The sequence below is a fragment of the Lynx canadensis genome, chromosome B3 (assembly GCF_007474595.2).
Source record: "Lynx canadensis isolate LIC74 chromosome B3, mLynCan4.pri.v2, whole genome shotgun sequence".
Lineage (NCBI taxonomy): Eukaryota > Metazoa > Chordata > Mammalia > Carnivora > Felidae > Lynx > Lynx canadensis.
In genome coordinates this window covers 83,772,670-83,844,758 of record NC_044308.2, presented here as the reverse complement: position 1 = coordinate 83,844,758, position 72,089 = coordinate 83,772,670, and the positions used below count along the sequence as shown (strand labels likewise).

The 72,089-nt window shown below is 41.3% G+C and overlaps 1 protein-coding gene and 1 pseudogene across 1 annotated transcript; one reads left to right on the top strand and one right to left on the bottom strand.

Annotated features, from left to right (window-relative positions):
- Positions 1 to 32,559: 32,559 nt before the first annotated feature.
- Positions 32,560 to 54,447, top strand: SPTSSA (serine palmitoyltransferase small subunit A). Its single transcript, XM_030318918.1, has 2 exons — positions 32,560 to 32,721; positions 53,289 to 54,447. Exons 1-2 carry the CDS (start codon positions 32,619 to 32,621, stop codon positions 53,390 to 53,392), a joined length of 207 nt encoding a protein of 68 aa, XP_030174778.1. The 5' UTR covers positions 32,560 to 32,618; the 3' UTR covers positions 53,393 to 54,447.
- On the bottom strand, positions 41,835 to 42,225 carry LOC115516354 (annotated as a pseudogene).
- Positions 54,448 to 72,089: the final 17,642 nt, after the last annotated feature.

The window sequence follows — 72,089 nt, the reverse complement described above, 5'->3', positions numbered from 1 at the left end:
GTTTATCCCTAGCTGTATATATTTTTTTGCTATTGCAAATGGAATCTTTTGTCCATTATATTTTCTAATAGGTTGTAGTTGGAGGAAAGCCATTGATTGTTGTAAGCAAATGCTTGCTATATTCTGTAACCTGCTGCCTTTCTGAACTTTAAGTTCTAATAGTTTTTCAAGTGATTCTCTTGGGTTTTCCTCTTCTCATCTCCATTGGTGTCCACGTGCACAGCCCTGTTCCTCCATGAACATACTTTTCTTTGCTATCCTTTTTCTTCTTCCTTTCCTTGAGATCTTTGGGTTCTCGAGGTTTCAGTCCTTCAGCCACTCAATGCATAGTCTCTTCCTTAGAAAATTCATCCACTTTTTAAAAAAGTTTCAGCCTCACTGCCAGTGACTCCCAAGTCTATTTTGAGCTTTGACTCTAACTCTGCATGTGCAAAAGCATGTTGGATTTTCAAGGACTCACAAAATCTGCTTATCTAAGGCTGAGCAAATTGGTTACCCTAGGATCCCTTTATGCCAGGTGTGGTATCCACCTCCTAGCTGTACAGGTTTAAAATTTTAAACATTTCTTTGTTTCACACTTCCTCTTAGTTAACAATTCTTTTCTTCTTCTTACCCTCAAAATGCCCATATTCATCTATTTTTTCCTTCTAGTCACAATGCGTTCAGGTCATTTTCAATCCCGTGGACCATTACAACTGCTTTTTCTGAGCTTGAAGTTCAACAGTTTTTCTTTCTTCCAATCTCCCTTTCTTTGGTTGGTTTGTCAATTCAACATTGAGCTCCTCTTATGTGCCAGGGATTCTGCCTGGTGCTAGGAATTTGCAGAGCAGTGACAAGGGCCTGCTGTCAACCAATTGAGATGAGTGGGGGAAGCAGGTCACCCAACAATGACGGTATTGTGTGGTGGGTGCCATGGCACTAGTGTAACACCAGGTGCCACCAGAGTACAAAAAAGGAAGGACTAGGGACAATTGTGCAGAGAGTGTATTTGAGCTGAGTCTTCTGGGATTAGTATGAGTTGGCCAGGAATTCAGCCCTCTGAGGTCATCAACTCTTTGACCAAACTCTTCTTTAGGAAATTTTTATCTCTGCATGCAAATTTTCCACATATCTTACTTTTTAAATACTTTTTTAAAGTTCTTAAAATATTGTTTTCAGGTTTCAATCATTGTAATTCAAGTACAGGATTACATTTCAACCTACCAAATGACTGTGTTTATTGAGAAATTAAACCTCAGGTATAAATTTGCTAATTATCCCCCTGCCATAGCTGTATAGTCATACCCCAAAAACTATGCTGTCTAGAGTGTTATGATGGCATTTTGGAGATCAACAAGGTTCTCATAGATTTGGTGCTGTCCTAGCCCACCTACAGACCTATAATCTGACAAAGTCAGGTTTATTAACTCATTGCACTGGGGGAGGTTACACACAAAAGGACCAAACAAAAGATAAGAGTTAATAGAAGATTTGGGGGAAGGGAGGAAATTTAAATAAAGCAGTATTTTGACAGGCTTGGTGCAAAACAGGCTCATGTGAAGAGATCCATGTTAGGTCTAAACTGTTAAGTGGAGTTTTGTTTCCTTGGAAACTATAGAGTTTAGATGTGGAATGCTGTGCCTACAACCTCTTTTCTGAAGCTTTGCACCTAGATTGTAAACTGACCGCTTTTGTGTGTCTAAGAATGGAATGTTTCCTTCTTACTGATATAATTTTAAATAGCAAAATTTCTGATAATCTATGACTCTGATAATCTAACCTCTGAAGAGAACAAAAGCTTTCAGTGAGGTAGAAAGGAGAAGTCAGGCAAAGAAGGGGGTTTTGATACTTTACTGCTATCATGTGTCATTGGGAGAGATCCTTTTCTCTTTATTATGTGGCCGTCTTCATCTGTAACTGTTATCCTAGCTTGGGCAATGGCAAGGCAGATTTTTCATTTTCACAGTCCTGCTGAATTTTGGCCTTTTCAATGCACTCATCACAATAAAGCAGGATCTGTGGACAGGAGATGGGGTGGGGGGGTGTCTAATGAAGGCAGATGTTAGTGAGGCCTGTGGCTGATGGAGCTGCTTCCCTCCGAGGTAGTAAGGAATTGCATCTAATCACTTGTTAAGCGTCTGGGCTGTGAGCTTCCTGAGCCCTGAGCCTTTCAAAGATTCCCTTGGTGCTGCTAGTTCCTGGTGCTCAATGGCTGGCAAGTGAACTCACAGAGTCATCAGGATCGCTCACCTCCAGTTTTTACCAATCTGTTATTCTTTAACATCTCCAACGTGGAGGTAGCAGGTGCTACCTCTCTCCTGAGCAGTGTGTCCCCAGAATCCCAAGTGCTTTTAACTCCCTGTGTTGCTTAATCAGTGAAGGAGGGGGTTGGGGTGTCATCTGCATATGTGTCAAAATCGGGTAATTCAGAGTCTTCGTGCAGAGCCTTAAGTCATGTTCTGAGCTTCTTGCGGAATCTCTGGCCCAGCCTTTAAAAACATTGGTGGAAGTGAGACACCAACCCTCCCTCCTAGCATAAGCTGCCCTGGGAAAGTGCAATGATGCTTTCCTGGAACATCCTTACATAAAATGCAAATGGGTAAGCAATAGTCGTGGAGTTTTCAACTCAGAGAGTTTAAAAGAAGCGGTATCATATTTAGATGAATTCTTAGCTTCTTGAGCTACCTTTACTGGGTGTGTAATCTGTCTGTGTTATAGGAGTAGTCAACATGAATCACTTTTTTTCTTAATTTTTTTTTTGAGAGATAGAGAGAACGCATGTACAGGAGGGACAGAGGGAGAGGGAGAGAGAACCTTAAGCAGGCTTCTTGCCCAGTGTGGAGACTGATGCGGGGCTCCATCTCACCACCATGAGATCATGACCTGAGCTGAAATCAAGAGTGTGCTGCTTAACCGCCTAACTGATTGACATCCAGGTGCCCCAATCACTTTTTTTTAAGTTTATTTTTTTTCAGTAATCCCTACACCCAACATGGGCCTGAAACTTATGTGCTTTTTTTTTTTTTTTAAATTTTTTAATGTTTAGTTTGGAGAGAGAGACAGAATGTGAGTGGGGGAAGGATGGAGAGAAAGGGAGACACAGAATCCAAAGCAGGCTCTAGGCTCTGAGCTGTCAGCACAGAGCCCCACCGTGGGGCTCAAACTCATGAATGGTGAGATCATGACCTGGGCTGAAGTCAGATGCGTAACCAATTGAGCCACCCAGGCACCCCCACATGCTCTTCTGATTGAGCCAGCCAGGCACCCCTAACATGAGTCACTTAAAAGGCCCTCAACAGAGTCACTTCTTCTTGGGTTTTTCTTTAAAAAAAAATTTTTTTTTAATGTTTGTTTATTTTTGAGAGAGACAGAGAGAGACAGAGAGAAGGAGACAGGTTTCGAAGCAGGCTCTGCACTGACAGCAGAAAGCCAGATATAGGGCTTGAACTCTAGGACCATGAGATCCTGACCTGAGTGGAGTGGAGGTTGGTTGCTTAACTGACTGAGCCAACCAGGTGCCCCTCTTTTTTTTTTTCCTATGAAATTTTTTTATTTTGAGAGAGAGTGAGTGAGACCACATGAGTGGGGGAGGGACAGAGAGAGAGGGAGAGAGAGAATCCCAAGCAGGCTTTGTGCTGTCAGCATAGAGCCTGATGTGGGGCTTGATCCCAGGAACCATCAGAACACGACCTGAGATGAAACCAAGAGTCAGACATTTAACCCACTGAGGCACCCAGGAGCCCTCTTCTTGGATTTTTAAATTGCCAGATAGGGTGTGCTTAACGCAGGGTTCTTATGCACATGCAGAAATGCCAGCTTTTGCAGGACTCTAGGTACTAGGACCAGAGTGATCTTCTTTCTCTTTTTAATGTAGTAAGCAGCTTTATAAAGGAACTTCAGGTTTTAAGTGTTAAGCTTTTGGTTCAGAAATATTTTATCAAATCAAATGTAGTGGTCTCTGCTTATTAACCATGTGCATCCACAATATAACCATAATACACCCATTGCCAAAGCAGTTTTCTGTTACATAACGACATGATAAATGATTCATAGGGAGGATTAGAGTCTGTCAAAATATACCTTGTGCCTTTATTAGCTTTTGCCTGGAGATCTCAAGAGAGATTTATACAGATGATCTAGACTTGCACAAAAAGTGTCCTTTGCCAATGTGTCTTGAGTAAAAGAATGATCTTTGTCCTTAGATAATATATAAAAATTTGCCCTTTATCATTGCAAATCTTAGAATTTAAAAAATTTTTTGGAATTTTTAGAATTTAAGTTTTTATCAAGTTAATATATAAACTGGTTTAAGAATAGTATTAACATACACACAAACCAGTGTTTCCCACCTCTAGCTACAATGCTGCTACCCAGAGGCATATCCTTCCAATTTAGTTGTTTTTTTCTGATATTTACTTCTCCTATCTAAATAATATGCTTATACCATGGATTCTTGATTCATCAACTTTAGATGATAGTGTTTACTTTCTATTTGGTCAACAAAGACCTAGAGCTCTCTCATACCCTGAGTCTCCTCTCAGTATGAATATAGCACAGGGTTGTTTTTTTTTTTTAATTTTTTTAATGTTTATTTATTTTTGAGAGACAGAGACAGAGTGTGAGTGGGGGGAGGGTCAGAGAGAGAGGGAGAGACAGAATCCAAAGCAGGCTCCAGGCTCTGAGCTGTCGGCACAGAGCCTGACACGGGCCTTGAACCCACAAACTGTGAGATCATGATCTGAGCCGAAGTCGGACACTCAACCGACTGAGCCACCCAAGCGCCCCTGCACAGGCTTTCTTTTTAAAATCAGTATTAAGTGATTGCACTATTATGGCTGAACTAAGCTGTGTAAGATGGTTACACTTCCTTTTTTCTACATTTTGTTTTTTCCTGGAGTTAAAAATTGCCTTTACTTTCTTTATTTGCTTAATTTTCTTGAACACCTAAGCACGTCTTCCCACGTCTGTAACTGCTTTTCCATGAATCATTCCATGTGGTCAAACCTGTCAGTTAATCTGGCCCTTCCATGTTTTCCTAGAAACCACCCTCCTGAAATCCTTGATCTTACTCAACCCTCAGTAGCTCTGCCTTACACTTAGCATTCTGGGACTTCCCTTTTGCCATAATATGGGGAATTCTCTTTATTTCTCACCTTTGTTGAATCTTGCTTCTGGGATTCTATGTCTTACTCATTTTTGGCTTAATCCTTCATTTTTTGCCAGAGCATATCCTTCAATACCTGAGAAAGGGTATATGGGACCTAATATGTAAAAACTACTGTATTCTTTTGTCAAAGTTAATTGAAAGTTTGGCCAGTTAAGAACCTTGATGAGAAGTAATTGCACTAAGAATTTTAAAGACATTGTTGTCTGTATTCTAACATCCGGGGTTGCTATCAGAATTCAGATGTCATTTTGATTTCTTTTCTTTGCACATGACAGAAGCAAGTACTGTTTCTGCCCATTTGTAACCCCTTCCCGATCCTCTTTTCCTGTGTGCTACATGCTTCTTACTGTACATGCCCAGGAAGCTTTGCCCGGGGGCTTTCTCTAGCCCCAAGAAGCCTGCAAAGGCCATGCCCTCTGCACGATAAAGTGCTGGGCAGTTTTAGTGCCCTCAACCAATGATTAAAGGAGCTGGGGGGTACTGCCCTTTGGGTGGGACAGCTCTGAACTGTGTTCTACCCTGTGTCCAAAAGATGTTTTGTGGGACTGAGCCTTAGTTGTCCACATTAAAGCTTCTTTTCTCTCTCTGTCTCACTACTTCTCTACTAAGGTTTCTTTGCGATCATCCTCCAGATAAACTGTTTGTACTCAGATTAGAGATGTGCTTCTGGGGATACTTAACCCAGGATAGGGCCTATATCTCATTCCACCTCTCTTCTCTTTTTTCCATGATGTTCTGAAATGTCGGTGGTGTGTCCTTAGCTGAGTTTTGTTTGTTTGTTTGTTTGCCTCATAGTATGTGTCACTCAGATGATCCATTCAATCTGGATCTTCAGTTGTAGAAGTGTTTTCTTTATTTCTTTGTAATTTCCTTCAGACTAGGCTCTGTTCTCTTTTAAGATCTCTTGTCAGATGTAGGACCTTCTGGACTTATTCTTATTTTCTTAGGTTTTCTTAAGAAAATGAATGGATAAGGGCACCTGGTGGCTCACTTGGTTAAACGTCTGACTCTTCATATCGGCTCAGGTCATGATCTCATGGTTTGTGAGTTCGAACCCCTCATCAGGCTCTGCGCTGACAGCATGGAACCTGTTTGGAATTCTGTCTCCTTCTCTCTCTGCCCCTACCCCACTGTGTTTTCTCTCTCTCTCTAAAAATAAATAAAATAAATAAACTTAAAAAAAAAAAGACAACTAATGGATATAAACTTGTTCATCTGTTTGTCTTTATTCCAGGTAGGACAGGTATCGTCTATCTCTTTGTCATTTTGTTTTTTCTGGGAGATTTTCTCAACTTAATCTTCTAGTATACTCATCTTGTTTTTTATTTTGGGCTTTATTTATTCATTTATTACATAGATCCCTTTTTTTCCTGATCGTTATTTTTATAACATCCTTTTCTTGATTTATGAATGTTATTTCTTTTAGGACTCTGGAGATATCGGTTCGAAGTTTTCTTATCCTTTGAGTTCTTTCTTTTTGTTGATTTGTTTGGGTGTCTGTCTTTTGTGTAGGAAGCTTCCCACATAAGGTCCAGTGATCCATGACTCTTCCATGACACTGAAGGATGAGGCGCTAAGCTAATTGGATGATCCATGCATACTGGTGAATTTTACTATACTTGAGAGACTTAAAAGTCTACTATTTAGGGGCGCCTGGGTGGCTCAGTGAGTCAAGTGCCCAGCTTCAGCTCAGGCCATGATCTCGTGGATCCTGAGTTCAAGCCTCACGTCGGGCTCTGTGCTGACAGCTCAGAGCCTGGAGCCTGCTTTGGATTCTGTGTCTCCCTCTCTCTCTGCCCCTCCCCAGTTCATGCTCTGTCTCTGTCTCTTTCTCTCTCTAAAAAATAAATAAGCATTAAAATAATTAAAAAGAAAAAGTCTACTATTTCAGATCAGAAGTAGAATACCTCTGTTTTCAGTTGGTACCCGTACTATGTGCTGCACCTAGTATTACAAGCCTAAAGCCTCTTTGCTTCAATGTCTCCAGAGAGTAAATTTACTGTGTGCTACAGGGTTTCAGGAAAAGGAAGGTCATTTGGCTTTCCAGGGTGGTGATGAGGCCTGATGTCAAATAGCTCCTTATACAGCCTTTCAACCAATACTCTTGTCCCCAGCCTCTTATCTCATTCTCACCTCTCTCACAGAGCCCAGTATTTCCAGTTCCTGATGTGACCCCAAATTCTCAGTTTTGGATTTTCCTACGTACAGGGTATACAGAAAAGTGACTGAACTAAGGAAATCATCATGTTGGAGATATTTCAAGATTTAAATAGCAAATATAGGACTGATCACTATATCTTATATTGCAATATCCTAGTTCACAATCTCACCGTCTACTACCTGAATTGCATTGTCCAGATTATACCCCATGTAACCTTAGTGTTTTGCCCAGTATTAATAGATGTTCTATCACAACCACCATCATAACAACAGAGATGCTTTGGTCTACTAAGTTTGGGACCCATTGGGTTGAACAAAGAGCACCTAATATGCTGACATGCACGATAACTCTCCAAGAAGGACCCCTACCCTTTCTTTTGAGAACACCAGTATTTCTTGGAACATGAGATTTCATATAACTTCCTAATGGGGCTTTTCCTGTTTCCATCTCTCTTGTCCTAATCGCATGATTTATATTGTTGCCACACTTTTATTTCTAACTCGAGCCAATCTTGGCATGTCAGTTCTCAGAAAGCTTCCCCATTTTTGTGAAACTTGCAGTCCATACTCAAGATTTTCAAGACCTTCCATGCTTTGACTAACAGATTTTCCTAACCACTCTTCCACCGTTTACTTCACGCATTTGCATGTTTCAGCCAAATTAGTTACTAGTTTTACTTCATGCTCACAGAGTCCTGCTCCTGCTCTTCCTTTACTACAGTGCTTTTCTCTTACCTCCCAATATCTTCCATGAAGTCTTCTCTGATCTACTTTCCTGTTTGCCACTCATGTTGGCATGACTTACTTCCTCCTCTGTGATTCTACTATTTTGCTCGTGGTTCTGTTAGACCTATTGCCATCAGCCTTTTAGCTTGTTGTCTCACTGGCGGAGTCTAAGACCCCTCGGGGTAAGACACTGTCTACTCACCTAATAATTCTAGCATGTCTTATATTGGGTAAATACTCAATGAATTCAATTCTAAAAGAATTAGAGCCGGAACCACTTTTTTGGGATTTCATGTTATACAGTAAGAGATTGCTATAGTTAACGTTATTGAGGAGTTGATTTCTCAATTTCTAGGTTATCTGCACACCTTATTATTTTTTCCCCATCTAAATGGCTTTTCAGCAGCTTCATCCCTTCCTGATCAGGGTGAACAGAAACAGAATGATATTACTATAAGGTTTGTGGCTATTTAGCAATTTTTTTTTTTAAGTTTTATTTATTTTTGACACAGACAGAGCAGGAACAGGGGAGGGGCAGAGAGAGAGAGGGAGACACAGAATCTGAAACAGGCTCCAGGCTCTGAGCTGTCAGCACAAAGCCCGACGCGGGGCTCGAACCCACAGACCGCGAGATCATGACCCGAGCTGAAGTCGGCCGCTCAACCGACTGAGCCACCCAGGCGCCCCAGCAATTTTTTTTTAATGTTTATTTATTTTTGAGACAGAGACAGAGCATGAACAGGGGAGGGGCAGAGAGAGAGGGAGACACAGAATCTGAAACAGGCTCCAGGCTCTGAGCAGTCAGCACAGAGCCCGTCGCGGGGCTCGAACTCACGGACCATGAGATCATGACCTGAGCCGAAGTCGGACGCTTAACCGACCAAGCCACCCAGGCGCCCCTATTTAGCAATTTTTAAAATGTGAAGTATTTAATTGGAAAAAAAAGATTGAACTTGGGGTTTTAGATTCCATTCATTTTATTTGCGCATTCCTACCCCTCACTGGCAAAAATAATCAAGATCTAACTGCATGTTACCACATGCATCTTTTATTTATTAAGCCACTGAGATGCTAGCCTCAGACTCTTTCTCATTTATACCCTAAACTGGGAGAACATTGTGACAGTAAGAGCTAAAAGGAATCTAAAATTAGGTAGACTTTGGGGCGCCTGGGTGGCTCAGTCGGTTGAGCGGCCGACTTCAGCTCAGGTCACGATCTCGCCGTCCGTGAGTTCGAGCCCCGTGTCGGGCTCTGTGTTGACAGCTCGGAGCCTGGAGCCTGTTTCGGATTCTGTGTCTCCCTCTCTCTGACCCTCCACCGTTCATGCTCTGTCTCTCTCTGTCTCAAAAATAAATAAACGTTTAAAAAAAAAATTAGGTAGACTTTATTTTATTTATTTATTTATTTATTTATTCATTCATTCATTTATTTAGTGTTTATTTTTGTGACAGAGAGAGACAGAGCATGAGCAGGGGAGGGCAGAGAGAGAGGGAGACAAAGAATCCTTAGCAGGCTCCAGGCTCTGAACTGTTAACATAGAGCCCAATGCAGGGCTCAGACCCATGAACTGTGGGATTATGACTTGAGCCCAAGTCGGCTGCTCAACCAGCTGAGCCACCCAGTCACCCCTAGACTTTATCTTTTTATTTTTTTTTATTTTTTATTATTTTTTTTTTTTAATTTTTTTTTCAACGTTTATTTATTTTTGGGACAGAGAGAGACAGAGCATGAACGGGGGAGGGGCAGAGAGAGAGGGAGACACAGAGTCGGAAACAGGCTCCAGGCTCTGAGCCATCAGCCCAGAGCCCGACTCGGGGCTCGAACTCCCGGACTGCGAGATCGTGACCTGGCTGAAGTCGGACGCTTAACCGACTGCGCCACCCAGGCGCCCCTAGACTTTATCTTTTTAAAGGAGTGTTATAAATTTGAGTGTCATAAATGAAAACACCCACAAAATCTTACTCTGATTGATATTCAGATCAATGTGGTTAACTGTAAGGTAGAAAATTCATCAGAAAGAAAGATTTTATGATAATTCAAAACGTGAAAATAGTAGTTTGTTCATCCTGTAGGATGCCTGTATAATCAGTTTAGGCTCTTCACTTGCTAGCGCTGAGGAGACGTGATGAGTGAGAGGATGGGCCTCCTGGTCAGTCTTGCAAGTTGGCTGTCTTCTTGAGAAGTTTTATTCTATGACACCCTTTCTTGGTTTTCTGCCTGTGTCTCTGGCCTTTCCTTGTCAGTTTCTTATTGGTCCTTCCATCCGTTTTTGACTTTCCTGGGTCTTTGGGCTCCAGTACATGCATGTAATGGCCTAGATGGCTTCTCTACCTTGGGGTCTCATAGACATCTCAAACCCATCATGGCCACTCAGCTCTCCTGGTGTCTCCCTCCTGCCTCAGCACACTTTAGCTGGGTACTTTCTATTTACCCTGCAGGCTTTCCCTTTATTTATGTAACAAATACTAACTGAATGCCTAATATATGCTTAAAAGACTCATCCTCAGAGATTCGTCGGATGCACCAGATCAGGTTAGGTGCCTCTGTTATCAGGGAAACCATGTTTTTCCTGTTAGAGCACTTATTACAGTGGAAGTTACATGATTTTAAAACATTTCAGGGGAGCCTGGGTGGCTCAGTTGGTTAAGCCTCTGACTTCGGCTCAGGTCATGATCTCATGGTTTGTGAGTTCGAGCCTTGCATCAGGCTCTGTGCTAACAGCTCAGAGCCTGGAGCCTGCTTCCGATACTGTATCTCACTCTCTCTCTGCCCCTCCCCCGCTCATGCACTGTCTCTGTCTCTCTCTTTCTCTCAAAAATAAAACACTAAAGGGGCGCCTGGGTGGCGCAGTCGGTTAAGCGTCCGACTTCAGCCAGGTCACGATCTCGCGGTCCGTGATTTCGAGCCCCGCGTCAGGCTCTGGGCTGATGGCTCGGAGCCTGGAGCCTGTTTCCGATTCTGTGTCTCCCTCTCTCTCTGCCCCTCCCCCGTTCATGCTCTGTCTCTCTCTGTCCCAAAAGTAAATAAAAACGTTGAAAAAAAACCCAATACTAAAAAAAAGTGTTGATCACACTAAACTTAAGATCCACAGGGGTAGAAATAATGTCTACTTATCACTGTATCCCCAGTGCCTAGGATCGTGCTTGGCACAGAGTAGGCGCTCAATAAATGTTGCAGAATGCATAAACGTAAAAGGATTTAATGGAACTTCCTATAATCTAGTTGACGAAAGACAAGTTTTTCACGTATAACATGTTTGTGAAACAAAGTTGAAGTGATTAGACTATCTAATCAAGATCCTATCTGATCTTGAGACTCCATGATTCTTTTTTTTTTTTTTTTTAACGTTTTATTTATTTTTGAGACCGAGACAGAGCATGAACTGGGGAGGGTCAGGGAGAGGGAGACACAGAATCTGAAACGGGCTCCAGGCTCTGAGCAGTCAGCACAGAGCCTGACGCGGGCTCGAACTCACGGACCATGATATCGTGACCTGAGCCGAAGTCGGCCGCTCAACTGTCGGAGCCACCCAGGCGCCCCCAGACTCTGTGATTCTTAACCTCTATCCAAGTTAATGTAGAACACTCTATACATTCTTTTTTTTTTCTTTTTAAATTTTTATTTAAATTCTAGTTAACATACAGTGCAATATTGGTTTCAGGAGTAGAATTTAGTGATTCATCACTTACATGTAACACTCAATGCTCATCACAAGTGCCCTCCTTAATACCCATCACCCATCTAGCCCATCCCCCACCCACCTCCCTCCATCAACCCTCAGTTTGTTTTCTGTTGTTTAGAGTCTCTTATGGTTTGTTTCCCTTTCTTTTTTATTTTTTTCTCCTTCTCATAAGTTCATTTGTTTTGTTTCTTAATTTCCATATATGAGTATGACCATATGGTATTTGTCTTTCTCTGACTTATTTTGCTTAGCATAATACACCTTAGCTCCACCCACGTCATTACAAATGGCAAGATTTCATTCTTTTTGGTGGCTGAGTAATATTCCATTATACATAAATATACCACATCTTCTTTATCCATTCATAAATTGATGGAAATTTGGGCTCTTTCCATACTTTGGCTATTGTTGATAGTGCTGCTATAAATATTGGGTGCATGTGCCCCTTTAAGTCAGCACTCCTGTATCTTTTGGATAAATACCTAGTAGTGCAATTTCTGGGTTGTAGGGTAGTTCTAGTTTTAGTTTTTTTCTTTTAAGTTTATTTATTTATTTTTGAGAGAGGGAGAGAAAGAGAGAGAGAGAAAGAGAATCCTAAGCAGGCTCCACACTGCCAGCACAGAGACTGATGTGGGGCTTGAACCCCGAGACCATGACCTGAGCCAAAACTAAGAGTCAGCTGCTCAACTAACTGAGCCACCCAGGCACCACTGTCCATTTTTAATTGGTTATTTATTTATTTATTTTTGTATTGAATTGTATTAGTTCTTTATATATTTTGGATATCAGATATGTCATTTGCAAATATCTCCTCCCATTCAGTAAGTTGTCTTAGTTTCATTGATTATTTCCTTTGCTGTGCAGAAAGTTTTTATTTTGGTGTAGTCCCAATAGTTTATTTTTGCTTTTATTTCCCTTGCCTGAGGAGACATATCTAGAAAAATGTTGCTGTGACTGAGGTCAAAGAGGTTGCTGCCTGGGTTCTCTTCTAGGATTTTGATGGTTTCCTGTCTCCCATTTAGGTCTTTCACCCATTTTTAAAAAGTTTATTTATTCTGTGGGGGGGTGGGTAAAGGGAAAGAAAGAGAGAGAGAGAGAGAGAGAGAGAGAGAAAATGAAGAGGCGGGGAAGGGGCAGAGAAAGAAGGAGAGAGACAGAATCCCAAGAGACTCCACACTGTCAGCACAGAGCCCAATGTAGGGCTTTGAACTCACGAACCATGAGCTCATGACCTGAGCTGAAACCAAAAGTCAGAGGCTTAACCAACTGAACCACCCAGGAGCCCCTCTTTCATCCATTTTTAATTTATTTTCATGTATGGTGTAAGAAAGTGGTCCAGTTTCATTCTTCTGCATGTTGCCATCTAGTTATTCCAACACCATTTGTTGAAGAGACTGTCTTTTTTCTATTGGGTATTCTTTCCTGCTTTGCCAAAGATTAGTTGACCATTGGAATACTCTATACACTCAAGGTAATGCAGAGCAAAGGCGTAATCAGAGTTGGGTATAGTTAATTTGGGAATATTTCCTAATTGAAATAGAGTAATTTAAAGCAAGATTTCTCAATCTGGGTACTATTGGTATTTTGGGGCCAGATGATTCTTTGTGTGTGGGGCTGTCCTGTGCACTGCAGGATATTAGCATCCCTGGCCTCTACCCAGTGGCAACTAGATGCCAGTAGCAGCCCTTAGTCCTGACAACCCAAAATGTCTCCAGATATTGTCAAATCTTCCCTGGGGAGCAAAATCACCCCTAGTTGAGAACTACTAACTTATAGGAGGAGAATAAACTGGATTGCCTGAGGAAGAAGGTTTATAGAGAATGGCATTTAGAGAGGCACTAATTTGGAAATGAGTGAATCCTGCTTAGGAAATGGCGAGAGTCTCATGGTTAGAATGGGAAGTGCTAGGATGGGATGTTGGTCAAACTGCAGAAAAGAGAGCTGAATTCTCTTCATAAAGGGTTGTTTGGGGGCATCAATCTATGTTTGAAAAATGCAAGTTCTGTGGAAGTCATAAGTATGAGGGTCAAGGGCAACCTGCTGATGAAATAAAGGGACAAAAGGAGCTCCTTGGGGAATGGGTGGTACTCCTCGCTGGGTGGGTGCCTCCCATCTGGGCTCTGGTGGCTCCCAAGGAACCCTTAATCAGAGTAGTCACATCCAGGAAATGTCTCTCAGACTAGACTGAGTGCTCTTCAGGGTCTGGGCAAGTCTTACTGTTACGGTGCCTGCCCAGCACATTGACAAATTTCGTTAAATGAGCTCCTAGCTGGGCTTTGCCAACAGAGAAGGCAAAAATCTTCTAGTTTGTTGGTTTGTTGCATATCCTATTAAGTACTTAGAATGATATCAGTAAATCAGACCGTTGCTTTTTTTTTCTTCCAAACAACTCCTTGTTAGTCATCAGATATTTGTACTTTCTGATTTCTATCTTTATCCCAGGCTGGAACAGGAAGAAGAAGGTGCTAATTTGTGGCTTGATTAGTCATGACTATTAGATGTTTAAGTATGGCACATTTTTAATGTTTTTTAAGTCAGGAGATGATATCAGTGAAACCTTTATATTAAAAAATATGACTTTCCCCCTGTAAGATCTAGTGTAAGCATAAAATGCCACTATTGTTAAAAGTTAACTTTCTTCTTTATGAAAAATTTTAATGTTTATTTATTTTGAGAGAATGAGAGAGAGTACAAGCAAGGCAGGGGCAGAGAGAGAGGGAGATAGAGAGAGAGAGAAACCCAAGCAGGCTCTGTGCTGCCAGCACAGAGCTGATGTGGGGCTGGAACTCACAAACCCCAAGATCATGACCCGAGCAGAAATCAAGAGTCAGACACTTAACCGACTGAGCCACCCAGGCACCCCAAAGTTAATTTTATTCTTAAAAAAAGTTTTTCAACGTTTATTTATTTTTGGGACAGAGAGAGACAGAGCATGAACGGGGGAGGGGCAGAGAGAGAGGGAGACACAGAATCGGAAACAGGCTCCAGGCTCTGAGCCATCAGCCCAGAGCCCGACGCGGGGCTCGAACTCACGGACCCCGAGATCGTGACCTGGCTGAAGTCGGACGCTTAACCGACTGCGCCACCCAGGCGCCCCAAAAGTTTTTAAGGTTACTTATTTATTTTGGAGAGAGAGAGACACACAGAGAGTGAGTGGGGGAGGGGCAGGGAGAAGGGGAGAGAGAATCCTAAGCAGGCTCTGCACTGTCAGCATGGAGCCCAATGTGTGGCTCAAACTCACAAACTGTGAGATCATGACCTAAGCCGAAACCAGTAGCCGCTTAACTGACTGAGGCACCCAGGTGCCCCAATTTTATTCTTTTTTTTTTTTATTAAAATTTTTTTTAATGTTTATTTATTTTTGAGACAGAGGGAAACAGAGTGCGAGTGGGGGAGGGGCAGTGAGAGAGGGAGACCCAGAATCTGAAACAGGCTCCAGGCTCTGAGCTGTCAGCACAGAGCCCGATGCGGGGCTCAAATCCATGAACTGTGAGATCATGACCTGAGCCGAAGTCGGATGCTTAACTGAATGAGCCACCCAGATGCCCCCCAATTTTATTCTTAATAGCAGTGACTTTGTGAAACTGTGTGCTTATTTTCCTGATGCTATTGTTGGTAAGATATTCTAAGAGTTTTTCATTCTTTTGTTTATTCCTTCGACAAACATCTGTTGAGAATCTATTTTGTCCCAGGCATTGCTGGGGATATAAAATGAAAAGGCCTAGGGCTTGTCCTTCAGGAGCTCATTGAATGGTGGAGCTGTAGTGGCAGTGCAATGACAATGATGATACAGGTAGTAGGTGCTTTGGGGGAGGGGTGAGCTGGTTGCTGTGTCCTTGTGCGAGGGGTGGGGAGGTTTGAAGGAGATCAAGTAGCAACCTGAGGGAGGAGACTGTGGAGCTGACTCTTTTTAAATTAAAAAAAAAAAATTTTTTTTTAACCTTTATTTTTGAGACAGAGAGAGACAGAGCATGAATGGGGGAGGGTCAGAGAGAGGGAGACACAGAATCCGAAACAGGCTCCAGGCTCTGAGCTGTCAGCACAGAGCCCGACGCGGGGCTCAAACTCATGGACCGCGAGATCACGACCTGAGCCGAAGTCGGATGCTTAACCGACTGAGCCACCCAGGCACCCCTGGAGCTGACTCTTGAAAGGTGAGCTGGAGTTCACCAGGATGCGCAGGAATGGGGACTCACGTGCTTTCTGGCAGAGAATGACAGTTCTTTCCTGTAGGCACAAGGGAGTGACCAAGTGTGTTCCACAGAGATTAGTAATCCTTCAGTGTGTGTGGGGGAGACAGGGCAGAGCAGAGCTTGCCCATCATGCTGAGACAATAATCAGGGAAAGGTTCTTGGAAAGTATGCGCTGACAGTATCAAGAAGGAAGGACTGGGTTTGGGGGCAAGACAGGAAGATGAGGTATGGAGGCTACTGCTGCTCTGCATAGAATTGGGGGGCACTGTGGGAGGTGCCCGAGGGAATGTGCACTGCCCCTAGATTCCTAGCGGGAGGTGAAATACTTTTCTGACTCTGAGAAACGTGTTAGAAGTATCTAGTATGTGAACTGTTTCTGTACATGGTAAAATGTAGCCCACAGTTCCATGTGTCCTGCAAGAACATGACAGTAAACCTTTTTCCTTTTAAAGATTTTGTTGTTGTTGAGAAGCAGGCAAAATTTATTAGAATATAAAATTAGGGAAAATGGTAGGAAAGCTCTCTTTACAGTGAGGGGACATCCGGAAGTGAATGCCTGAGAACTATAGGTGAGGGTCCTTGTTTTATAAGCTTCTGGTCAGCGCTTCCCTTCCCCTTCCCCCTTGTTCCTTCTCAGGTTCTACCCTTATTGGCTTGATAGCTCTAGGTGTTGGGTTGTCCATTCCTGATTGGCTCGTTTCCAATGTATGAGGGTTGGTCTAAGGCCCTACTCAGGTCTTTTGTCAAATTCCTGAGGGAAAACCTGAGGGGGAATAGATGGGGTCTGTTATATTCCTAAAAGGAACCTTATGCCTGAGGAAGTTTGCTTAGGGGGTCAGTGAGACACTCCAGCATTGTTCCAAAATAGGTGTTTTTCCCCACCCAGGGACCTCAGGCCCTAATCTTTCCCTCTCTGCCTACTGAATCTGATCTTCACCTATCATACTTCCACCTCTGAACATGTGACTCCTAACCGCCATTAGGAACCAGGATGACGACCGATCTTAACTGCTATTTACTGAAGGGGGTTGATGATAGGGCAGTCAGGGCAGGTTCAGAGGTCCATCCAGAGGTCTGATATAATGGGAGGGTGTTTGGAACATCGGGGCTAGCAGAATTTTTTTGGATGTCTTATTTTTCTGGCATATGTGCCAGCTTCTACAAATGACATACAAAAAGAATATTAGACCAACAAACATTAATATTCCAAAACAATGCCTCCTAGGGAGGAGGCCACACCATAGGAAGGGAAGGCACATTGTAGCCATCCAAAAAAAAAATCCCTGGCATGCCTGGTCATATTTTTTAAATCAATTTAACTATAGGTTTTCCTCCCTCTTCCATATTATTTGGATCTGGTGATACTGTTGATTAGAATAACTAAACACCTAAACTAGTTCATGGTCCTTAATCCTCAATTCCTCCTTTGGCCATCCAGTTTCCATATGAACAACTTCATGAGGCTTATTTCACTTTACCTCAAGGAAAGATTGATCTTTGATATCCAGATTACTACAAGTTTAGTCAGCTGTTTATCTGTCCTGGAGCTAGTAGCACTATAGTCCCCAATTTGGTCATAATGTCCCTTCTTAGCAAGGGAGTGTGGCTCTCTGGCATTAACAAAAAAGGACGTGAAAGATAATCAAGTCTCCCCATATGCACCCCAGTGGCTGAGAGAAACATCTAGTCATAAGTTTTCTGGAGACACCTCTAACTGTTAGGTTGTGTTTGGATAGTTGGCCAGGAGTGGAAAGGAGTCCAGAAAAGGTGGCTCTGGTGTTAAGGAAATCAACCGGTTTTCCTTCTATATCCAGAGTTACATGAGGTTTTGGGTTTCTGAAAGACAGTTGATTTAGGGGAGCCCCTGTAAAGAGTCCTGGGCCCCGTCAGTCCCAGGGGACATTAGTTATCTAAGCCCTCAAAGATAGAGGTCCCTACAAAGGGCCATATTTCATTCTTTCTCACTGCCACGTAGTATTCCATTGTGTATATAAACCACAATTTCTTTATCCACTCATCAGCTGATGGACATTGAGGCTCTTTCCATGGGTGGGTGATGGGTATTGAGGAGGGCACCTTTTGGGATGAGCACTGGGTGTTGTATGGAAACCAATTTGACAATAAATTTCATATTAAAAAAAAAAAAGATAGAGGTCCCTGAGGGCATTCAGATGTCTAGTGATTGTCTCCATACGAGGGGCATAGTTCACGGGGTTTCCACTTCATTTGTCCCCTCTGAGGACGTTCTCATTTCCAGTGTTCTTAAGGGCCGTAGAAATGGCACTTAGTGCCAGGACCTCGGGAAGTCCGGTCTGACATAGTATGTAGGGCAGCAACTAAGGCCTCAGATTTTTTTCTTAAACCTCCTTTCCTGTTCCTTACTCTCCTCTTGATCTTGGTTGTAGTATACCCAACTGGCAACTCGTAAGAGCTCCCCCAGGGTCCCTTCAGGGCCAACAACCAATTTTTGCAGTTTTCTCCAAATATCTGGGGCCAATCGAGTGATACATTTGTCTTTCAGAATCGTCTCACCCTCAGGGATGTTAGGGGAGATAGCCATATATTTAATGAGAGCCTCCTTTAACCTTTCCAGGAAGGCCACCGGGGTTTCATCCTGTGTCTGTAAGATAGTGGCTAATTTAGTGTCATATAAAGGTTTAACCCTAGACCTCCTTAATTTTTCCAAAACATAAGCTTGGAAGTGGCAGTGATACCATTCCCCAATGGGACGGTTATAGTCCTAATTAGGATCTTGGGGTGGAACTGCCTGAGCTCCAGTAGGGAGCTGGAAGTTCCCTATAGGACCTCCAGTCCCATGGTAATTAATGAGTTGCTCATCTCCATATCTCTCAGCCACTGCCAGAACCCCACATTTCTGTCTCATTAAGAGTCTGATTCAACAAAAGCATTATATCTTTCCAGGTCAACTCAAAAACATATGTAATATTCTGAAAAGCCTCTATATACTTATCTGGATCAAAAAATTTAGCTAGACCTCCTTTTATCTGTTTTAAATCTTGTCATGAAAAAGGTACTTAAATCTTGTAAAGTAAAAGATCTCTCCTTCTGGCATTCTAGCTTCTCGTAAGGGAAGCATGCCTGTTGCATTATGGGAGGGCTTGGATAAGGGGGCAGCAGGAAGCTGAATCGCACTTTTTATATAGATTGAGGAGCCGAGGAGGAGGAGGTTGAGGTGGAGACTTCTCTTCCTCCTTCTCTAGGTCTGCTTTCTTTGGATACAGGTAAGGGGCCCTTAATTGTTTCCCTGCTTGATTGCTGGGTTTTAGAAAGCGTTGTCATTAAATCCGGATCGACCTTACATTGCTTATATATATCTCGATTTTTTTCTTAAGGCCCAAAACACTGAATATAGGGGACTTCTCCCCATTTCCCCTCCAATTTGCAAAAAAAGTCCAATTGTAGGATAATATTATAATTGACATTTCCCTCTGGCGGCCACATTTCCTCCACCAGTTTGTACTGGGGCCAAGCCTTTGTGCAAAAGAAAATGAGTCACTTTTTCTTTAGGGTTTGTAGATCACAATGCATTTCAAAGGAGTACTGGCCTTTGTTGGGGAGTTACCCATTTATAGGAAGAAGAAGGAAAAGGCGTCCCTTATCTCAATTTCCTATAACTGGCCAGGAGAAACCTCATCTCCTGGCCCTGCGTTTTGGCTGGCTATGCGACTGGCAGCCAAAAGCCCTGGTAGTCTTGTGAGGTGCTGGGAGTAGTCACTGTTACCCAGGCTTGACCCTACCTCTGAGAGCTGACCTGGTCTTCCCCAATTTCTCATACCCCAATGTTGTCTGACCAAGCAAGACTCCCCTGGTTATAGAAGAATGCATTAATTTTATTTTGGCCCCAAAGTAATTTACATCCCAATTTTTTCAGGATGCATCCTAAAGGAGTATTGACCTTGGTTGGGGAATTGCCCATTAATTTTTTTTTTTTTTTTTTTTAAGTAACCTCTGCATCCAGCATGGGGTTTGAACTCACAACCCCGAGATCAAGAGTCACATGCTCCACTGACTGAGCTAGCGAGGTGCCCCAACGTTTTTCAAGGTAGAAGATGATAACCTGGCTTCCCCCACCTTCCACCAAACTTGTTTAGTTGTGTTACACCTTTGGTTCATCCAGGTGATAATCAATGGGTAACCTAAGTTAGGGACTGGGAAGGAAAGGAATGAGTTAGCAAGGACACTGGAATCATTCAATGGTTAGGGAGAAGATTATAGATCTTGTTCAGGTGAAGGTAGAGGCAGAAGGAGTATCTAGGATAATTCCTATATTCCCCATATTCCCCATATAATTCCTATATTCCTTGCTTTGTCACTAACTTTTAAAATTGCCTTCTGGGGAGCCTGGGTGGCTCAGTTGGTTGAGCATCTGACTTCAGCTCAGGTCATAATCTCACTGCTAGTGGGTTTGAGCCCTGCGTCGGGCTCTGTGCTGACAGCTCAGAACCGGGAACCTGCTTCGGAATCTGTGCCTCACTCTCTCTCTGTCCCTCTCCCGCTCACCCTCTGTCTCTTTCAAAAATAAATAGATGTTAAAACAAAAATTTTACAGTTGCCTTCTGAGACCTTTCATGGGCCAAGGTCACTGTCATTCCTTTTTTACTCAGTCTACAGAGCATGAAAAATGAGTCATTTGGTCTTCTCTTTTACTCATTCCATAATGCAAGAACCAGTTTGGTAACCTACATGAATCATTAGATTATCCTTTAATTGACTTTGGGATATTTACAAAAAAGGATCTACTTTCAAAGGATAAGATTTACCCCCCAGTAAGGATTTACAAGAGAACATGCCCAAGTTCTGCCCTCTTCTTTAAAATGTTTGCTTTTATCTGGAACTAGGAAAACATTTCATAGTTGGAAAAAATTTGGTGCCAACTCAGTCTTTAACTGAGCTAGTATGTTTGGTATTTTGAAGAGGCTTGGGCCTTTTATGTTTTTAAAACCTCTGGTTCAGGCACTTTCTTCTGTCTGTAATGTCTCCACATGTTTCCCTCCTTCCCATTTCCAACTTCAGGCTGGGGAATACAATATACTCTTTGAGGCCCAGGACAAATATTGTCCCTTCTGCCTTCTTGGCACCCTCACATTGCAGGCAGGGAAAACTGCCTCTTCTGGACTGTTTTCTCCAGTTGACTGTGTGCCCTTTTAACAGAGGCTCCACATGCCTATCTTTGAGTTGCCATTATTATTATTATTATTATTTTATTTTTATTGAAAGGAGATACAAGTTTTTAAAAAAAACTATAATGTTTATTTTTGACAGAGAGAGAGAGACAGAGCACGAGTGGGAGAGGGGCAGAGAGAGAGGGAGACACAGAATCTGAAGCAGGTTCCAGGCTCTGAGCTGTTGGCACAGAGCCAGATGCGGGGCTCAAACTCACGAGCTGTGAGATCATGACCTGAGCTGAAGTCGGACCTCAACCTACTGAGCCACCCATGCGCCCTGGAGATAGAAGTTTATTGAATACGCTGCAAGGGAGCAGTGGGCAGGACAGCACGAAGGAGAGACTAGTCTGCCTCAGTTGCCATCATTCACATACCTGCATACAGCATAACATTCATTCATTTAAGGTGTACAGAACTCAGAAATGTATTGACCAGTGTTCTATCTGCCTGGGAAGGTTGGAACCCAGAGCCCACCCTGAGGAGGCTACATGAGGGTGCCCAACCTGGGGGCAGGACCCCCTGGCACTTGGCAGTAGCAATCGGTCGACATCAGGGAGGACTGACAGGAAAGCAGGATGGGCCTGGGGTTCAGGGCCAGGACTATTGGAAGGCCTGGAGGGACAACATAGGCAGGGACCAAGACAGGGATTTGGCATGGAGTTGGGGGAGGGTGAGAAAAAAGGGGCCACTGGGATGGCTTAGGAGGGGACTTAGGGACCAGAGCTAAGGCATTACCCAAAATGTGAGAAAAAAATCGAGCGACCAGCCAAATTGTTAGCACAGACTGCAGCTGTCACTACATTGTTGAAGAACAGGGAATCATTACATTTGAGAAGGAAAACTTAAGCTGGGCCTAGAAGAACATGATTTGGACATTTAGAGGTATGTGGGAAAGAAATTCCAGGCAGAAGGGTGGTAACAAGCATGTAGTGTTTATAAATGGAGAGGCCATTTGTGAGTGTGGGACCAGCAGCAGGCGTGGGGGCTACAGGACCCAGGACGGTGCAGTCCAACTATGGAAATTCAGGAAAGCGTGGCAAAGGAGTCTGTGCCAAATACAGAAGGAAAGAAGAGGACCCCTATGCTTTCTGAGCAGAAACAAGAGTGATGAGGACAGCCATGTGTTGGGGAGATGGTGGGAGTGGTTGATTGAAGCCTGGGAGTCCTGGTGTCCTGGAATTGCCAGGAGACTTAGATAACCAAGTGAGAGCCGAGGCAACTCCAATCTTAGTTGGTGTGTGCGAAACCACCATATACGCAGTTCCCATCTTCCCGGAACATAGGATTTATTTGGGAGATTTGGGGGGAAAATACTTTTATATGGAAACAAATGCAGCTATACAGTCTTGGGGTAGAATGCAGATTTAGAATGAGGTTTCAAATAAGTGTTGTGCCAGTTGTTCTGGCTGATCCCTCCCTCACCTCTAGGGAGAACTTGTTGCCCTGCACCTCACGGGCACCTCAGTAGTGAAGGTTGGGAGGGCCTGTGAGACATTCTTCATGGGCTGCTGGGAGAGTTAAGGAGCCTCACAGACTTGGGATGGCCGTGCCCGAAGGTCAGCGGCTGGCACTGACTGGGCAACAGGACCAGGAATCCCTCCCTATTTTGTGTCAACTTTTCTCCCGCTGTCACTGGGGGGGGGGGGCACTCCACTGAAAGGAAGAAGAGGAAACTCTCCACTTCCGAAATCACCTACTGGTGTCGTTTTCACATTAAAACACTTCTTGTGTTAGAGGAATGGAAGTTTTTAGGTATCTCAAATTCCCGTTACTCAAGACTTACACATGTGGACCTAGAAGTAGACGTGGGAAGGATTGTTTGTGTAAACAGGTGTAGCCAAGGAGTCACATGGATGCTAACTTTGAGGTTTTTCCCAGATTACTTAGAGACTTAGAACAAAATGGCTGGAGTGAAGTAGTTAAAATGAGAACAATCTGAAGGACATATACTTACTTTACTCTTATTTTTCTAAAAATGTCAAGCTTTCTGCCCTCTTCCTCTACTATATAAATGATCACAATAGTGTTACCTGCTTGTCAGGAAAGCTAAAGAATATAGAATCAACAGAAGTAAAAAGTGGCCTCTCCCTTCCCCCTGAAGTCTTCCTTCTGTCAGGGTTAGCTGCTGTAATTGTTGTGTATTTTTTAAGGACACACTCTGGGACTACTTGGGCTACCAGGTAATTTTCCAGCTTCTGGGAGACTGCAGGGAACATAGTAGACAAGGTTGTAGGCCTTCTAGATTTTTCCCTTTATAAACATGCATCCATTCAACAAATATTCGAGCACCTCCTTTGTTTGAGACATTGTTCCAGGCATTAGGGTACCTCTATGTCCAATCAGGCATGTATCCTGTTCTGCAAGCCTTTCTCCTTACTTGTACCTCTTAGGCATCATTCCATTTTGGTCCAAAATGGACTGACTCATTCCTTTCAAAAGCTAGTCCATTGTATGAATGTGTCATAATTTGTCTAATCTTCTATATGAGCACATTTACACTTGTGACCTAGTTTTTCACTGTTACAAACATAATAATGGGGATATTTTCATGTTCTTAGTGGCTACTGTGAGCCACCCCTCCTCCTAGGCAAAGATGGTCTGGTAAGCCATGACTGTAGGTTGGATGCCAAGCCCTGGGCCTGGCTTTTTAAAAAGGACCACCAGATTTCCTGAATAGTGGTGACCTGGGAGGAGCCACAGGGTTGGTCAGAGGCCCAAGTGAAGAGGCAGCTCTTTGTGAAGGAGTTTTTGGGCGAAATGCCACTGAGAGATGTGACATCCCACCTATCTTCTTGCCTACCTCAGAGCAGCTACAAAAGTCCCTGTGTTCTCTGTGTGCCTGGATTCCTGGTGGAAGCTGCTGGATGGGCTGGTGTCTTAGCTGGCACCTGTGGAAACTCAGTCAGTCTGGCAGGCACATGCTGGGTCCCGTAAACAATGCTTATGGACATTTGCCCCTCCTTGTGGCTTTATTTCCTTAGGCCAAATTCCCACATGTGAAATTTCTGGTTCTCACATAGGTTGCCAAATCACCCTCTTTTGAAGGTTGTAACAATTTACACCCTCATTAACAGTGACTAAAGTTCATCTCTCACCCCCCGCCCCCCAACCCCGACCCATGATAACAATGGCTATTTATCAGTCTTTTTGACTCTTGTCACTCTGGGAGAGTGAAAATGGCATCTAATCATTGCTTTAAGTTGAATTTCTTTAATTGTTGCTGATGTCAAGCATCTTTTAATGTTAATAGGTTCTATTTCTTCTGTGAAATGCTTTTTCTTTTGCTGTTTTAAAAAATATAGTTTATATTTTATTAAAAACATTTTAAAATAATTTTTTTAATGTTTATTTATATTTGAGAGAGAGACAAAGTGCGAGCAGGGGAGGGGCGGAGAGATAGGGGGAGACACAGAATCTGAAGCAGGCTTCACCTTTCGTTTCTTTTCTATAACTTCCTCCAGTTTCTTCTGTAATGTAATCACGTTTAATGTACTTTTCAATTATTTGTATTTGAAATCAAGCATTATAAAGATATTAAGTCATACTTAATATGCAAAGTTTGAAACAATGAAAATCCTCCCAAATTAAAAAATAATCAAGAATCATATAATCTAGAAAAAGTTGGCTTAGTCAACTCCATTTAAGTATTGCTCCAGTCTGTCTTGAATTAATGTTTTAAATTATATAAAGTCTTTAGGAACACATATCCTGCATAAAATCCAACAGCCCTGTATCCTACATCACATTTTATTTCTTTAAAAAAGGAATATCTTATCAATCTCTTAAGCTCTTCTTATTTTTGAATTTTGTGAGAAAGCTTTATTTTTTTCCCTTCCTCTGCTTATCTAAAGACTTTGAGATGACTCTGACATGTCTTCAGAATGTGTTAATACTGGTTGAACTTCTGTATTAATAGGCAACCAGCATAAATATTTATTTTGGCAGCATATCAGGGATACCAAAGATTCCTAGAACTTCTTAGGGCGATGTCAGATAATCCAGCTTATATTGTACAAATAATTTATAAAATTATAATGAAATAACATATAATGTGACATAATAATACAAGGCAGCTGCTTCTAAATCCCTGGCCTATGTGATATATGTTCCAAATGGGATTGAAACTCAGCCGGAGGAAGCTCAGAATTCTAGTGTTAATGACAGAAAACACCAATTAGCTTTAATGAGCAGATGTGCCTTTTAAGCAAATAGTTGGAAACCACATCCACCTTGTCCAGTTTTGGACAAGCTCTTCTAGGACCTTAAGTTTATCATGTTTGTATTAAATAGCAGTATATATACACATATATATACACATATATATAGAGAGTATACTGTATATATATTTAATATATATACAGTATATATATTAAATAGTTGTATATATGTACATATATATGTACATATATACATACATATACATATACATATATATGTACACACAGTATTAAATGGTCTGTATATAAATAGACTTTATATAATTTAAAACATTAATTCAAGACAGAGACTGTAGCAATACTTGTAGCAATACTTAAATGGAGTTGACTAAGCCAACTATTTCTAGAATACATGATTCTTGATTATTTTTTAATTTGGGAGGATTTTCACTGTTTCTAACTTTGCATTAAGTATGACTTAATATCTTTATAATGCTCAGTAATGAATAGCACAGTCCAAAGCCTATCTGATATAATATTCAGAGTCACAGAAGGGAAGTTATTTTACTTTACCAATTGATTATTCTGTTCAATCTTGTCTCATAGGTGAACTACTGATGAGTTCAAATATCTTCCTAAGTAGCCAAATCTCCTGCAGAGGAATTTTAGACTTTAAAAGTATAGCATCCTAAAACTGTTGATCACGTATCAAAATGATTCATTGAACAGCAAAGTTTTTAGTTACGTTATTTTGTATTCTATATTTGCTCCCTCGGAGGTTATTTTAAACGCTACAAAGAATGCTACAGCAGGAATGGCCAGCTATTTGTCTGAGATTTAAAGGAGACTAAGTATGAAATCACTATTGTGTTTGTACTTGGAAATTAGGCAGAATGAGTTAGAGGAGGTGGGATCTGTTGACGTGAGACTTGTTTAAGTGGGTCCTCTTGTTTATATGCATTTGCTAATGGGACAGGCAGGTCGGCAAACAATGACCTCCAGAAGGGTACATTTGGCCCTTGTCCTTCGGTCTACCTGTAGGATCCCACCCTTCCAGCCAGACACTGCTCCCTGCCTTCCTCTCTTCACAGCAGCTTCGGGGCCTCAGCCTCCTCAGCCTTCTCCACAGCCCAGCCTTGTTGCCTCCTTGTTTCCTTGCATACTCAGCTTTGGCCTTCTCAACACTCAGCTTCCTCAGTTCTCATCTCCTTTCATTCTGCATCTCCCGCCCCAAGCCCCCTTCCTTAGCTGCTCTGGTCATATGGATGAACTCTGTTCATTTACTTCTGATGGGAGGGGAGCAAGATCATGCCACCTTTCTAGTCCACAGGTCTGTGGATCTGCATGTGGGGGGCATACCTTTGCAAGGGGGAGCAAGTTTTCATTTCTTGAGGACCTGAGGTCAGAGTGGGGACTGATGGTGCTGACAATAAAGTGTGGTGGGGAAAATTCACTTCCTTCCATATCTCCCAGGAAACTACTGATACCACTGGCATCTGGACTACATGTCGGCCAATATCAGGGTTCCTGATCTACCAATGCCACCTCACTTGCTTGTTGCATTTCCCAGAAGTTTCTTAATAGTCAGTCACCTGGTGCCAAACACAATGGGAGTATTAGAAAGCAGGCCTCAGTGCCTAGCGCTTAGTAACCATTCAATAAGGATTTGTTACATGCATGTATGAATGAATACAGGGGTTAGATCGACTCTTCTGTAGCTCCTTTATTTGGAATCAAATTACAATACTTGACATATTTAGGGGCACTTGGGTGGCTCAGTTGGTTAAGCCTCTGATTCTTGATTTCAGCTCAGGTCATGATCTCATGGTTTGTGAGTTCAAGCCCCACACCAGGCTCTGCACTGACAGCAAGGAGCCTGCTTGAGAGTCTCTCTGCCCCTCCCCCACTCATATTTGCAAGTACGCTCTCTTTCAAAATAAATAAAATTAAACTTAAAAAAGTTACTTGCCATAATCATATTTTAACAAATTGATAAAGTGTATTTACCTTGTGAAACAGAATAAAGGAAACCTCATTTAATACGGAGCTGGGAGGCCAGAAGATTCATGGCATCAAGCCCTGCATCGGGTTCCGCGCTGACAGCACGGAACCTGCTTAGGATTCTCTCTCTTCCTTTCTCCCTCTCCCTGTCTCTCTCTCCCTCAAAATAACTTTTATTTTTTTTTTTAAATTTTTTTTTTTCAACGTTTATTTATTTTTGGGACAGAGAGAGACAGAGCATGAACGGGGGAGGGGCAGAGAGAGAAGGAGACACAGAATCGGAAACAGGCTCCAGCCCAGAGCCCGACGCGGGGCTCGAACTCACAGACCGCGAGATCGTGACCTGGCTGAAGTCGGACGCTTAACCGACTGCGCCACCCAGGCGCCCCCTCAAAATAACTTTTAAAAATGCTAACTATTTTAAAACTATTTTAAAAATAAGTAACTTTTAAAAATGCACAAAAGTTTTACCAAGCATTTACTGTGTTTTGAGACATTGCGTGACATGTTTAGAGGGTTTTCCTTAGTTTATGTACTCAAATTGACTACCCTTGGTCGGGTCCTTTCCTCCAACACCAAGCCACTGTATCAGCACTTTCTCTACCCTAGGAACAAGATCTCAGCCCTGCTACCAGAGCCAATCTGCTTTTCACCTTGTCTTTCTCCTTCAGCCACAAACATCCTCTTCGTTGCTCCTGGAATAGCTCAGACTTCAAAGGCTCTGCCCAGCCCCTGCAGGAGAGACTTGGGCAAAGAACCCCAAGGTTACTGTGGCTGCTGGTCCATGCAAATCACAAAAACCTAGTGGGCCATTATGTGTTTTCTTGCCTCCTTGGCTGGGCCAGGAACTCCTTAAGTGCTGGCTCTGTGTGACCCGCCCTACCACTCCCAGGGCCCCTGGCAAAGGGAGACACACTTACTACAGTTAAACTTTATTATAACATTCTTTCCAGGGGACATAAGGACATGTTTCTTATTAGACCATAAACTCCGAGGGCAGAGGTCATGTCATATTGGTCTTTCTGTAACCCAGCACTGGCATAGCCAGCATATTGTGGGCATAGAGTAGTGGGAGGTAAGTGAATGGATTGGTGAAAATTTACAGGAGGTAAACAACATACATGGGATAGTTTCCTGAAAGCCTGTCATTCTTTTCTCATAAATTAAAAGTATTTTCAGGGGCACTTGGGTGGCTCAGTCGGTTAAGCGGTTAAGCGTCTGACTTCAGCTCGGGCCATGATCTCACGGTCCATGGGTTTGAGCCCTGCATCAGGGTCTGTGTTGACAGCTCAGCGCCTGGAACCTGCATCGAATTCTGTGTCTGCCCTGTCTCTTTGCCCCTCCCCTGCTCATGCTCTGTCTCTCAAAAATAAATGTTAAAAAAAAATAAATAAATAAAAGCACTTTCAGCACGAAAGTTGTCTTGGAAAATAAAAGTATTTTCAGGATGAAAGTTTTCTTGGAACTCAAGTACATGATTAATAAGCAGGAATAGCCAGTGGTTGCTGGTAAGCCAAGCTGGGGTGACAATAGTCAGCTTGTTATATTGATAGAGTGAAGTTGTGTGTGGATTTTTAAAATGGCAGATCTTACCAAAAAAAAGCAGACCTGAGATACTTGGAAGAGTGACTCCATATTACTTAGGGATAGAATTCAGGGGTGGGGAGATGAGAAAGGAATTAAAACTGGTTCAAGGTTTCTGGGCTGGAGATTGAAGTGCTTTTTGCCATTAACAGAGAGAAGAACGTGAGATAAGAAAGAAGGTGCACGATTAGTTTGGGCTTGAATATGTCTCTGAACTCCAGCGTCCATAATTATTAAATAGGGGTTATGCTTGCTCTTTCTGAGGAAATGAGATGATGTGAAAGCACTTTGAAATTTGAAAAGGGAAGGACTAGACAATTATGTTAATGATAACCTTTATTATGATTTTAATTATACTTAGATATATTCTTTTTTTTTAATGTTTATTTATTTTTGAGAGGGAGGAGGGGCCGAGAGAGAAGGGGACAGGATTTGAAGCAGGCTCTAGGCTGAGAGCAGAGAGCCCAATGGGGGACTTGAACATGCAAATCATGAGATCATGATCTCAGCCAAAGTCAGATGCTTAACTGACTGAGCCGCCCAGGGGCCCCATGGCTGCTGTTTATTAAGGCTTTAGATCTGATCCCCCAGCTCACTGTCTTCACCTGTATCTTTAAGCTCATAAACTTGGCTCACACCTGTCCCATCTGAAAATCAAACCAAACAAAACCCCTTGCTACCATCCTATCTCTTTCTCTTCACAAGCTTCCTGCAAAGATAAATCTGATTAGCTCACTTCTCTTCTTACCTCCCTACTCCCTCTCTAATCCGGGTTTTGCCCTTATCACTCCACAATGAATGAGTCATCAATTGAGCCCCATGTGGACAAAACAAATTGGCACTTCCCTTCCAACTTTTGGTTGATCTCCCTGAGCCACTTGATCTCCTGGCTGTCCCTTCTTTTCTTAGCTTCTCACACAGGTCTCCCCTCCTTACTATCAAATCTCAGCTCCTCTTGAGTGCCCTTTATTGGCTCCCTTTGGACTCATCCCCTAAATGCCAGAGTCCCTGGGTTTATTCTGTACTCTGTTCTTCCCATTCTCTGTGCTTTCCCTGGGTGACCTCATCTACAACCACAGCTGCAGTTACTAGGGACTTATTGAAAATTCACATGCCTGTTCAGACTTCTCTTCTGACTTCTGGGCCCATAGGCCTACATGCCTCTGGACAACTCCATTTAAATGTCCCTCAGGTACCTCAGCCTCAGCCTCACCTTAACAGAATTCATGTCTTTTCAGTCAGATGTCTTCCCCTGGATTCTTTGTGAATATTGTCATCATCCAGGATCCCAGCTTCTTTACCCCATTTCTAGTCAGTTATGAATAATAGCAAGATGAGGGAATTTTTGTTCCCTAGAATCCCAGAGAAGTTGAGGGATGCAGATTGGCTTGATAGGGCTGTACGCCCAAGGAGAAGCAGCGGATTGAGGAGCCACATACAATGGAGAGAACCAGGTGGTAGGAATGGCATATTGGGAGCTGGCCCAGTGAGGGAAGGGTAGCTATGGGTGATGCTTCCAATCCTGGGTAACCTTAACTGAGCATCAGTAGGTGCTGAGGTATTTGGAGCTCTGGAAGAAAAAGGAACAAAGCTGGAACGTACCCAAACAGATCTGAAAAGAAATACTTCAGAGAGGAATGGGGACAGAGAGAAGCCCAACACAGCAAGACTTGGAAATGGGAGGGCCAAGTGTACTTCAATTTCTCAAGGGTAAGATGCCCCGGAGTGAGTATGGGTTATAGATGTTCATTTCATTTATAGGTTCTACCTCCAACCTGATCTTCTTTTTCTTAGTATCCTCTAGGCTACTGCGCACCCCCAACTCTTGTTTCATCTTATCAAGCTGTTGTCTCTTTTAACTTTTGTATGTTAAGGTAAAAATTCCTTTGCTTCTTACACAGGGCCCTTCAGGATATGGTCCCCGTTTACCATGTAGCCCCATCTCTTGCTCCTGACTACACAGTCTTTTTGCTTCAGCCACATGAAAAGTTTTTCCAGCCCTTTAAAAGCATCACACCTTCATATAGCAGTTCCATGTGCCTTTTGGAGTATCTGTCTTACCCTCTCCTCCCTAAACTCATTCATTCTGTCACTTCTACTTTTCCCTCAAGCACCATCTCAGAAGCCTTTTATAACCCCAATCTGATTTTCTCTGGCCTATCATGGCATTCTACACATAAAAAAAAAAAAAAAAAAAAAAAACCAAACAAAAAAACCAAAAAACAAAAACAAAAAACCAGAAAACAAACAAACAAACAAAAAAAACCTTTACCACATCTCACTGTAATCAGTTAACTCACCTCTCTGCCTTAGCAGACTGGTTATGTTAGGAAGGTAGATTTCAGCGTAGCTGGCTTTCTATCCCCAATATTTAGCTCATAAACAGCAGTTGATATTTCCAAATGAATAAATAAAAAGTTATCAACCATGAAAGTTTTAAATTTTTTTTTTCAACGTTTATTTATTTTTGGGGCAGAGAGAGACAGAGCATGAACGGGGGAGGGGCAGAGAGAGAGGGAGACACAGAATCGGAAACAGGCTCCAGGCTCTGAGCCATCAGCCCAGAGCCTGACGCGGGGCTCGAACTCACGGAGCGCGAGATCGTGACCTGGCTGAAGTCGGACGCTTAACCGACTGCGCCACCCAGGCACCCCTCAACCATGAAAGTTTTAAAGTTTAAGCAGTAGGATATTTAAAAGAAACTTTTTAACATTTAAACAGCAGGCCATTCAATGGTCATTTCACGTGCTAGCCATTCACCTTGTTCCCAGAAGTGAGTGCAATCTTGCTGGCCCATTTGCCAGTGGGAAGATATGGGCATTTAAAAGTGCATCTCCAGGAGGTATCACCAACCCACAGAGGGATCTCAAGCAGCCTGTCATCTACAGAGCCCACCAGATCAGGGTCCATTTCCTGGCCTTGACCTGTAGGGTACCTATAGCCACTAAAAGAGGTATGCAGATATTCATTGTTAAGGTAATCTCTTGTCTTTAGGTTAAGGAGTGCAGGGGGATATGTTGTTCTATGTGTGTGTGTGTGTGTGTGTGTGTGCGCGCGCGCGGAGGAGGGAGGAGGCAATGTGTGCATCACTTCTTCAGAGACGCCTTCCCTGACCTCTTTGGTTAGGTGACGTTAGCCTCCCCACCCTCAGAGCGCCTTATTCTCCCTCTCTGCACGGGTCACAGCTGTTGTTGCATTTATGTGGTTAATGCCCGTCTCCCCTGCTAGATAGGAAACTGTTCGAGGCAAGGAACCCATCACGATCCTGTTAATCCCCGTGGGATGCCCAGTAGGATGCCTGAAGCATCACAGGCATTCTACGAATAGGTCTTCGACAAACGTTTCTGGGGCGAACTGGGGCTGCCGACCACCCCCGGTCGGCCTACCGCTACCCCACCAAGGACTAACTCCCCGCCCACCAGCGGCCGGGCCAGGCGGGGCGGGGTAGGGCGCGGCCGGCGGCGCGCGGCGGGGCGCTCTCGCGGGGAGGGTTCTCCCGCTCGCGTGGGCGCGGCCCGGGGAGGAGAGGGGGAAACCAGGGAGGGAGCGGGGCGACGCGTGGCCACGGCTGGGCCAATGAGCGCCGGCCGGGCGGGGCTCGCCGCCGGCTGCCTGGGCGCGCGCGGGGCTGGGCGTGCCAGCGGGTGACGCGCCTGGCCGGCCGGGCCAATGGGCTCGCGGTGGCGGGCGGGCGGGCCTCGCGGCCGGGGGCTGTAGGACGCTAACCGGAGGCCGGCCGGACAGACTGACGTTCGGCTTCAACGAGGAAGGCGCGTGGCGGGGATGGCGCTGGCGCGGGCCTGGAAGCAAATGTCCTGGTTCTACTACCAGTATCTGCTGGTCACGGCGCTCTACATGCTGGAGCCCTGGGAGCGGACTGTGTTCAGTATCCTGCCCAGGCCGCGGGCGCGGGGGCCGGGGGGCGGGGGAGCGGAGCCGGGCGGCATCCTCCTGGGCCCAGGCGCCGGGGTGGGGGCGGAGAGGCGGCTGTGCGGGGACGGCGCGCGCGCGGACTCGCTTCTTCGCTGCGGGCGAGCGGGGCGGAGGTCTCGGGGCCCAAGGGCGGCGGGCGTGCGGCTGGGGAGGGTGGGGGGGGGGGCTACATCCCTTGATCCGGGGTCGCCGGTGAGTCGCTTTGCCGAGGTAGAAGCGGCTTTATTACTGGAGGAAATCCCCTAGGGCGATGTCTAACCTGGTGCGTCCTCGCCGGCACTTCGGCCGCGCCTGCCTTTGGTTTCGTCCCCTTTGCTTTGGGAGGCAGGGACCGTGGAAGTGGAGCAAATCGCTCCTGGCTTTGGACGCCTTTGACCTTTAACTGTCCCTGAGTTAGCTGACTTTGGTCCTAATGAGAATGCTAACCCGTTTACTAGACTTTTAAAATCATATGAGTTTGTGTTTGTGACACCCCAATAGTTTTTTAAAAGCAGTTTGTTGTAGCTTTTTGGTCTCCAGGATGGGGAGTTTAAAAAGTGTTTTATTCATTAAGTTGCTGTTTTCACAGTCGAGCCCAGAAAGGAATTTGTGGTTAGTTGTAAATAGTGTTTGCAACTGTGTTTTCATAGATAGCTAATAAATACTTGTTAAAGACTATTGAATGGTCACTTGGAGCCAAGCAACTGTGCTGAGCGTTTTGCCTGTATCTTAACCCATCTAACTTTCATAACAACCTCACTTAATAAGCAAAGTTGTGTAAATAGGCTTTCTGAAGCCTGTGATGTTTGTGTTTTCATTTGCAGAATATAGTAATAATGAGCTGTAACTTTTTTTTTTGTTTTGTTTTAAATTTGGGGGCCAAATATAAAAAATATTTCACATAACATGTACTTCATACGGGGTTTCTCTTTTTTTAATTGAAGTATAGTTAACACAACGCTACACTAGTTTTATGTGTACAACAGAGTGATTTGACAACTCTGTATATTACACGGGCTCCTTTTCAATGTGGTTTAGTTTGGAGTAGCTTGAGAACAGCTTTGCAAATGCATTGTTGCATTCTGGTGGAGTGACTGAGATCATTTCCTTCCAAGCATTAATAAGTGTGCTTATTTGTGTTGAACTAGCATAAGGTTGTACTCAGAGCTGTTTTTTGTTTCAACACTTTGGAGGACTTTTAAGCTGCTTACAAGAAAAATTATTTATTTTTATTATTGTTTCTTTCCAAAGCTTTCCAGCACTTAAGAACCATATTTTTGGATTTAAAGTCTGAATGTAAAGTGTGCTCTGATTTCCTGCACCATTTATTTGTAGCTGCAGTTTAGTCTTACTCTAAGTTCTATAGGTTAGAGATCAAGCACCCGTGTAAAAGGTATATTAAGTATAGAAGCACAGACTTCTTGACTCGGTTAAAATCATCTTTTTTTAATTTTTTTTTTTATTTTTAAGGTTTATGTATTTATTTACTTAAGTAATGTGTACATCCAACATGGGGCTTGAACTCACACCCTGAGATCAAGAGCCACATTCTCTTCCAACTGAGTCAGGTAGGTGCCCCTCAGTTAAAATCAGGGGCTCCTGGGTGGCTCAGTGGGTTGAGCGTCTGACTTCACTCAGGTCATGATCTCACAGCTTGTGAGTTCGAGCCCTGCGTCAGGCTCTGTGCTGACAGCTCAGAGCCTGGAGCCTGCTTTAGATTCTGTGTCTCCCTCTCTCCCTGCTCCTAACCCACTCTCATTCTGTCTCTATCTCTCTCAAAAATGAATAGACATTAAAGAAATTTTTTTTAAAAAAAGAGCCACATTCTCTTCCAACTGAGTCAGCTAGTTTCCTTACTTAGATAATTTCAAAAACCCTCATATTCAACTGGGATTGACCTTCCAATTTACAACAACCATTAACATCTAGCTATTTCATTTCGGAGAAATAGAGAAGCAAATTCAGATGTTTAAGGATGCCTCTAGAAAAATAGAGGTGCCCCTCGGTTAAAATCAATTTAAAAGTGAATTTAGGATTGCCTGAGTGGCTCAGTTGGTTAAGGGCCCCACTCTTGATTGCAGCTCAGATCCTGATCTCACTGGTTTGTTCGATTGAACCCCCGTGTTGAGCTCTATGTTGACAGTGGTGAGCCTCCTTGACATACTCTCTTTCTCTCTCTCTCAAAATAAACATTTAAAAAAAAATGAATTTAAACAGTGTTGCACTAAATCGACACTCTTTAAGTAGGAGGTTGAATGTAGAGCTCACTGTCAGAGTCCATCAAAAGTTTTACTCTTAAAAGCTTTTGCTTGGATACATGCTACAGTGTCAATGGTATTAAGGTTTTCCTCTTATATTACAATAGTAGTAGTGTCCTGTAAATAAACCAGATGATGGCTCTTTGGGAGGGGGGTGGTGGCATAAATTATGAAATGAAATATAGTGTGTCTGTAGATTTTTCCCTTTGAAGCTTTTGACTTCTCATTGGTTTTTGTGACCAAGTGTTTTGTTTTTATTTTTAAAAAAATTTTTTTTCAACGTTTTTTTATTTATTTTTGGGACAGAGAGAGACAGAGCATGAACAGGGGAGGGGCAGAGAGAGAGGGAGACACAGAATCGGAAACAGGCTCCAGGCTCCGAGCCATCAGCCCAGAGCCTGACGCGGGGCTCGAACTCACGGACCGCGAGATCGTGACCTGGCTGAAGTCGGACGCTTAACCGACTGCGCCACCCAGGCGCCCCCCAAGTGTTTTGTTTTTAAAAAACTAGTGAGAACTGCAACAAACTAGCATCGGGGCTGTAGAACACTATGGCTTTAAATCTAAGATTAAAAAGGTATTATTTCAAAGTTCACATTATTGAATTAACGAAGGTGGAAATGTAATACTTTTGACATATGCCAGTCTTAAATTACTATCAGCTGTTGTGCTTCTATTCCAGTTGAACTTCTAGAGTTAAAGTCAGGCATTTAATTATTGTATACGATTTTGGAACATTGATTTGAAATTGAATCTTCATTCTAGGGCGGAGGAAGAAACTGAATGAGGAAGCTGAATGAGGAATTCCCCCCCAGTTATTAGGAGCTTTAATTACTGTGAAGTAGTTTGAATTTCTTAAGTTCATCAATAATTAGTAAGTTTCATATAGAACAGTTTTGTAGCCAGTTACATGGTTTTGAAAAGAGACATACTTTCTTAAAAATTGCATTGAATCCAGTCATTGCTGCTAGCAAATTAAAATTTCATGTAAGAAATTTGTCTGGCTGTCTGAAAAGTGGTCTCTGAGTTAGAAGTCCTAACTAAAGACTCTAGAAGAAGGTAATTGCACTAGTTTACATGTCACTGCTGTAATTCCTTTAATAAATTGAAGTTGTCCCTGTTTTAGGGAAACTGATAGCCTTCTATTAACTACTTCTGTACATTTTTCTAGAGGCATCCTTGAACATCTGAATTTGCTTCTCTATTTCTCCGAAATGAAATAGCTAGAAGTTAATGGTTGTTGTAAATTGGAAGGTCAATCCCAGTTGAATATGAGGGTTTTTGAAATTATCTAAGTAATGGGGCGCCTGGGTGGCGCAGTCGGTTAAGCGTCCAACTTCAGCCAGGTCACGATCTCGCAGTCCGTGAGTTCGAGCCCCGCATCGGGCTCTGGGCTGATGGCTCAGAGCCTGGAGCCTGTTTCCGATTCTGTGTCTCCCTCTCTCTCTGCCCCTCCCCCGTTCATGCTCTGTCTCTCTCTGTCCCAAAAATAAATAAACGTTGAAAAAAAATTAAAAAGAAATTATCTAAGTAAGGAAATTGTTACAAAAAATAATTTTAAATATGTTTTTTAAGGAAATGCATCTGTGTCAAGTCAGGCCCACTGCAAATGGTTCTTGAAAGAATAAGGTTTAAAAATCCATTTTGTAATTGTACCATGCTAGGGCCCATATCCTAAATTTTCTCTTACTTAAAAAAAAAAAAATTAATGCTTATTTTTGAGAGAGAGACAGAACGTGAATAAGGGAGGGGCAGAAAGAGAATCCAAAGCAGGCTTCAGGCTCCGAGCTGTCAGTACAGAGCCCGACATGGGGCTCGAACCCACAAACCGTGAGACGGTGACCTGAGCCAAAGTCAGATGCTCAACTGACTGAGCCACCCAGGCGCCCCCTAAATTTTCTCTTATCATCTGCTTTCTGTTACTATATTTGAAACGATAATTAGCTTTTTGTTTGTCAACCAGTACTTGAACATTTTCCGTGTGCAGACATGGTATCTGTCCTGCACGAGAAGGGGACGTGGCACCTGATTAAAACAGAAGGTAACAATCAAGTGAATGGAATAAGGGCAGAGTGGTATTACAATGAATACTACAGCAGAGCCTGCAGACTGTAATTCATTGAGCTCCATCTCCAAAGTAGAAGTTTTAACATGTTTCAAAAGCCCCCTTTCCCTACTGGCAGCCATCAGTGGGAAAGGAAAACACCAGGTTTTGTAACTAAGGCAAGTTTTGTAACCAGTGAGGCACTCCCTGTAGTGTCTCACTGGAAAACATTGTAACCATGCTGCTGAGAGGTACGGAAAAATTAAAAATATCTTGTTAAAATAATTTGAAGAATAAGTAAAAGTTATTTAGCTTTTTTTTTTAAGATAAAAAAGGACTTTATTCTGTAATCACTGAGCTATATTTGCCATCTTTCTATGACTTCTTATGTTTCCATGACATTTTATACTTCTATTTATTTTAGGCAAAATGTGGGCAGTTTTTTGGTTTATGTTAGGAATTAGATTTACCCTGAAAGACAATCTGTGTTCCTTCAAGAAAAGAAATTTTCTAAACCACAGTGCTGGGCACATAGATAGTGCTTGAGAAACATTTGTTTGTATATTGATTTGTCATTTCAAAGGAATTGCAGAAGTACTTAGGAATGGTAAAAGAGACCTGATTTTAAACTGGATTTGGGTAGCTTTGGAGCTTGGCTGTTGCTGGTGAAAAAAATTCAGTTCTTGGAGAGAATGCAAATTAAAAGAAGCAAAAAATACTATAGAGTGAAAGAACTTCTTTGATTTATTTTAAAAAAACGTTAACAAAATTTACTTTGTTATACATATTCATTTGTAAAATATGTATGTTTGAATTCTGCATTTCACAAGAATTAAGTGCTTCCTAATTGCCAGATACTATTCTAGGTAGTGGGGGTATGACTGAACAAAACAGATAAAAATATTTATTCTAATGCCACTAAATAAAAAATATAGGCTATTAAATTGTTATAGCTCTTCTAGAGAAAAACAAAACAGAAGAGGATAGGAAGTAGGAAGGAGTGTTTTTCAATTTTAGCTAGAGTGGTCAGGAAGGGCATTTGGAAAGATTTTTTTTTTACTTTTTTTTTTTTTTAACGTTTATTTATTTTTGAGACAGAGAGAGACAGAGCATGAACAGGGGAGGGTCAGAGAGAGAGGGAGACACAGAATCCAAAACAGGCTTCAGGCTCTGAGCCGTCAGCACAGAGCCCGACGCGGGGCTCGAACTCAGGGACCATGAAATCATGACCTGAGCCGAAGTCAGACGCTTAACCGACTGAGCCACCCCGCATACCACCTAGCATACCACCTGAGCCCCTGGAAAGATTTAAGCTGGCAGAGAATTCCAGGGGAATGAGCATTCTAGGCAGAAGGGACAGTAAGTATGAATGCCCCCAAACACCGGCATGTCTGTGTTTGACAGATAGCCAGGGGCCAGTGTGGCTGGGGCAGAGTGGAGGGTCGCATCAGTAGTAGGAGAGGAGGTCAGATGGTCAGATCCTGTAGTGTTGCCTAGGCACTGGATTAAGACTTCAGGAGATGAGGGGACGTGCTCATACCTTTTGAGTAGAGTCACTGAAATCTAGTAACAATTTTCTCATTGATATTTTAATATTTAATAAACTAGAGAAATAAGCCATAAAAACATACATTTCTCCCTGAGGCTCAAAGCTCTTTTCATTTTGAATGGAAAAAAATGCATCCTAGAACCGTTTTTTGGTCATTATTAATGTACTGAGTTCTATAAGTTTCCAAGAAAATGGACTATGTCTTCAAGGAAATTAGAGCCAAGCTTTAGGAAAAATTAGGATTTACACATGTTCTCAGATGGATCCACCCTGGGGTCATCGCAGTAGAGTGAGCTGGGCAAAAAGTCCTTGGGATGCAGGGCAGGAAGAACGTGGGGACTGAGAGTGCTCAGAGAACTTTCAGGGAGGTATTTGAGTGTTTTGGTTTTTCGTTTTTGTTTTTTCTCCCCCCAGATGGGAAGAGGGTGTGGCCTGGGATGCTGAGGTGTGCTGGGATAGTGGGTACGCCAGGCTGACTGGCTGGAACAGGGATTCTTTAAGGCAGAAGAAGTGGCAAGTGAAGTTGAGAAAGCAGGTTAGGGCCATTTATTAATTTACCAGATACTTCTGGGTGCATACCTTGTACCAGATGCTGGCTTAGGTGCTTGTGATACATCTGAGCAAATGAGACAAAGATCCCTTCCTTGTGGAACGTTTATAATTGAATTACATAGTATGCTAGGTGGTAAGCATTGTGGAAGACAGAGAAGTAGGTCAGTGGGATAAATGTGCAGATGGGATGGAGTTGTTTCTAAAGAGGATATGAGGAGAGGCTTCCCTGAGCAGCATTTGCGTAAAAACATAAAGAAAGTGATGGAATTAGAGAGTAGAAATCTAAGGGAAGAACACAGCTGGAGAGGGAATAGCCAGGGCAAATCCCTGAGTCCAGAGCCTGCCTGGCACGTATGAAGGCCATCACCGAGGCAGGTGTGGCTGGAGCAGAGTGACCACGGGGGAGAGGGCAGAGTCCGTGGAGATCCTGGCAGTCATGGTAAGGATTTTGGCTTTTAATCTTAGTTGAAAAGGATGCTCTTGGAAGGTTTTTGAGAGGAGTGATCCAGTCTGACTAAGTTTGAAAAGGTTTACTTTAGCTACAGGGTTTGGGAAAGATTAAGGGCCATGAGGGGAGGCAAGGGTAGAAGCAAAAGTAGGTATTTTGGATTGGGGTAGGCTTTGCATGATAATGAAAAAGAGAGCATTAAAAATTGAAAGGTGTATGCTGTGTCAGTAGCAGCTAAGTTAATTTATTTTTGTAGATTTTTGCTGTATCCTCAAATGCTAACAGCTAGAATTGAGAAGAATTTTTCTTTCATCTCAATATACTAAAGTATTTGAGAGTTTAGAAAATATGAATTTTTAAATTGTAAATAAAAATAGATCATACATCCTCATGGTTCAAAACTCAAAAGGCACCAAAAAGGTAGGTGGTAAAAGTCTTCTTTCCACCCAGCCACCTCAGGACAACCCATGTTACCAGTTTCCTGTGTATCTCTCCTGAAGTAGTCTGTGAAAACCTGGAAAATGCACTTAAGCTGTTTTTAATAGCGCCTGGTTTGGTAAAATCAAGGTTTTTATAAGCCAGGGGAGAGGTGTTTGAGGTGTATATTTTGCCTTGCCATTTTTGGAGTTACTAATAATTAAGTTAGTATTTTTATCTGTGTATTTCCTGTGTAACATATTTTTGTAAATAAACACAACAAACAAAACAAAATTGACCAAGAAACACTGTATTTTGGCCAGGGGGGAGCTTTAGCTCAGTGTCTCTGTCTTTGGCAGAGCTTCCTCTGAGCTATTCAATAGAAGGTATTATCATTAAAACCCCAATTCACCAGAGTCTTCTACTAGAACTTTCTTCTTAATGAGTACCTCTTTTGAAGAAAATGTTTGTATGTACAAAATCCTTTGATACTTTAAATAGAGTTCCAGTAAAAATCAGCATGTGGTTTGATGATTAGGCAAAAATATATTTTTTTAATGTTTATTTGTTTTTGAAAGAGAAAGAGCATGAGTGGGGGAGGGGCACAGTGGGAGAGGGGGACTGAGGATCCAAAGTAGGCTCTGTGCTGACTGCAGAGAGACCGATTCAGGGCTTGAGCTTATGAACTGAGAGATCATGGTCTGAGCTGAGTCAGACACTTAACTGACTGAGCCACCTAGGCAAAATTGTTAATATCAGAGAAAGTTACTTCTAGAAAGATATTTAGTAAATCAGTTTAATGCCTTTTAGAAAGATTTATCAAGGTGTCTTCAAACAAAATGTGATTTCAGAATAATGTTGAAATAGCCCAAACATTGCCTTCAGACTTCAGGAGAAAAAGAATTTCTTCCCACTAGTCTTCAGTCTTTTACATTTCATGCCATTTTCTTTTGAGATTCCTTTTGTAGAAATGAATGCAGCTCTCTGTTACAAGGGAGGGCTGAAGAGGGGGAAGCAGAGGTAAGAATAGTTGTAACTGATAAATTAATGCTTCCAAGCCTCCACCCCAGTGGTATTTAGACTTTTTGTGTAGCCCCTACAAGAACAAAAAGTAATGGGTATTATCTTGTTCATTTAAGTTGACATTTGAAACATTTCATAGTAAATTTAAACAGTTACAGTGGATTTAATTCCTTGCTTTTCATATGTATTTTATTATTTTATGTGTATTAGAAAGTGCAAGTAGGGGAGAGGGGCAGAGAGAGAATCCTAAGCAAGCTCCATGCTCAGCATGAAGCCTGATGTGGGGCTTGATCCCATGACCCTGGGATCATGACTTGAGTCAAAATCAAGAGTCAGATGCTCAACTGACTGAGCCACCCAGGTGCCCCTATGATTGTATATTTTTGTTAAAACCTTAAAACTATATTTTTTCTTGTATAATTCATAGAAAATGTTTATCGCATAACCTATTTGGAAACATCAGTCCTTATTGTGAAGCTAAATAGGCAAAATCAACCTTAATTTCTGTCAGAAAAAGCTCAGTGCCATTTTTCTGCTCAAGCAATTGTTACATAAACACTTTTACCCTTCTTGCCTTTTTTTTTTAATTTTATGACTTTATTTGACAACCAGTGCTTATTTCTCATCCATATTGACTGTAGATTTAAAAAAAAAAAATTTTTAATGTTTGTTTATTTTTGAGACAATGTGAGAGACAGAGTGCAAGCAGCGGAGGGACAGACAGAGGGAGACACAGAATCCGAAGTGGGCTCCAGGCTCTGAGCTGTCAGCCCAGAGCCCGACGTGGGGCTCAAACTCACGAACCATGAGATCATGACCGGAGCTGAAGTTGGATGCTCAACTGACTGAGCCACTCAGGCGCCCCTGACTGTAGATTTTTGAAAGTGGTGACAGGTCCATAGATAACCAATGTATTAAAGCTTGTCTGGTGAATCTTCATCCTACAACCACACATGGGTATGCCCTGGGCCATTCCTCATTCCTTTGACTCAGACGGTTTTGTGGAGCCTGGTGTCAGTGTGCACATCTGGACTTCCCGTCTCTTCATGGCAAATTTCCAGACTTTTGGCATGCTTCTTGAAGCCTACTCCATGGGTGTGCTTTTAAGTGCTGACATTGTATTATCTGGTCACTACCTCGTTGATGGCAGAAAGGCCCTTCTCACCATCCTTTTTTGTAGGAGCCATTCTGTCAGGCCCAGGCTGGGAAGCTGTCTCACTTCTGGATTGAAATTATTAAATGGATAGATCGATGAAGCTTGTAGCTGTGCCAGGAGTTTGTTACCGAGGTGAAATAAAGTACAACTCAAGGTAGTTACTATTCCTTTGTTTGCTGTCCCAAAAATTATTTTATACCCTGGGGAAATGCATAATTTTGGATTCAGGAAGTAAAGTGGTAGAAATGAAGTTGTAAGGGGGGATGGGAAGGAGAGAACTAGCAGATCGTGATAATGCTCAGATCAGGCTTTAGGAGAGTCAGTGGCAGCTGAAGATCTGTAAACCCTTCCCTTTAACAGATCCTAACCTTCTGGAAAGTCTTGTATCTCCAAGGCTCCTGTGCTTTAGTTCAAAGACAGCTGCTCTAGCCTGTTTTACCCTGCCTTGATGTTGGGTTGGCTAAATGAAAATGTTAGAATATCCCTTATCTATACTCCTTTGGATATTATAATTTTTTCTTTAATAGCTCTCAGGAAAGATGGAAGATGAATAAAACTGTATTACACAAGAACTGTGTGTGTGTGTGTGTGTGTGTGTGTGTGTGTGTACACTTATGACCCTGAGATTGAGTCACATGCTCTACAGACTGAGCCAGATAGGCATCCCATCCACTACAAATTTTCAAAGACTTTGTGACCCACCCCCTAGGCTTTAACATTTATGGTACTTAGGAGCAAAGATAAGATGGATTCTTTTGTTAAAAAACAAAAAAAAAAACCCCAATGCTCAAATTTAATAATTAAAACTATATGTTCCAGAAGATCTACTTAATAGAGCGTATATACTTTTCATAAACTGGAATGCTTAAAAAATAGTAGTTATGAAATGATAGAAAGATAGTATTTACGATCAATAGCTATGAAAAGTAGAATTACTTTTCTAATTCTCAGTCAGTTGAGCGTCTGACCGGCTCAGGTCATGATCTCACTGCTTGTGAGTTTGAGCCCTGAGTGGGGCTCTGTGCTAACAGCTCGGAGCCTGGAGCCTGCTTCAGAGTCTCTGTCTCCCTCTCTCTGTGCCCCTCCTCCACTTATGCTCTGTCTCTCTGTCCTTCTCTCAAAATAAATAAAACATTTAAAAAAAAAAGAATTACTACTAATAAAAAATTTTTAGCCATCACATGTGTTCCTGAAAAAATCCCCAAGTTATAGGGTTTATGGGAAAATAGCACTAGAGCACTCAAAATCTATACAACTTAGTAAGCAAGCACTAACTAAAACAATAATTGACATCTTGGGGGGATAACTTGGATAGCCCAGGCAGGCACGCTGGGGGCTGCCTCAGAGGACATTAAAAATGCATGGGCAGAATTGACTGGAAATGCTAAGTAGTGTAGATGGTGTGGGCTGCCATTAAAGAGGTACAGGAAGGAGTCAGTTCAACCTGCCACTAGCTAAGAATTGTGCTAGCCTGGAGGTGTGCTTTTCTGGAGAGGGAGCCTGGGTGCAGATACTAACTTTTAATTTTTTTTTTAATTTTTTTAAACGTTTATTTATTTTTGAGACAGAGAGAGACAGAGCATGAATGGGGGGAGGGTCAGAGAGAGGGAGACACAGAATCTGAAACAGGCTCCAGGCTCTGAGCTGTCAGAACAGAGCCCGATGCGGGGCTCGAACTCACGGACTGCGAGATCATGACCTGAGCCGAAGTCGGCCGCTTAACCAACTGAGCCACCGAGGCCCCTCACTTTTAATTTTCTTAAAATAGGGCTCAAAGGATTCTTGCCTGTGCAGCATCTAAGCTAAAGGATGTTTCTTGCTGAAGGTTATAATTCTTCTCCCACTTAATCTGGCTCCCCTAACTTATGAAGAATCCTGTATGAAACAGTACAGCTCCTATGTTATGCTAGTCATGTGTGAGCTAGCTGATATTCCAGGAATGTATCACAGCAGAACAGATTATATTTCAGAGCAGGCTGGGGGTTTTGTCCCCTTGATCCTGGGACTTCAAATCTGCATGAAATTAGAAGCTTTAATTACAAAGGTGCACAATGATACACAGCCTGGGTGTTTCTGGGCTCAGAGCTGCAAACCATTTCCAGGACTTCAGTTCAGAGTTGAACATGATCATTGGTGGTTTCAGCAGCATGTTTTTTTGTTTCTTTAGTTTGTCATCAAGTTGTAGTTTCTGAAATCAATTTCCATCCTTTGATGTAATCATACTACGCAAAGTTTAGAGAATGTGTTTTGCTTGCTAAATACTTAAAAAAAATTTTTTTTTGACGTTTATTTTTGAGAGAGAGAGAGAGAGACCGACCATGAGTGGGGGAGGGGCAGAGAGAGAGGGAAACACAAAATCTGAAGCAGGCTCCAGGCTCTGAGCTGTCAGCACAGAGCCTGATTCGGGGCTTGAACTCACAAACTGCAAGATCTTGACCTGAACTGAAGTCGCATGCTTAACCGATTGAGCCACCAAGGTGCCCTGCTAAATACTAACTTCTGATGCTAATGTGATGTCCTTTAAAATGACCCATGGATATCAAATTGACTAACATACACAGGACTGTAACAGTATCAGTATCTTCTACTTGCTTTTATTTTAAGGTAACCAGAAAAGTATCAAGAGATAGTTGATATATTTGGTAAAAATGCACTTTCTTAACATTTCTCTTGGTGATGATCTCCAGGTGTTTTTTTTTAATTTTTAATTTTGATTTGAATATAGTTAATATACAGTGCTATATGAGTTTTGGGTGTGCAATATAGTGAATCAGTAATTCTGTACATAACTCGTTACTCATCAGGATAAGTGTGCTGTTAATCCCCCTCACCTATTTCACCGATCTTCCTACCCAACTCCCCTCTGCTGACCAGCAGTTTGTTCTCTCCAATTAAGAGTCTGTTTTTTGGTTTGTTTCTCTCTCCTTGTTTGTTTCTCTCCTTTGCTTGTTTGTTTTGTTTCTTAAATTATACATATGAATGAAATTACATGGTATTTGTCTTTCTCTGATTGGCTTGTCTCTCTTAGCGTTATTCTCTCTAGCTCTATCCATGTTGCAAATGGCAAGAATCAGTGCATTGAAATTATTTAGATTTGTGAAGAGATATGAGTTGTACCTGCTGGAACAGAGGTCCCTGGCCTTTTCCCAATGAGAAACTACTTTTGATTTCTCCAAAGTCTTGTGAATAGGTTACTAAGGTAGGCGGTGATAGTGCAGTTACTGGCTGGGACGGAAAGTGTTAGTTGCTGTGGTCTTGCTTCTGATGTACTGTACTTATCTTCAAAGCATTTCCTCTCTTTGTTATCAGGATTTTTTTATTTTTATTTTTTTTTATTGTAAGTCTCTGGGAAAAGGGTTGGGTATGGCCCTTATATGAGCAAAAGAAATCTTTTTTTTCCTATCTAGCTGGAAACTTATCAGCTGATGATTAGTTGGGGTTTCCTGTTAAAGAACAGCAAACAACATACAGATATATGGTTTCACATCTATTTGCTTTTAAATCCACTGAACCCATAAAACATTTATGTTATATCCAGGTTATAAATAACCTGATTGTTCATTCAGTCCTTGAACAAACATTTATCTTCAGCGCCTGCACATATCCTGGCACATTATCTGCTCAGTTCTTGAATGATTTATGAAGCACCTGCTTTATCTAGCAATGCATTACAGCTGCAAGCCAAGGGGCGGCTGAGCCAATGTACTCTGGCCCTTAAGCACTTAAAATTCAGTGGTAGAGGCAGTTACAAACACACACATTTTTTTTTTTTTTTAGTTTTTGAGGTTTTTTTTTTATATTCCAGATTTTCCTAGCTTTATACATCTCGAATCATATAGCCCCCCTCTAGAATGTCAACCCCGTTAATTAGTGTACTGCTACTGGTATGTATATCTTTCAGACAACAGTAAGGGTTTTCTTAGATTATTCTGTCATTTTGAGTATTGCTTTCCAATGTATGCATGTTACAAAACATTGATTATTTACATTTTTTCTCTGTGTGTATGTGAAACAAGATTACATCAGGGGTGGATGAGAGTTGCCTAAGTGCCCTCTCCATGCAGGTGGTATCCTAAGATGTTAATGCAGGAAGTGGCCTCTTTTTATGGAGAAGAAACTGTTCCAGAGGGATTGTGATGTCTCAGAATTGTACTGTAAATTAATAACAAATTAGTAGCAGGGTGACCTTGGGAAGTTCCCAAACATTGTGTAAGTCATGATGTTAAATGCCTATGGCCTCAAACAATAGGATTTTTTTTTTTTTTTGTAATTTTTTTTTTCAACGTTTATTTATTTTTGGGACAGAGAGAGACAGAGCATGAACGGGGGAGGGGCAGAGAGAGAGGGAGACACAGAATCGGAAACAGGCTCCAGGCTCTGAGCCATCAGCCCAGAGCCTGACGCGGGGCTCGAACTCATGGACCGCGAGATCGTGACCTGGCTGAAGTTGGACGCTTAACCGACTGAGCCACCCAGGCGCCCCGGATTTTTTTTTTTTTAATTTTAAAATGTTTGAGAGAGAGAGACAGCGCAAATTGGGGAGGGGCAAAAAGGGGGGGAGACGCTGAATCTGAAGCAGGCTCCAGGCTCAGAGCTTTCAGCACAGAGCCCGATGCGGGGCTCGAACCCACAAATGTGAGATCATGACCTGAGCTGAAGTCAGATATGCATAGAAGAATTTAAAGTTTTGACACTTTAGTGTTCACAAATAGAGTTTAAGTTTCAGATTCTTAGAGTAGTTAACTCACTGAGCCACCCAGGTGCCCCTCAAATAATAATTTTAATAAGGATTGTATTGCCTTTTGTTGCACAATAGATTTGATTCAAAATTCTCACATGAACCCTGAAAGGTAGGTGATGTGTGTCCTTATTTTATAGATAAGGAGACTGGTGATCACAGAGTTTTTGACACAATCAGGAATTGGCAGCGTTACAGCTCAAACCTAGGTTTTCTCCAGTGTCATGGTGTTTCCAGAACTCATTTCTTGTGCTTCACAGTGTATGGAGTATACTTTAAACTTTGAGAGGTGTATTTAAGAATGCGATGGATTGAGAAATCTGATCAAATGCCAGATAGCAAATTATAGGTAGTATACTCTCTGTGAGGAAACTTCTAAGGAGATGAACATCACACATTCCCTAACCTTGCAAATGTCACAATAAAACCAGTACTCAGTAAAACTGCCATTTTAAATGGTGTCAAGCATAATCTCAGGGAATGTTCAACTCAGTTACACTGGAGCTGTTTCAACTACATTGCTTGAATTGGCATTTGTAGAAAGCTACTCATAAAAGGGGCATTCTTTCTGCATTTTTTGCAAGGTGATTATTAAGGGTCGTAAAAGTTCCTCATGGACCCATTGTCTACTTATTCACCTATTGTGAGTTGTGTAGTCATGGTTTAGTTAAGTTGGTTTTAAATATTTTCTTATGTTTGAGAGCTTTAAGATAATTTTTGGGAATAATTTTGACATTTAATGGTACAGAAAACTTACTGTTAAAGCTTATTTAGTTGCTGTGATTCTGGAAATAATTAGAAATAGGATCAGAATATAGAAACATTTGGGGGGAGACACAGGATAAAAGTTAAATTTAATAAGTGGCTATGAGTGAAAGGTTAGGTTAAGTTTTTTTTTTTTTTATTAAATAATTCTTTGAGCAGTTTATAAATTGGCATTTTTGCCTCTAGGCTCAAGTGACTTTCAGTATTTTTCTGTTTATCATGGCCAGAATTGAGAATTGTTGATTTCTGAGAGCTAAGACTTTCTATTTCCTAGTGGCAAAGTAGGCCCAATGATGTCTAACTCAAATTTTGTAAGGGAGGAGAATCCTTCACACAGAACAGTTTTTAGTCTAGTACTGTATGTAGCTTCATTTTCCTTTACAGTTCTTATTAAAAGTTATTGACTATTCAGGCATACAAAAACTCCATAAAGAATAATATAGTGAATGTGCATTTACTACCAACTAGGTGAAGAAAAACATTACTAATACATTTGAAGCTCCATTTATACCCCTTCTAAGTTGTTTCTCCTTCCTTCCTCTCCCCATTTCACCTTACCAAGTAGACATCCTGAATTTAGCATATATAATCATTATTTATTTCCTATTGCTTTTACTCCATATGTATATGCATCACAGCATAATGCTATATAAGATCATGAACTCTAGTATCTTATATTTTAATCAGGCAAAAAAAAAAAACCTTTTCAAGTTTGGTAAGTTCTTATTTCACTGGCAAGACATACATTTTTTAATGTTTATTTTTGTGAGAGAGAGAGCACGCGAGCACGAGTGGGGGAGGGGCAGAGAGGGAGACAGGATCTGAGCAGGCTCCTCACTGTCAGCTCAGAGCCCGATATGGGGCTTGAACTTGCAAAATGTGAGATCATGACCTGAGCTGAAGTTGGACGCTTAACTGACTAAACCACCCAGGTGCCCCGCAAAACATATATGCATAGAAGAATTTAGAGTTTTGACACTTTAGTGTTCACAAATAGAGTTTAAGTTTCAGATTCTTAGAGTAGTTACCTGTTAAGGTAATTTGTGCATGCTTCTTAACTGATATATTCTCCATACTAAATTAAAGAATTATAATTAAATTTATAATATAAAGAGTATGTAATATAATCATTCAAATGACTGTTTTTAGTAATCATTTCCTACTTGATTGAATTTGAGCCAGTGACCTGAAGATCTTTACCATTTCCTTTACTTGGTATGTACACTTAAATAAAAGCTGTAAAAATCTAAAAAAACATTTTGAAAATACGGTATTGCCTAGAAATGGACTTTTATTTTTTCTGTAGTCACTATAAAGTTTTTCACCACAGTAATATGTGGAATATGTAGAAAGCACTGCAGTGAATCTAGAATCAATGTTTCTTGAGCAATTTCATTATTCATCAAATATTTATTGAGTGTGTGTTACGTTAGATGTTGGAGATACAAAAATAATAAGACATTGTTCCTGTGCTCAAGGAGTTGATAATATGGATGAGATAAATACATTAAAAAAAAATAGGTAATGTCAAGTGATAAGTGTTGAATTATATGAATAAAGAGCTTTATGAGCAGTAGGGCCAGGAGGTTGGGAGTAAGAATGGGAAAAATATGAATGCTAGAGAAAGCCTCATAGGAGAGAGGGTAACTACCCAAGCTCTAAGAATGATTGGGTTTTACCAGAAGGAGTAGGATTTTTCATATATACGAAGGTATTCATAGTGGTTAAGAACACAGATTTTTGGAGTGTGACTGATTTGGTTTGGAATTGGTTCCATTGCTTCCTCTGATTTTGAGATTCAGGGTTACTTGAACTTGCTGGAGGATTTAACACAGTGTTGGGCGCACACTAGACATTCACGGAATAAAAGCTGCTATTACCACACTATTATCCTGACTCCTGTTATTATTAAACCATAAGCAGAAGCAGAGCAGTATGAAAATACACAGCATTGTTTTCTGAGACTCACGTAATATGGCTGTGAGTAGGATATGTTTGTCGGGGGAATTATTTGGAGTGTTGGAAGGCACAAGGGAAAAGTAGTATAGTAGGTGGTGCTGTTGGTCTTCACCTCAACCCCCTCTACTGGCTGATGTGTCTCTCCTCTTTTGTCTTCTACCTGTCCCGTTCTTCAGAGTATTGGCCTTCGCCAAGGCAGCTGTCTTATTCAGGTGGGTTTTTCTCACCCAGTTCTGCAGCCAATGATTGACAGATAAAGGGACAGAAAAAGTCAGGCCTCTTGCCTCAAAGCAAAACATGTGGTCCAATTCATGCTCCAGAGCATCCTGTGGGAGCTGAGCCCCTGAACCTACTTAGCTTTTTCTCCCTGCTCTGTTTTGCTCTACTCACCCCTTTATGCTAAAACTCCCTCAAGAATAACTTGTACAAGAATCGCTGTCCCAATCACTCAATTTCTGTCTACTTCTATGGACTCCAACCTAAGACAGATACTTTGGACTAGATTGGAAAGGTCCTTGGATGTTTCGGCTTACAATTACGCATGCTGTCCTGTAACACCGGGAAGCCTATCTGCGCTGACAGCAGAGAGCCCGACAGTGGCTCAAACTCACGAACTGTGAGATCATGACCTAAGTTGAAGTCCGATGCTTAACTGACTGAGCTACCCAGGAGCCCCCGGAAGCCTAATGTATTTTGAAAGGATCACTTTAGTAAAGAGTGGCATGGAAAGTGGCTAACAGCCTAGAATCAGAGCTTTGGCAAGATTAAGGAACGATAAATACCTCAGTCATTTATTATCGATTAGGGTAAGGGAACATGAGATATAAAAGTCATTTGTAGGGGTTGGGAAGAACTGAGAAGTCTTAGATAATTTGAATCTGGGGAGGAGGAATCAAATTTCTGGATTTAGTGACTAGGCAAATTGTTAATAATTATGTCAACTATTTCAAATAGTTAAAAAAAAAATAAGACAGACTCCTAGAAAGAGGTAGTTTTGGAGAAAGTTATTGAGTTCAGTTTTGGCTCTGTTGAACTTAGGAAGTACCTCAGAAGTTTCATAGGTGAAAATGTTTAGCAAGTTGTAGGAAATCCCTGTCTGCAGTACAGAAGGTGGGTTCAGGTCAGCAACATTAAGGTGATTGTTCAGGCCATAAGAGTTTGTAGGGTCCAATACAAAACATTAGGGATTCTATTTTGTCATTAAGAATGTTTTCAGCTACAAGTATAACAGACATTTTACAACTTGTTCAAGAGTAAAGAGACTTTATTGGCTTCTATATCTAAAAATCCACTGGTGAGGTAAGCTTCAGGTGTTTTGATGAGGTTTCTGGCTCCATTTTCCTGTGATTATTTTTGTTGCAATAATAATGTGGCAGCTTTGTTCTGAGTTGTGCTTTCCTCATGGAGGCAAAGTGACTCCAGTGATTCCAGGATTCCATCAACAAACTGCATATTCCATAAGGCGAGAGAGAGAATGAATCTGTGTTCCTTAATTCCTGGTAGAAGTCCTAAACTTTGAGCTGGCTGATCAGTTTTGAGAGTGGGAATTATTACAAAGATAATTTCTTTTTTTAATGTTTATTTATTTTGAGAGAGAGAGTGCGTGTGAGTGTGAGCCCACATGAGTGGGGTAGGGGCAGAGAGAGGGAGAGGGAGAATCCCAAGCAGGCTCCTTGCTATCAGCACAGAGCCTATGCGGAGCTTGATCCCATGAACCATGAGATTGTGACCTGAGCCGAAATCAAGAGTCTGACGGCTAAGCAGTTGAGCCACCCAGGCGCCCCAAAGAGATGGGTTTTCTAGTTGGTTAAGATCAGTCGGGGCTGGAGATGGGAAAGGTTAGGCCCATCCAGAGAATGTGACTGCCATTCTAAGAGTAGTGGAGTGTATGTTTGGGAGAAAAGCACAAAATTCACTCTAATTATCTTACATATGAGGGACAGATAGGGAAAAAGAGCCAGTGACACAGGAAAATGGTGAGAGAAATGGGAGGAGAGTCCTGGAGAAAAGCACCTTCTTAGCCAGAGTGGGAGGAGTTTTGAAGGGGAAGGACTGAAATTGTCCATTCAAATAGCCATTGGATTTGATAGGTGGCCATTGGGGACCTGCGAACTGTGTCTGTAGCCTGCAGGGGTAGAATTTATATGGTTGTGTGGGTGATGGGTAATGATATGAAAGCAATAGGCATTTTTTTTTTATTTTAAGAAATTAAAGGGTATATAGAAAGTGGTAGCTTAAGAAAGAACTGGATTAAGAGAGGCTGAGAAATAAATTAAAAAAATGATTATGGGAGACTTTCATCCATGTTTACTGGATGAGGAGAATGAATTTAGGGTTTGAGTTGGATAGCTTCAGTTTGTGCTCTGGCTCAAAAGACAGTTAAAAAAAAAAATTTTTTTTTAAGGTTTATTCAATTTTAGACTAAGCACGAGTGGGGGAGGGGCAGAGAGAGGGAGACACAGAATCTGAAGAAGGCTCCAGGCTCTTAGCTGTCAGCACAGAGTCCAATGTGGGGCTCGAACTCACAAACCATGAGATCATGACCTGAGCTGAAGTTGGATGCTTAATTGACTGAGCCACCAAGCACCCCAAAAGACAGCTTTTTGTAGAGCCCTGTGTTTTGTCAGGCTCTGATGAATAACAGTCATGATAAACATCTCACAAGAAAGCTGTTAGAGCAAGCAAGATAATATATAAAAGAGGTTTGTCAACTGAACTGTTATACAAATATTAGTTGGTAGGTAAGCACGTTGTTTATTTAAACCCTATCTTCTTGTGCAAGAATGTAAGGTATTATAGAACTACTATTATGTAGAACTGAAAGGTATGAAAGACGAGTGGGGGCAGGGGAGAGAGAGAATACGAATGAATGAATTCATAAAATGTGGTCCCAATTCAGCAGCAGTTATTCCTTTTAACATGGTTACATGACAGCAAAGCAAAAAGCCCTTAGATTTGACATAATTTCTGTTAGCAGTATTTTGTGTGGCCCAAGAGGAGGGCCCCTCATTGTTTTGAACATATACATTTCAGTTCCTTTGGAATGAGGACAAAGGAACACAAAACAGATGTTTATTGTTTTGGTTATCAAGATGACTTTTATTGGATGTTGCAAAGTTTAGTGATAATGATAAATGTTTAACAGTAGCTGGTTCTGTCACCTTATGTGTCGTTAGGTATATATGATTGATCTTAGCTGAGGCTCTAAAGCCAGCACTTTTAACCAAATAGTCTAAATAGTTCTAAAATTCTTGGATCAGACGTTCTTATTATTAAAGTTGGTAGACCTTTTGAAGTCATGAAATGCCATTTTATTCCTATACATTTCTGTTTCTTAGGTTGAACAGTGTCACTTTCTGCTTCAGTTGAAGCAGTCTGATGTTTTGAAGCATAAATAGGGGGAATAACAGTACCTATCTTGGAAGGTGATAGTGAAGATGAAGTGAGCTACAAAACTTAGAATAGTGCCAGGTGCGTTAATATTAGTGGCTAGAATGGTTAGTTCTTGACATATATGAGAAAGCACTAAGTGAGTGAATGGGTACTTCAACATAAAACAGTTGAAAAAACTTTTGGGATTTACTTTTGAATAAATTAAGAAAAAGTAAATTGTTTCCTTAACTATGACTCAGATTCCATGCTGGTTTCCATCGTGGGGATGGCCCTGTACACAGGATATGTCTTTATGCCTCAGCACATCATGGCGATATTGCACTACTTTGAAATTGTACAATGACCAAGACGTGACCAGAATTGAGCGGTTCCTTGGGGAAGATCCACCTTCTGAAGTTGGGATGAAACTTCATCAGATGTCCTAAGAAACTCTACTAGATGTCAACATAACTAACCCTATGAATATAAAGACTAAAATTCATGAGTAGAACAGGAAAATAATCCTGACTCATGTGTTGTGTTCTTTATTTTTAATTTTAAAAGAGGCTCTTGTATAGTAGTTTTTGTGTATTTTAACATTGTAGTCATTTGTACTTTGATATCAGTATTTTCTTAACCTTTGTGACTGTTTCAATATTACCCTGTGGAAGCTTTTCTTAATGTAACTTTGAGTACATTTTAATTGCCTTCTATTTCTAAAACCCAAAGTCATTAGTTGGGCTTTACTGTTCTTGCTATTGTATGGCACATACATCTGCCTGGATATATTTCTACTCTTGACCAAAGTTTTGTAAGAAACAATACAAGATTTGGGGCAGGGGGATGGGGAGGGAGGATATTTTATTGAGAACTATTTACAAAAGATTTAATCTGTAAGTTTGAACTCAGGAGTACAGTTTTAGCTATCTAGACTCTACTCTTAACAGCTTTTGCTTTAAAACTATTAAAGTATTTCTTAATAATGAAAAAGAAAGATCTTGCTAAAGTTAAAATAAGGAACATTTCACCTTTTAAATATTTAATTTTTATGTGGACTCATTTCCAGAAAACTTTGGTGATGATTCTTGTGACAAAAGCATTAAATAGCATTAATAGCATTATTATGTAATGCTTATATACCATAGAGTTTTTAGTAGAAAGTAAATCAGTTTCCTCTGAGGGTTATTATTAACAATGTACTTGCTTAAATTTAGTTTCATGATTGTACTGGGTGCTGCAAATGCATTTGCACATTGCAATAAGATATGATGAGATGAATTGTTAAAAACTAGCAAAAAGAAATGTCAACTTGGTTAAAATCCTTTCACTCTTTGTATTTTTTTTTAAGATTTTTATTCCTTAAATGTAAAATGACTACCTAATTTTTTGATGTAACTCATTAAATTCAAAGAAAAATCAGCTGATGTAGCAGTATATTTTTTCTCCAGTTGTTAAATATTGATCTAGTACTTACATTTTTCTGAATTGATTGTTGTGGACAAGTAAGCAGTAAGTATATCTTAAAATGTTTCTCAACATAAAAGTAATGCTAATTAGGAATAGACATTTTAACATGCCTCCCATAATAGTTTCACTGTTTTAAAAAATGTAACTATTTTTGGCTCTCAGTTTTAAAGACTAGACTTTTGAAGTGTTTTCTAGCCTAGAGGTATGGAGTTTAGTGTCTTCAAAGAGTCCATTTATACCATCACTATTAAATAGGGATGGTGAAGATAATATGTAATTATTTAGTTTCAGTATTCATACTGTCTCATATTGATGAATATGAGGATTTAACTTTGGATTTGTTCAATTAATGCTCAAATTTGGTTTTCCCCTGTTGATGCCTCGTAGAGAACCATTGACAAGTGGATGTCTAATATCTGTATCTCTGGTGAGTTGAAGACAGGGAAAGTTGAAAATCACTAGTTTAGATGGGTATACAGATGACTTATCCCAGCCCTCTACTCAGAAATCTTTAATTCATCCTTGCTCTTCTCCAAAATCCATTAAATTGCTGTTGTGTAGCTGGTGATTGTTATGATTTACATGACTACACTGGCCTGTGAGATAGATGGAAGAGAAGTTTAGCTTTACAGAGAGGATCTTGAGGAGAGCCAGAAAGAGAAATAGGAACGGGTCCATTGAGAGGTAATCAGAGCAGCATTCTCTCCACCAACTGAAGCGAGTCTGGTCTATTTGTTAGTAAATAATGAATTGGGAAATCATTCTACTTTATCTGTTTACAAGAAGGTACTTATTAGACAGTGCGCCATGAGTTTATTACATTTCTGTATGTCTTCCAGACAGAGGTACTGAATATTTTTTCTGGAATATTTTTCAAGGACGCTTGTATGATAGGGAGAAGATAGAACAGAGATAATGTCTCCCTCTGGAACAAAGGAAAAATTACAGCCTTAGAAGATAGTGTCTCTGGAGCAAAGGACACTATGAAAGATTTGGGTTCCCTATGCTCAGGGTTCCTCCCTATAACACACCCCTCTGCATGTATACATATCACCTGGCTTTTCCTTTCATTGTCCTGTTGGAATTGGAACTTGGGAGCCAGAGCAAGACAGTGATACTTTGGCTATTGCTGTGAGTAATAAAGTCTTTTGTATCCAACCCTAGAATCTCAAGTCTTCTGCCAGGACCCACAAAACCGTGCCATACTAACTTGTTAGCTTGCAAGTAGGGTAAAGTCTCAGACGCTTCAGAGTTCTTGAGTTTTGGAGATGAATATGGGAGGCCCACAGAGACATGGTCTTCCAGAAGAGGAATGGTAATGGCCCCACAGGCCAGACTGAAGGTTGAGACAATTCCCTGTGATCCAGTAATAAATGCTCTTTCCCAAGCATTGGGTGGGTTATGGGAATAAGGGTCCCCCACTATCCTGCTTGTTAATTAATGATTAGAGGCTGAGCAGTGAGAGGTAGGATTGAAAGAAGCTGCCTAAAGGGTGTGTTAGTTGTTGGTCACTCTCCTCTGGGCAGGTTGAAGAAGGAATCTTAGGATAATTGGACAACTCTAAAGTCAGTGTGGCTGTGGCTGCTAAGCAAAAGAATCTCAAAAATTGATGGCATCAGCAGTGAGAGGCATGTTATTTATTTATTTAAAAATTAAAATCTTTATTTTTGAGAGAGAGAGAGAGGAACAGAGAGAGAGGGAGGCACGGAATCCAAAGCAGGCTCTAGGCTCTGAGCTATCAGCACAGAGCCCAATGTGGGGCTTGAACCCACAAACCACGAGATCATGACCTGAGCCGAAGTCTGATGCTGAACCGACTGAACCACCCAGGTGCCCGAGAGGCATGTTATTTAATATAGACCCACAAACTTTAGATGTTCATTCATGTGAGCCATGAATGAGCAGCTACTGAAATTGAATGCAAAGCCTTGCTCATTGGCTTAGAGCTGCTCTTGCTCTGTGTGCCCTTCTCCCTTCACTTCTACCCTGACTTCAGTTTCATTAAGGAGAAAGATGATTAAGGCTAGTTGGTCAGGTTATTCATGAGAACCATCTGTTGTATTCTCTCAATGAGAGAAGGCTGGGTTAGTAGAGAAATATGGTGACATGGACCAGGGTGGTGGCACTGGAGGTAGAAACCACAGGATATGGTGACTGATTAGATACAAAAGTTGATGGGAAGGAAAGCGTCCAGGCTTCTGTCTTGAGCAACTTGGTAAATGGTGACATTCACTAATACAGTGACTGGGGGAGAGGGATCAGCTATAGGGTGGTCATGTAGGAATTAAGTGGGTTGTAGATGGTAAGGGACTTTGTAAGCCATATTAAGGAGAATAGACTTTATTCTTAGAGCAGTGGGGGACTGATTGGAAAGTTTTAAGTGGGGGATTGATATCAGATTTGCATTTTAGACAGGTTACCCTGGTTACAGGTGTTGAACATAGATTGGAGGGGATAAAGACTCGGGTAGGAAAACTATCTAGGAGGCCGTTAGAATAATTCAGGCAATGCATGGTGATCAAAACTAAGTTTGTTGCAGTGGAGATGAGAAGTAGATAAAATTGAGAGATACCAATTTGAGAAGAGAGAAAATTAGATGGAAGTCATGGTTGCTGACCTGATTTTTGGCTGACTCAGTTGAATGGTTAGTGGTTCCAATAGTTAATAATTAAAGAGATGAATGAGTTTGGCATAGGAGAAAATTATTTTAGTTTTTGATACGTTGAGTTTGATGTTAGTGAAATATTTGAGTGAAGATATTTAGTAGTCTGGTGAATATGGAGATAAGATTATCAAATAGATCTGTGCTGAAGCTACATATAAGTATAGATGTATAAATAGAGATTTGAATATGTATCATGTATATATTTGCTAGTCTTGGGTAGGTGATAATTGAAAAGGATCATCCCTTGGAAAGGATGAAAGTTCTTGGGAAGAGCATAGAAAGCAGAGGTTCATCTGGTGCCTAAGCCTACTAAATCTCCTCAAATTACATGCCAAATTATATGTAATTTTTTTGAGGAGATTTCCCATCACTTTAATCAGACTTTCAAAGTCATCATTGACTTGAGAGGATTAAGATCTGTTACAATCTATCTTTGCATTTTTTGCAATGAGCATGATTAATTAGAAATTTAAAAATCTATAGTAGTAGATTGGAACTAGATTGGAACATGACAAAATGGGGGACAACTGGCAAAACCTATGAAAAAGGGTTTACTTTCCTATCTACAAAAACATTTTGGAAATCAGTAAGAAACAGGTAGCCTCTTATCAAAAACCCTTGGGACTATAAATATTTCATTTTTGGGGGTTTTTGGAAGGTAAGTGGTATACATTATTTAATATGTCCAGCGAGGCCCAGGGCAGTATGTGGTTAATCAAATACATTTTAGTTCTGCATTGAAACATATGAATAATCACACTAAATGAGATAAACAAATCTGTACTAATCGCTTTGCATCATTCCAGAAAAGGTTTTGCTTATGCTGATCAAGCCAGATTATGCTACCAAATGGATTCTAACCAATTTAAGATTTTCAGAGTTAATTTTGATTTTGGGGATTGTAGATAAGAGATTGTTGACTTGTACTAACATTTCAATAAAACACTGGGCAAAGGGCAGAATAGGTCACAAAAGAAGAAATAGGAAATAGCCAGTAAAGATATATTCACTTCACTGGTAAAGAATACCAGTTAAAAACAAGATATCTTTTGTTGCCTGTCCATTGGCAAATTTTTTGTTACCTGTGAGGTTGGCACCCTCATTGTGGGAAGCAGAATGGGGGGGCTGGGCACCCTCATTGTGGGAAGCAGAATTCTGAGATGGCCCCTCATCTCTGCCCCTGGTGTTAATGTTCCCTAGAATTCCCTCCCCTTGAGGGTGGGTAGGAGATGTGATTTGCTTCTGTGACCTGAGGATGAGATGTTGCTTCCATGATGTTATATTTTATAAGACTGGATAGATTGTTTTGCTGGCCAAGAAGAAGTAAAGAACCATGCCTTGAACTTACTATGGAGAGGGCCATGTGCCAGGGAACTATGGGTGGCCTCTAAGAGCTGTGGCCAGCCTCTAGCTGATAGCCAGTAAGAAGCCATTCATACAGCTACAAGGAAAAGAATTCTTCTCTAGTTGAGTGTCTAGATGAGAACACAGCCCAACCACAACGTTGGTTGCAACCTTGTGAAACCCTGAGTGGGGGACACAGAAAAGATGTACTTGCACTCCGGAACCATAGAAACTTAGGCTTTTAAGTTTGTGGCAATGTATCATACAGCAATAGAAGACTAATACATTCATGCTGGTAGAAGTGTATATTGTCTAGACCAGATGTATCAATATTTAAAAAACAATAAATAAATTATATATATGTGTGTATATATGTGTGTATACACACACACACGTATAGTTCTTTTAGGCTGTAGACAGTTGTATAAAATTATTTGTTCAAGGTTATTAATTGAGATAAGGTATAAATAGTAGAAAAGTAACAAGAAGAATGACTGTTCCTAGCAATGGTTACTATGGTTAACTACAGTAGTGGTGAAGTAATGGTGTCTCTATACTGAGAACTGTTAAGCAAACCTTAAAAGTGATGTACATCTAGTTTTTGCTATGGAGAGATAGCAAATAACGAGCGTACATATTAGCTACCACAGTGAGCCCCAATACCATCTTTTTACTGTCAAAGGGCATGATATACTTTATATCTGTTATTCAAATGGGCATGCTCATCTCAGAGCCAGAATAAGGCAGAATTTCCCTCTCAGTCACAGGCATTGCTGGGCCAGGGCATGGAGGGGGAAGTCAGCCTCCAGAGGAACAGCCAAATTCATGCTCCCTGTGGCTAGCTCATTCCCAAGAAGATATGTGAATATGGGCCTTGCGTTCCTAGTTCTTGCCAAACTTCCAAGCTGGTTGTCATATTATCTCCCCAGGTAGACAGAAGCCAGGAGTGCATTGAAGGAAAATCTTTCGTCAAGGAAATTGAGAGTGGGAACATTTCTTCCATTGGTGGTAACACTGGCCTCTGAGTCTGCCATCCAGAGAGCAGCTGCTGGAGGTGGTCCATAGACCTGGCCACAGCAAGGTCAGTGGTGGTGGAGACCTGCTTGGAGGGACACATCTGAGTCCTTTTCCCTTGCTGTGGTGGCCACAAGAGACACATGCGGGCTGGGGGAGCTGGGCTAGCATGAGCAGCCCTGAGAGCCTTTGGATATTTCTGGAGGGGAGCCCTGGGAAAGGATGGAGCAAATTTGTAGCTTTACTCTGGAGTAAAAGGATCTGGGGTTTGGGGGCATACTGATTACACATCTCTGGGCTGACCATCTGAAATTTATAATGCAGTCCAGACCTTGCTTCTGAGTGCCTACCTTGTATTTCCTGCTATGTATTGGACACTCTGATTTCCTCTTCTTCGTGGCTTAGACCTGATCTGCTTCTGAGTTCCCCAGCTCAATATACGGTACCTCTCAGCTCAGTTACCCAAGGCAGAAACTTTGGATTTACCTTATTGCTTCCCTTTTTTGCCTTTGCCATTTCTGATCAACCAGTGAGTTTTAGTAATTCTTCCTATGTAATTGGTATGAACTCTCCAGTTTATTTTATTTTTAAGTTTTTTTATGTTGAGAGAGAGAGGGCACATGAGTCGGGGGAGGGGCAGAGATAGATGGAGACAGAATCCTAAGCAGGCTCTGCATAGTCAGCACAGACCCTGACTTGGGGCTCAGTCTCATGAGCTGTGAGATCATGACCTGAACCGAAACCAAAGTTAGGTGCTTAACTGACTGAGCCACCCAGGCACCCCACTACTTTTATTTTTTTTACTTTCACTGCCAGTACTCCATTCATTCCTACCTTCCCTGAATTCATTCTTACCATAGAACTCTTTTCCCATACTCACAACACTTCTGATACCGAATATGTGGGTAGTTTTTGCAACACCATGACCAATTCTAATGCCAACTGGGTGTCCTACAATTCATTTATATTCTAACACTATCTATCTGGAGTTAGTATCAGATCCCATAGGTTAAGCAGCCAGTCCAGTCCCACAAGACTGCTACCGATGAGCAGATGCCAGTGAAAAATCCAGATACTCCTATACTCTGACCTACTGGCTATAAATTGGGGGTTCCCATGACCCACTCCTCAAGTTCAATAATCTGCAAGAACACAAGAAAACACTTTACTTACTATTACTGGTCTAATATAAAGAATACTCAGGAACAGCCAAGTGGAGGAGATGCTTAGGGCAAGGTATGTGGGAAGAGACATGGAGTTTCAATGCCCTCTGTAGGTGTACTACCCTCCCAGTACTTCAGGTGTTCACCAACCCAGAAGCTTGCCCAACCCCATTGTGTAGGATTTTTATGGAGATTGCAATTCATAGGCATGATTGGATAAGTCATTGGTTATTGGTGATTAAACTCAATCTCTAGCCCCCCTTCTCTCCCTGGAGGTGAAGAGGTGGGGTGGGCCTGAAAGTTCCAACACTCTAATCACATGGTTGTTTCCTCCAACCCCATCCTGTGACTATTTAAGTTTCCATCAAGAGTTTCTCATTTTTTTAAAAAAATATTTCATATTTTATTTTATTTTATTTTATTTTATTTTATTTTATTTTATTGAGAGAGAGAGAGAGAGGTAGAGAGGCTGAGGGAGAGAATCTTAAGCAGTCTCTAAGATCAATGCAGGGCCCGATGTGGGGCTTGATCCCACGACTGTGAGATCATGACGTGAGCCGAAATCAAGAGTCAGATGCTCAATCGACTAAGCCACCCAGGCACCCCTTTAATTTTTCATTTTAAGTAAACTCTGCACCACACACCAGGCTCAAACTCATAACCCTAAGATCAAGAGTCGCACACTCTACTGACTGAGTCAGCCAGGTGCCCCAAGAGTCCCTCATTAACTTAAACCCAGGTATAGCTGAAAGGGACTTACTATTAAAGTAAATTACAAGGATTTTAGGAGCTCTGTGCTAGGATGAAGACCAAAAAATGTATTTCTTATTATATCATAATATCTCAGTTCTTCACATAGCGCCTAGACTGATCTATGAAAGAACAGATTAGATTATATCACTTCCACCTGAAACCCACCATAGCTTTCTACTGCATCTGGGACCAAGTCCCAAGTCCTTAATATTCCCGTAAGGCCTACATGCTTCACCTCTCTGTGCTCCACGAGCTTTTTCTTAAGACTCTCAACTAACTCTGCCTGTCACCCCCAGTCTTCTTTCCACCTCAGTGTATTTAGCTAGGCTCTTTCCTCAGCCTGGAGGCTGTTTCCCCACTCTGCTTGTAGATTTTCTCTGGTCTACCCAGTACAGCTGTCTCTTCTTCAGGAAACCTCTGTGACACTCCAGACCAGGGGAAGGGCCCTGTGCACAACACAGCGTCACTTAGCACACTTTTAGTGATTTCTGTTATAAGTTGTCTCTTTCCTACTAGTCTGTAAAAACTTCGAGAGTAGGTCTTGTGTCTGTTTTGTTCTTTTCTATTTCAATGTCTGTAAATATACATGGGATGAAAAAAATTGATGTATTGAAGATACGAAATGTACTTTTTCTCCTAGTTCCTATTCTGTGAAACTGACCCACATTCCCCCTACTCTTTAACATTTTAATAGCAGATTCAATAATGGATACTTAAAGACCATGCTTTTGAAAAAGCCAGACCTATTAAAAATAGAAGTAGTTTTATTTTTTCCCCTAAGTATAACAATGGTAGAAATTTATTGTGCAAGGGGCTCCTGGGTGGCTCATTCGGTTGAGCGTCAGACTGGCTTAGGTCAGGTCATGATCTCACGGTCCGTGAGTTCAAGCCCCACATCCAGCTCTGTTCTGACAGCTTGGAGCCTGGAGCCTTTTTCCGATTCTGTGTCTCCCTCTCTCTCTGACCCTCCCCCATTCATGCTCTGTCTCTGTCTGTCTCAAAAATAAATAAACATTGAAAAAAAAAGAAATTTATTGTACAAAATTTCAGTAAAATTGGATGGTGCTTTCATTTTGTTAAAATCATCATTATTATCATCAGTACTTACTGTTGAGAATCTATTATGTGCAAGTGCTTTACCTACAGAGTCCTTAAAATAGTCCTGCCTGGTAGGCATTATCTCTATCCTATGATAGGGAAAGCAAGATTAGTACTTCCAAAGGTCACGTACTAATAAGTGTTGTGTATGTGTATGTCTGTGGATTTATGCCCAGGGCTATTAAGCTAGAAACTCTGCCTCCCAATGTTAAGTGGTTCCTAATCAGCATGATAATCCTTGATGGTTTTGATTCAGATCTGCCACAGAGCCTGCAAATCTGTACTAATCAGTCCTGTGGTTCTACAGTTATATTTCTTTTTCTTTTAATTTTTTTAATGTTTATTCTTGAGAGAGAGAGAGAGAGAGAGAGAGAGAGAGAGAGACAGAGTGAGAGCGGGGAAGGGACAGAGAAAGAGGGAGACACAGAATGTGCTGAGCTGTCAGCACAGAGTCCGACACAGGGCTCGAACTCACAAACTGTGAGATCATGACTTGAGCCGAAGTCAGACGCTTAACCGACTGAGTCACCTGGCGCCCTTACAGTTATAGTTCTATAATACCAGACAGTCTTTTCTTAATTTAGAGAAAAGTACAAGCAGGCCTGACTTAATACCTGATCATTTCACTGAAGTTGCCAAGTTGTTTGTGTGCATCTTATTGACTCCTGTCAGCACATAAGCACTAAATGTAGGGCCCCTCCTCCATAGACCTGTCTGCTAATGCTCCTGGGCATGTCCTTCTGTGGTTAAGGTCTCATTTTATCTCCAGGGTTCTGTACGTCTCTCCTGCCCACCTTTCATCCTGGTGCATCTTGCCTGTAGACTGTGACCTCTTGGGATCCTTAGGTCGTGGGCTCAAGTTGAAGAGCAAGGAAGGAGAGATCAGAATTAAGCCAAGCAATGTTGGGAAATAAAAGGGAGAGAGAAGGAAGAGGAAAGGGAAGGAAGAAAGAAGGAGAGAGGGAGAGAGAAGAATCTGACAAATAAAGGAGTATTTTGTGATTATAGAGTAATAAATCTCATTTTTCTCATATGGCTGATAATACATCTCCGAGGACAGTTTTACTAGAGGAGTCCCAAACATTTATTTTAAACGTTTTAGATTGTCACATAAAAGGAAACAAAATGCCATGCTAGAGGAAAGTTTGGCCTAGTGCCAAGATGAAAAGATTTTAAAATAATTCTGTCAAATCAAGGTCATCTTTGGCTTTGAAGTCTTTGCATTTGGCTACCACCACTCAAGCCAACCCTGGACAGCATGGACAGCCCCGAAATGAGGTGTCAAAGTCTGAAACGCTCAGTCAGAATGCAGGTTGGTGTATGCTCTTTCAAGGCAAGTCTATTTCAGATACTATGTAGCCACAGGGTGAAGTTGCTGGTGCAGGGCAGTGACAATCCTGGACCGCGAGCCCCCCACCTCCCACCCTACCCCGCCCCCGCCATCTGTTTCAGGGGCACCGGAAGGACCTGATTGTTAGCGTCTATGGATGGTAGGGGAGAAACCGTCCCGAATGGAATATATTTTGTAATTTCTTGAAACGGTCACTGAGTGACTCTAACTCTTCAAATATCTTCTTACATCTGTCAAAAATGTCTTAAAATGGAAGTGTTGGTAAGTATTTAGAGACATGGGAGTTCTCATTCTTTGGTCTTGTTCGAAGTGAGAATTGGTATAAGCACATGGAAGGTAATTTAGTACTATTGAACGTTCTAATGTTTGTATCTTTTGGTCCAGTAGTTACACTTCTATAAATTTATCCTTTAGAAGTACTTGCTCACGTTTATAATGATACACGTACAGGAATATACATTCAGTATTTTTGAAACATTTTTGGGGGGATAAAACAAAACACATTCAAAAAAGTTCATGAGACTCACATGTCCGATTTAATAAATATAACACAAATATATGATCAGCACTCATCTCAAGGAAAATAACGATGCCAGTTCCCCAGAATTTCCCACATGTCATTCCCAGTTATGGCCTACTTTTCTCCTATAGAGCTAACTTCTTTCCCGACTCTCCTGTCTGCTAGCTCTGGGCTGTCCAATGTGGTAGGCCAGTAGCCACCTGTGGCAAATAAGCATTGAAATGTGGCTTATTGGAATTCTGATGTACTGCAAGTGTAAAGTTCACCCTGGGTTGTGAAGATTTAGTGTCAGAAAAAGAATGTAAAGCATATCAATAAGTTTTAGGGTTGATTACATGCTGAAATGACAATATTTTGAATATATCGGGTTAAATAAAATATATATTACTTTTACCTTCTTTCCCTTCTCTTCATTTAATATGACTATTAGAAAATTTAAGGGCACCTGAGTGGCTCAGTTGGTTAAGCGTCTGACTTCAGCTCAGGTCATGATCTCGTGATCTGTGGGTTCGAGCCCCATGTTGGGCTCTGTGCTGACAGCTCAGAGCCTGGAGCCTGTTTCAGATTCTATGTCTCCCTCTCTCTCTGCCCCTCCCCCACTCTCACTCGGTCTCTCAAAAATAAACGCAAATATTAAAAAATTTTTTTTTCAATTTTTTTTTAACGTTTATTTATTTTTGAGACAGAGAGAGACAGATCATGAATGGGGGAGGGGCAGAGAGAGAGGGAGACACAGAATCGGAAGCAGGCTCCAGGCTCTGAGCCATCAGCCCAGAGCCCGAAGCGGGGCTCGAACTCACAGACCGTGAGATCGTGACCTGAGCTGAAGTCGGACGCTCAACCGACTGAGCCACCCAGGCGCCCCTAAAAAAATTAAAAAAAAAGAAAAAAGAAAATTTAAAATTACATTTATGGTTTGTTTCTGTGGCTCATATTATATTTATATTGGACAACATAGCTCTACAAGTAACCACTATCTTGACTTTTTGATAATAATTTTCTTTTCTTTAGATTTTTACGACTTGTATATGCATCCACAAAATAATGTAGTTTCACCTATTTTTAAAAATTTATATAAGTGGAAAATGCTTTATGTATTTTTTGTATCTTGCTTCTTTTGGTTATGTTTGTATAATTAATCCTGTTCTTACATGTAATTGTAATTCATTCATTTTCATTGTTGTATGTAGTATTCCATTTTGTGAGTATACACTACAATTTGTCTACCCATTCTACTGTGCTAATTTATACTCCTACCAGCCATGTATAAGAATTATAGCATTTTAAAGGTATATTTATTTTTAGAGAGAGAGAGAGAGTGCACACACACACGCAAGGGAGGGGCAGAGAGAGAGATTCCCAAGCAGACTCTACACTGTCAGCAGGGAGTTGGTTGCGGGGCTTGAACTCACGAACCATGAGATCATGAGCCCCTACAACATTGTTTTTAATAGTGAAAAACTGGAAACATCACAAATGTTCATTAGTAGGGATTGGAAGGTAAATGGTACATTTATGCGATGAAATGGCATACAATTGTTGAAAAGAGTGAGATAACTTCCCCTGAAATGATTTGAAATGATGCCCATGATATATTGTGAAACAGGAAAAAAAAACAAAACAAAACCAAAAAGTTATAAAATAGATTTATAGAATCATCCCACTAAAAACACCCAACCCTATACCTGCACATAAGAGCAAGTCTAGAAGTGCAATGAAGTTTCTGCAACAAAACAATAGGCTTGAGAGCCTCGGATTGTACAAGAGAGGAGTCGAGAGTGAAGTGGCTCAGAGGCTTTTATGTAACTGGAGGTGGGGAGCTATGGTGATCAGGTGAGGGGAGCACTGAAGACAGGAGGGATCTGAGAAAAGACTACCTCTCAGGCTGTGCATTGCCAGCTTGGGACATTGCCAAAGGAGGCAGAGGAAGGCATTGAATTTGCATCTCCCTGGGCTGCTCTAGTTCCCTTGGGGTCTAGATAGGACCCAGAAATTGCTAAGAGACAGATTGGAGAGTCAGAGGGGACTTCCTAAGGCAGGGGGAAGTATCTGTGTATGTTAGGGAGGAGGGCTATGGAGTGGCACCTCCAGGCTAGGACCTCGTAGGGGTCACAGTGAGAAATTGGAGAGGCCTATTGGGATAGCATAAACTAAGAGGAGGTTGAATCAACAAGGAGTTGGCTAATAATCCTTGAGAATATTGGGTGAGCCAAAAGAACAGAATGTGGAGTCTTCGGGGAGGCCAGCAGACAAGTTGTATAAGGGCCATCCAGCAGACAAAGAGAGTGACCCTGAAGCTCAGGACACAGGAGGCATATAAACCCAAGGACCAGCACAAGGCCGCAACTCCCTTTCCTCCCGATACTCTCCAAGGATGTGTAAGCCTATTTCAGTGGGAGGAAGCCTTCTGAGATCCTGAGCATCTTTATCCACACAGAAGACTGAAAAGACTATTTTATTTTATTTTACTTTTTAAATATGAAATTTATTGTCAAATTGGTTTCCATACAACACCCAGTGCTCATCCCAACAGGAGCCCTCCTCAATACCCATCACCCACTTTCCCCTCCCTCCCACCCCCCATCAACCCTCAGTTCTCAGTTTTTAAGAGTCTCTTATGGGTTGGCTCCCTTCCTCTCTAACTTTTTTTTTCCTTTCCCTCCCCCACGGTCTTCTGTTAAGTTTCTCAGGATCCACATAAGAGTGAAAACATATGGTATCTTTCTCTGTATGACTTATTTCACTTAGCATCACACTCTCCAGTTCCATCCATGTTGCTACAAAAGGCCGTATTTCATGCTTTCTCATTGCCAAGTAGTATTCCATTGTATATATAAACCACAACTTCTTTATCCATTCATCAATAGATGGACATTTAGGCTCTTTCCTTAATTTGGCTATTGTTGAAAGTGCTGCTATAAACATTGGGGTACAAGTGACCCTATGCATCAGCACTTCTGTATCCCTTGGTAAATTCCTAGCAGTGCTACTGCTGGGTCATAGGGTAGATCTATTTTTAATTTTTTGAGGAAACTCCATACTGTTGTCCAGAGTGGCTGCACCAGTTTGCATTCCCACCGACAGTGCAAGAGGGTTCCCGTTTCTCCATATCCTCTCCAGCATCTGTAGTCTCCTGATTTGTTCATTTTAGCCCCTCTGACTGGCATGACGTGATATCTCAGTGTGGTTTTGATTTGAATTTCCCTGATGAGGAGTGACGTTGAGCATCTTTTCATGTGCCTGTTGGCCATCTGGATGTCTTCTTTAGACAAGTGTCTATTCATGTTTTCTGCCCATTTCTTCACTGGATTATTTGTTTTTTGGGTGTGGTGTTTGGTGAGTTCTTTATAGATTTTGGATACTAGCCCTTTGTCTGATATATCATTTGCAAATATCTTTTCCCAATCCGTCGTTTGCCTTTTAGTTTTGTTGATTGTTTCCTTTGCTGTGCAGAAGCTTTTTATCTTCATGAGGTCCCAATAGTTCATTTTTTGCTTTTAAGTCGGGATAGAAAGAACATACTTAAACATCATAAAAGCCATTTATGAAAAGCCCACAGCTAATATCATCCTCAATGGGGAAAAACTGAGAGCTTTCCTCCTGAGATCAGGAACATGACAGGGATGTCCACTCTCAACGCTGTTGTTTAATACAGTGTTGGAGGTTCTAGCATCAGCAACCAGACAACAAAAGGAAATCAAAGGCATCAAAATTGGCAAAGATGAAGTCAAGCTTTCACTTTTGGCAGATGACATAATATTATACATGGAAAACCCGATAGACTCCACCAAGTCTGCTAGAACTGATACGTGAATTCAGCAAAGTCGCAGGATACAACATTAATGTACAGAAATCAGTTACATTCTTATACACTAATCATGAAGCAACGGAAAGACAAAGAGACTGATCCCATTCACAATTGCACCAAGAATCATAAAATACCTAGGAATAAACCTAACCAAATATGTAAAAGATCTGCATGCTGAAAACTATAGAAAGCTTATGAAGGAAATTGAAGAAGATATAAAGAAATGGAAAAACATCCAGGCTCATGGATTGGAAGAATAAATATTGTTAAAATGTCAATACTATCCAAAGCAATATACACATTCAATGCAATCCCAATCAAAATTGCACCAGCATTCTTCTTGAAGCTAGAACAAGCAATCCTAAAATTTGTATGGAACCACAAAAGACCCCGAATAGCCAAAGCAATATTGAAGAAGAAGACCAAAGCAGGAGGCTTCACAATCCCAGACTTTTGCCTCTACTACAAAGCTGTAATCATCAAGACAGCATGGTACTGGCACAAAAACAGACACACAGACCAATGGAATTGAATAGAAACCCCAGAATTAGACCCACAAACGTATGGCCAACTAATCTTTGACAAAGCAGGAAAGAATATCCAATGGAAAAAAGACAGTCTCTTTAACAAATGGTGCTGGGAGAACTGGACAGCAACATGCAGAAGGTTGAAACTAGACCACTTTCTTACACCATTCACAAAAATAAACTCAAAATGGATAAAGGACCTGAATGTGAGACAGGAAACTATCAAAACCCTAGAGGAGAAAGCAGGAGAAAAACCTCTCTGACCTCAGCCGCAGCAATTTCTTACTTGACACATCTCCAAGGGCAAGGGAATTAAAAGCAAAAGTGAAAAGACTGTTTAAAATACTGGATTCAACTGTTTAAGCTGCAGTAGATGTTTAGTAAAATATTTGTTTGTCTGTTAGTGTGTGGGCAGTTAGTGCCTGAGAAATGTAACACAGTCAAATTCATGTTCTCTGCAAGTATGCATTGTAGCAAATTAAACTTTGCAACCTTACTACATCTGTATGTTAGTATATATGTAGAAGAGAACATCAGGAAGAAGATGTGCTAAATGGCTGGCAGTGGGCAGTCTCCAGGGGTGGGTTCTAGGTGACTTCCCCTTTCTATACTGCGTAGTTCTGTAATGTTTGCTTCTCCCCTCCAGTTTTAATGAGATAGAATTGACATCTACCTTTCTATTAGTTTAAGGTTTACAGAGTAGTGATTGGGTATCTCTCCTTACTTTACAGATCAGCTGCCTACCTTTTTGGGTTTCTGGGGATTTGCCTTTGCTCTCCATTCCTGCTATCTATCTCTCATACTCATTTTTTAAGAGTCTTTCCTGAAACACTCTTTTTGTCTTTTAGTTAGGCATCTGGAAAGATAAAGCTCACTTTGTTATTTATCATTAAAGTTTGGTTAGCAGGAGAAACTACATTTCCAGGACAAATTTTCCCTTATACTTATGTGTTTTCACTAAAGCTGCAACATACATAATGTAAAAATATAATTAAGTCTAAGAAACTTTTATACCTTCCCCAAATCTTCTAAATTTTAGTATATGTGCTGCCCAAATGAGCACCTTCCCCAAATCTAGAACTTACAGTTGGTGCAACCAGAGTTTTGCTTTATTTTTAACTTGTCATGGTATGGAGGATTTTTTTTTTTTTTTTAATTCGGCTTCATGCCCGGTGTAGAACCGAACTTGGGGCCTGAACCCATGACCCTGATCTCAAGACCCAAGCCAAGATCAAGAGTTGGCTGCTTAACTGACTAAGCCAGTCAGGTGCCACTCACAGTATTTTTTAACACAAGAATCTGGTTAAACAAAATTATACTTACAGCTGAAAGATTACTAGAGCAGACATAAATTGTCACTGAGTAATTAGAAATATACATAGTGAGACTTGGAGACGTAGTAACATGATAAAACTAGCATTTCTTATAGATCATTTTGGGAGATAATAGTGTCCAACAACAGTGGGAGAAAGCAATGGGAGATTGCAAGGTAATAAAGTTTGAACCTTTGAAAGTTTTCATGCCCATCTGCTTCTGGAGCTTTCTCCTTTTGCCTTTATAGAAATGTACAGAAAAATTCAGTTTTGATTTAAGCAAAATTTCTTTCGGTATCAAGGTTTGTTCAACTGGATAGGAATCCAGACGCAACTTTGGATTTACATTTTCTTGTTTCCCTTCCTTGGCTTAGAGAATTTATCAGATTCATTCTCATTGCCCATTAGTTTTTAAAGAACAATCCCTTATTTATGACATTTGTAAATAAAGTTCATTTGAGAAATTTATGTCATTTCTCATGGACTTACTAAAACTTTATGCTTTTTCAGCAGGATAAAGTTTAGGAAATTGATTCATTTTTTTCTTGCTTCATTCACCAATATTAAAGACCATTATCAGAGATAACATTAATTTTTGCTTTTTTGTCTTCTTCAAAGTTTTTTGAAAGTGCTGTACAAAGACATAAGTAAGTTCATTGATTGAACATTTGTTGTGACCAATATGAAAATGCTGATTTATGGGTATTTCTAGCTGGTACAATGCTAGGTATAAAAACTTCAGTATAGGGCTGCCTGGGTGGCTCAGTCGGTTAAGCGTCTGACTGTTGGTTTCAGCTCAGGTCATGATCTCATGGTTTTGTGAATTCCAGCCCCCCCATTGGGCTCTGTGCTGACAGCACGGACCCAGCTTGGGATTTTCTCTCTCCCTCTGTCTCTGCCCCTCCCCCACTCATGATGTCTCTCCCTCTCTCAAAGTAAATAAATAAACTTAAAAAAAACCTTCAGGATAACAAAAATAGATACCATTTATTATGCCAATAGAAATGCAAGTAACTATAAGAAAAACGGAAAGATAAAGAGTACATAAAATTATTTTTATGAGTTAAAGCTACTTTTACTTTAGTACCAATTATGATAAGATCTTTTTCCAACTTCTTAATTGGAATATTCTGAGTCAGAAAAGTTGAAAGAATGGTGCAAGTAACACTATATGTGCCCTTTACCTAGGTTTCTGAATTGGGAGTATTTTCTGACAATTCTAAAAAGTAACAATGCATCTTTTATTTGGATAGATGAGAATTGCATTTTTTTGTTAGTTTGTTTCTTGGTGGTTAGTGACAGAGACAAAAAGACACTGTAACAGAATTATCCCCTACCTTCCTTCAGTGCCAGCCTCATGGTATGGACTACTTATGAGCCATTCATTTAGGGCATGGGTTCTCTTGGATCATAGCAAGAGAAGAGGAGTATCTTTCCTCCACAAAGTGTCTTTTGACCCCTTTTGCTGAGTGCTTGCTGATCTGAAGAATTAACCGTGTGCATCAAGGTAGGGTGAATTCAATTTCTTTTCTTCTTATCAACTGAAGAAAGTTCAGTCTTCCTCAGTTTTTCTGATATACTGTATTATCCATCAGAAAGTTTGCTATGATTCTGGGTTCTGTTATATTTCCCACAAACCTATCTTCGGAGTTAATAGTTTATGGCACTCTCGTTCAGATAAGAAGGATTGGCGCTGGAGGATTTATGATATCTAACCCAATTTTCCATCACCATACCTTGACCTTGGCCTCATAAGTTGTAGCCCATACAAAGCAATCGATTGCTATCTGATAGAAGCAAATGACCCTCTTTAACTCTAGGGCAATAGCTAATAAGGTCTTGATAATTGTGATTTATCCACTGTCAGCTGTGATTGCATGCGCCCCTCTGAAGCTGCCCTGAATTGATGGATGCAACTTGTATGACAGGAAGTCGGTTCCAGGGGTTTTCCTCTTTTATCCTTAGCCTCACCAGGGCTCCCAGAATTGGGGTGGATGAAGTCATTTTTCTTTCATTGTGGTCTTCTGGACTGAAATAT

Bases quoted from the DNA above. Each gene is read 5' to 3' on its own strand.
- SPTSSA (XM_030318918.1), top strand. From the start codon at position 32,619: ATGGCGCTGGCGCGGGCCTGGAAGCAAATGTCCTGGTTCTACTACCAG. The intron at 32,722-53,288 runs GTATCCTGCCCA...ACTATGACTCAG, and splicing joins CTGGGAGCGGACTGTGTTCA to ATTCCATGCTGGTTTCCATC.